Raw genomic sequence first — 71,389 nt, 5'->3', positions numbered from 1 at the left:
TAAAATTGCTGAATTTGTTATTCAAACAATAACCGAAATAATCTGATGAACCCTACGTGGAGCACTGTTACGTTTACCTGAAGATCCCTCAATCAAATGGAGATATAATCAGTGTTACCAATTTAGGTATTTCTACAGCATCTACTCCTGTGACAATATCAAATCTATGTCTCTATGAGACAAGTACATTGATTTTTTTTACAGCAGGATTTTTTTTCAGCTCCAAGAACAGCTGAGTGCTGCAAAACTGAGCAGATGGCCACATGGAAGAATCTGCTTGGTTGATAAGATAGTTTAAAAGAAAAATCACCTTATTGCACATCCTGAATGACTGTCAAAGGAGGTCACGAACAGTGTTTGATTGGACCATACCAAAATATTTAATGTTTTGAATTTTCCTGAGTATATGATAACTACCACACCAATACCCTGGACTTTCCTTCATCCTTCTGTGTTTTTTTTTTTTTTGCTTTTAATTTTGTTTTTTTTTTTTTTTTAAAAGATGTTATTTATTTGAGAGAGCAAAAGAGAGGAAAGGGATGAGCAGACACAATGCTGAGTGTGGAGTCTGATATGGGGCTCAATCTCACCATCCTGAGATCATGATCTGAGCCGAAATCAAGAGTTGGACGCTCAACTGACTGAGCCATCCGGGGGGACCCCCATCCCTTTGTCTTCAAAACCTGGGCCGTGTGACCATGGCAAGCAGCCTGGGCAGTGTGTGCCTGCAGACCCGGTCAGTTGCTACAGTGACCCCACAATGGTCTTTATAATGATAAAGTGTCTGACGTGACTGCAACTGAGTAAAACATAATCATTATAAAATGCAGAATACCTCAAGATATGGTGCAAGCACTCAGCCAACCCCTGAGCTTGAATACACTTAAGTAATTTTGCAAGTCTGCAAAAGAGTAAAGTCAGGTGTTTATCAGAGAAAAGAGATTCTTCTTGGGAGGGAGAGATAATTTTCTTGGTCTGAGAAAAACTGCACTCCAGAAAGGAATGTCTCACCCTCGCAGTGATGGGTAGCTTCTGCCTTGAACTGCAAACCTGCAGATTAATGAAGATAGTAAAATATCGCACATCCTCCTGCCTCCAGGTACAATATTTTATTCATAAAAGAGCTGTGTGAGCCTTGATTTATATGGACTTTCATTAACAGGCAAAATTCAATCACAAGGTTTCCACGCATCCCTCCAGGCTTCCTTGAATTCAACACCCTGTTGGATGGCAATGGGCTTTCTGCCCTCATCAGGGATCCGTCCCACAAAGAAAAACCAAAAGGGAAAACAACCAAGGTAGAAAGGTAGCCCAAAGGATGGTCTGCAGTAGGAGTGTAAGGCAAGTCTTGTTCTCTCTCCCCGCCCAGGGTGACAACGGGTGGGGGGGGCGGGGCATCGCTCACCCAAGCCTGGTCTGACCAGGTAGGACCCTGACCTCCGCAGGCAAGCAGGTGCCGCGAGATGCAGTAGAGCCAGTATGTGGAGTCCTCCCTGGGGGAGTAATATGCTGCCTCCATTGTGAGGTCAGATATCCAGAACTTTCTGGTAAGTGATTTACTTTCTCCTTACATTGCAAATGTTTTCCAATTAGCCCCAAAACTTTAAGAAGTTCAGAATGGCCCCAGATAGAACTTTGGCTACACATTTATCATCATTTTTATTCTCCAGTGTTTGAGTTTATCTGGGTCAGAGCACTCACTCATGCATTCATTCACTCTGTTCAGAGTCATCCATGGAGTGATAGTAAAATTTCAGGGAAGGCATAAAACCACCAGGTAGGGCCCCCCAAATTGTTGTGACTCTTTGAAACTTCTCTAAAGCATTACCGTGTAACACAAGTGCATAAATGTCTACTAAGAAGGAGAGTGGTGTGCTGAGTCTCCGGAGGGATCCCAAAGCACCACAGGATCTGAAGACCAGGATTAAATCTTTAGCCTCTCCTAAGTCATTTCCTGTCTGTGACATCTGGCAGGACCACCCCTCCCCGCCGCCTCCCCCCACCCCCCCATGCCAGCGCACCTCCTTCAGGCTGCTGAGAGCAGAAGGGGGCTGAGGCAGGGACCCCTCGCTGAGATGCCTGCTGCCACTCCCAAGGGAAACAGAGGGATCGACCTTGCCTTATCCAAATTCTAGAATTAATTTGGTGCTTAAGATCAGAGGTGGGCCAACACAGGGATTACCTGAGGTCGCCGTTGTGCTGACAAAGGCATCTCTTGAGCACGGTGAATCGGGGCGATGGCCCTGGGCCCAGAGCTGGGATCTGAGAAAAACACCCATGGCAACGACGAGGCAATGAGTCCTCGGTGACTGCCAGAAATCTCAGTGACCATCGGAGAGGGAATGCAGATGTTGTCCAATTTAGAGCAGCAACAGCAACATCAACAACTCAAAGTTCCAAGTGCTGCACGGGAGAAACCCAGCCGGGGTCAGGAGTGGCTGGAGCAACCAGCACCGGGGTGGTCAGCCTCACAGCCCCCGCTGGGGGCCTCCAGAGCAGCGCCTGGCCCGCCAGCCCTGCCGCTACCCCTTGCCAGGCGGCCCTCACGGAGGAGGCAGTTTCTTTTTTTTTTTTTTTTTTTTGAGGAGACAGTTTCCATACCAAGCCTACGCTTCCTCATCTGAAATGGAGCATCTACCTGTTAGGCTTTGCAAGGATGCGATGCCAGCCCGTAGTAAGTGCTCAGTAAATGACATTCGCTGTTATCACCCTCCTCCAGGCTCCTGTCTGTGCGAGAGAGAGTCCGTAAGAGAGAAGGAAAGGGCACGGAGGAGGGCAGCTCGTCCCTCTATCCCAACAACTGGTGCCCCGCAGAGGGGCTCTCCCTGCTGGGGCTCCGCGGGCAGCCAGCTACCCAGGGCGAGGGCGTTCTCGCCTCACTGCTCCCCGGGACACCTAGGAACATCCGAAGGCAGGGAGAGGCTTCAGCAAGGAAGAAATGGCAAGAGCCACACAGAAATGAACGCTAGTGGCAGCCCCGGCCCCTTTGTACCTCCAGCATCTCTGGCCAAAGGGATACAGACACCTGAGGGGCGCTAACTGGATGGGTGTTTCTCACACGGGCCTCCTCTTCCAGGGGAGAAGCTCGGCTTCTGCTGTTCTGAGTGGGGTCCTGAGAGCAGGAGCACCTGGGACCTTGCTGGACGGGCAAGTTCATGGCCCCCCCAGGTTCACGAGTTAGAAACTCCGCGGGCGGGACTCAGCCGTGTCTCTTCCTGAGTCCCCCAGGGGAGTCCAGGGCAGCTCCACTCAAAAAACCCGCGCTCTAGATCAATCCATGGAGCTTTTCGTTTCATGAGCCAATGAATTCCTAATTTTTTTTTCGCCTCGACATTGATTATAATAAGAAAAACAAAACCAAGATCGTTTTGAGTTATTTTCATGGAAAAAAATGAACTTGGTCTTTTTTGTAAATTATAAGAGAACGTAATTATTTTATAATGATAAGCTTTTCAATACAAGGGTTCCTTTGAGGCTGTGTCTAGTTTTGCTTTGTTTGTTTGTAGGGGAGGCAAGGCATCCCCTCCATGCTTGTAAGAAAGAGCCTGTTTGTAGCTTCACAGATGAAAGCAGTCTTTGACGCCGTGGGGACAGCACAGTTGAGCATGCTGCCTGTCCTTTACCGCAGGAGTGCTAACCAGAAAGCAGCGAGCAAAGAGCCCAGGCCACAGAGAAGTGGGCAGAACTAGATATGCCCTAGCCATTGGATAGCTCCGTTATGGAAACGACATCATACTCTAGCAAAGAGAAAATTCTAGAAACTGAAGTCTTTGCAAAAGGGTTGGAAATGAGGCACATCCCTGGTGTGCCCAACAGGTTGGGAGCCAAGGGCCCAGAGAGACACCCTGGAGATCAGAGTGAAGGGGTCAGACAGCAGGGGGCCTGCTCCCTCACAAGGCAGTCAGCCTCATGACATTCCCAAAGAAGCAGAATGCAGCCTTTTGGTTTAAAACACTGCCCAGAGTTCAAAGGCTGAGAGCTTACGAGGATCCTTTGGATCTGCCAATCAAGAAGGCTGGTGAGCTCTTCCCCCAGAGTGGAGGAGACCATCACGCAGCTAAGCTGGGAAGTGAGTATGTAGATGCTGCAAGCAGCTGTCTTCAGGATGAGGGGGTGAGGAGTACACTAGGGTAGAGTGTGCAGGGCAGGTGCGTAGTGTAGAGCCTGGAGCGGAGCTTTCCCTAGGGCCTGGGGAGGGTGCTTACAGGCTGAGTGGAGGAGTAAGTACAAAGCAATGATGTGGGGTAACCGATGAGCCAACATACTTGGAAAAGTAGTAAGTCCATAGGTGCAGGGCTGTGTGTGTGTGTGTGTGTGTGTGTGTGTGTGTGGGCGGGGCGGGGGGGGAGGTGGTGGGAAATCACGTGGCTCGGGCAGAGGTGAGCTGGAGCCCCTGTCTTCTGACTCCTGGGCTCCTGCTCTTTCCATCCAGGTGCCTAGGCTATATCTCTCCAGAGCCATCCATCTAGGAACCTAACATAGTGTGAAGCACCTCACACGCCAGAGGAGTTGCTATATGTGCACAGCCAGAGAGAGTAGCACCTCCCCAGGGGTGCTGTCAGGGGAAGGACTGTGGCTGGAGCTCCCACTCCATATTAGCTTCACCAGCCCCTCAGGCCACCTCATGCACATATTAAATATAAATCAGAACATTGTACTCTGTGAAATTCAGCACCCTCCCTGGGTCATTACCTCTTTGCAGGTCACAGTTCTCTTGTTAGGAATCAGGAGATGTCACTGCCCTGGGAGGTTTAGACACCAGAGGACACAGGAGAAAGAAATTGTGGTTGCAGAGCTCAAGGTCAAGTAAAGGAGACACCCAGTCAGCTGTGACCATGCTGAGCTGGGCCTCCCATGCTGAGGGAGGAAAACCCAGGGGGCTCCCAGTAGATTCTCAGGGGGGGTGGGGAGGTGGTAAAGGATTCCATCAGAGGAGCAGGGGGTGTGCCCAGAGGGAGTGAGAGCAGTGTGAGTGTGCCAGGACATACAGGAGCTATCCTGCAGGAGGAGGACAGGAGCCTTAGGAAAACAGCCAGCGGGGGTTCCTGGCATGGGCAGGGTTCCAGAAACCCCAAAGCATTCCAGGCCTGCACAGAACAAGACGCAAACTCCCCAGGCACGTGCTGCCAAGCTAGTGTGCTAGTGTTTGGGCTTTCCTCTTGAGGCCATGGGGGAGGGGGGCTTGGGAATGCTGAGAGACAGCTCTGCCAGCGTGGTAGATGGGAAGGACCCCGGGCTGGGCACTGGGGCCTTAGAGACAATCCAGGCACAGGGCAGGGGTGCGTGGATCTCCACATGGAGGCCGCGAGGGGCAGATTCTAGAGGGGAGATACCTTAACTGGGCTGGAGCAGGAGTGTGCAAAACCCCCTGAAAATGTACTCAAGCTTTGCATATGTGTGGAAACATGCTTTTCCTCCTGGGGGAAGTTTAATTCTTAAAGAGGTGCACAATCCAAGAACACACCCTGATCTGATGTTGAGGATGCTCAGGTGTTAATGGCTAGGCTTGGGCATTTTACTGGATGAGGCCGAGGGGTAGGAGGGATACAGCGTTGCTCCAAGCTTCTGGGTCCCGCACAGGGTGTCTGGGGACCAGCGTGCAGACGTCCACTCAAGTTACCTGAGCCATGGAGAAGGCGGGAGTCAGGAGGCGCACCCAGTCACCGGTCTGCAGGTCTTTAGGCAGCTTTAATTGGGTTTGTTCAAGCACTGAACAAAGCCGGTCAGGTCCAACCGAGGGAAGACTCCTCGGCCGTGTTCCTTCACGCGCCTCCCCTTGGAGGATCCTTGTCTCAGCCGGAGCCGGTCCTGGCCTGGAGCAGGGAGAAGGGGATGCAGTCTGTGCAGGTCTGGTCGGAGAACTCAGCCCAGGAAATGAGCTACAGCCTCACCCCAGGCAAGTGCAGAGCAGCTTCCTGAGCAGCAAGAGGCCTGCTCCCCACATTCCAAAGGTAGTCGGCACCAAGACAAAGGAAGCACCAGAAAGCCAGCCAGCCAGCAGCTCCCCTGTCCACACTGCTTTCAGCTGCTTTCAGCTGGTCCCAAACAACGGCCTGCCAGCCCCCCAGGAGCCCCGGGGTGGTTTCACTGAGCGGAGGGTGCATTGCAAATTAAAAACAGCAGCCTGCCAGTCAAAGGCAATGTTTTTAAGCACAGAAAAAGGACTACCACTGTGGGGGGCAGATAAAAGGGCTTCTGAGCGCCTCAGTAGCTGCTCACACACAAAAGCACCTCTGTGCCTTTAAACAAGAACTCCTATAAGTGTCCCAGGGTTTCATAACCTGAATGCTGCCCGTAGTGATGTGGTTTGGAAATTAACCTAGCTTTTCTTCCCACTGCTGTTTTACATATTAATTAAAGTGTTTTCCTCAGATTCAGGAATGCCTGCAGGCTGGCTGGGTCTGCAGAGGCCCCGCATTCCCCGCCCCTCCCGCCCCAGCCTCGGTGGAGCAGAGTTCAAGGATTACCATCTTCCCAAGCCGGCTGCACATACCTAGCCCCCCACACCCGACCCCCCCAAGCTCTGTTCTAGGGAGCACGCGCTTTCGTAAGTCCTTTAAACAGTCATCATTTCTTCCCCCACAAGGACTGTGTAGAGTTAAGGCAGGGAAGCTGCCTTGTGAAAGAAATCTTTGACAAGGTGTCTACTGTTTCCTCCACTCTACTTACCTCCTTCAGGGGGGCCTGTTTGTCTCTCTTTTTCCTCTCCCCACACCCCAGTGCTGGGAAAACATGCAAACAACTCAGATGCCATGAAAAAGTTGTTTTAATTCATGTAGCTTTTGGAGAATCATGGTGGTCTAACGTTGAAGACCAAAACGTAGAGTTGCTCAGCAGAGTCCCTCCAACAGGAACCAGCAGAGTCCCAGGTTCCTGCACCTGTTTTCATGTGGGACTCTGTGTCTTGATTTGCAACTCTGAATATCATTTTTAAGAACGGAAGAATCCTAGTGGTACTTAAGATATTCGATAATGCCAAGATTAATTTTCTAGCTAAGTACATGTGGTGAACATATCAGAGACTCTAGATAATAAGATTAAGTCATAGTGACTTCCGTAGGTTATGGACATTTTATTTCAGCGCATGCTTTTCAGTTTGGAATTATGAAATTCTTGGATTATACTAAATAAATATATTTCTTCAGGATTTTAGGAAACCCATTTGTTTCCTATAAATTCAAGTGTATAGTGATTTAAACTGTAAAATATAAAATGCAGGGACAACTGGTAATCTATAATGAAGGCAATTAAGTTTATTTACCAAAGGGCAGATGATTCCAAAACTTATATAACAGACTTTTTTTTTACATGTAGAGGTAGATACTGGTATAAATAAATAAACCCAGCTGATTTGTTGGAAATAAGATCAAGCTACTCTATTTCCCTACTTTGCATTTATCATAAAATCCTAAAGGGGTCAATGGGTTGGGATTCACTGCAGAAGGGTTTGGCGTGCCAGGCAGGGTGGCCTCCACGCCATTCGTCAGCTGTATCATCAGAAATGCTATCCTTGCTGCCTTGCTCCACGGAAATATGTCTACGGCCCGCCCGTCCTGGCAGGTGTGTGTGTGCCAGGAGGATGACAGGAATCCTGGTGTGAACGCCTTCAGTGGCAGGGAACGCGGGGTCTCCTCTGACTGTGAGCACCCACCCACCACCAGACAGGGCCTGCTTCAGGACTGGAAGGGTCCACGTCCACTGATGGTTCTGCGCGGAGAAGGAAAGGGGAGTCAACCCCTCTGGGGCCTCTTCCAGCTCCAAGATTCTGGAACATGTCCCAGGTTGTCACAACAAAGGATTCACGAAGGCTGTGCTGAAGCATGCCCCGGGGTACACCAGGAGCGCTTTGAGGAGGGGCAGAGCAACCATCACTGCCCATGTCAGGTGTGTTCTGGTCGGAAAGATGGACAACACATGAGACGCGCAGTGCTGTAAAGAGGGACACGTGTTACAGAGAAAGGAGATCGGAAGGGCGTGTATGAACTATGGAGGCCATGGCTGGAGTTTTTATGTAAACAAGTAGCCAGGACAGAAGTCCCTGTCTGACTATCCTGGGGACGGTCCCTGTGATGAGGCTTTGGAATATAGGCGAGGGCCATCGCCGATGACCAAGAAAGAATTCTTGAGACGTTTTGGGGGCAAAACGGTGGTTTTATTAAAGCCCAGGGACAGGACCCGTGGGCAGGAAGAGCAGCTGCCCTGGGCCTGTGAGGGTGGTGAGTATATACCTGGGAGTGAGAGGGGTTTGAGGGTAGCGTGCTCTCTGGAATTTTGGAAGCAAGGCTTCCAGGACCTTGAGGGGGCTGGCTGCTTTTAGGAAAAGGTCACTGATTACTGTCTAATAAAACCTTGGTCATGAGACCCTTCAGATGTGTATCCGTGGGCCACGTGCTCGGGCGATGATTGCCAACACGTATCTTGGGGGTTTAGAGATAAAGAAAATTTCTAAAGGAATTTTTACATGTTAAAGTAGGCTTACAGGCTCCTGGGGCCGGGTTAAGATTGCCTTCTGCCCTGAGCAAAGCATGAACATCGAGGCAGCTGCGTCCATAGAGGAAGGTCCCTCTGCCTGTGTCAAGGGCTTGTCAATGTGCAGCCCCAAGCCTGTGCCTGGTCCTCAGCTAGTCCTCTGTTCCCGCATCACCTGCAGCCGGACTGCACTGGGGCTGCTGCAGGGGTTCGGGAGGCAGCTGGAGGAAGCCCAGCGGGGAAGCCCAGCGGGGAAGCCCAGGGGACATAGACACGAATGAAGGGAATGGCAGGGAAGGCTGTGAGGGTTCTACCTGCCCCAGGACCTGGGGAGGAGGTGGCACTGGGGAGCTTAGCCCGTGGGACCGCACCTGCATGGGGAGCCATCCTTCTGGAAGGTTCTCAGGACACTGTTGGACTTTTGCTCTGAGTGAAGTTGGGACACATCTGAATAGAGAATCAAGTGAAAGGAGCTGAGGCAAAGGGAGAGACCCCCGTAAGGAAGGAAGCGAGCCATCCTGGAGAGAGTGAGGCTGCGGGAAAGGAGGTCCCCACGGGGGTGACACCCAGGGAGACAGTCTTGTCTTACTGCTGTGGGCAGGAGGGAAGAAGGCCACCTCTGCTGAGCCCCTGGAAGGATAAGCGCCGTGGAAGGATGGAGCTCCATGACATGGGCTGGGGGGCTGCTCCGGACAATAAGGAGGAAGGGGTGCTCAGCCTGGAGCACATCAAACCCTTGATGCCACCAGCCGCCCCAGCGCACCGTCCAGGAGGGCCGGTAGCCTTGCTGGTGGGTGTGCACAGGTAGCAGGTAGAGCCGAGGCCCAAGGCCTGCAGAGTGAGGGTGGGAGGTATTGTCAGTGAGGAGACGAGCCAAACTAAGTGCAGCGGGCAGAGGTGAGGCAGGAAGAGCAGCGAGTGTGTTCTGAAAACCCAGTGCCTATTTGTGTAAGGAGGAAAGATTGGTGGTGTCAGAGGTAGCCACCCGGTCAAATCTACCTGACTGGGACATTGCCCGGGGGGGTGGGGGGGTGCATGGGAGGGGGAGAGATGAGGAGAGATAGGGGAGAAATAGAGACAGAGATGGGAGAGAGATGAGGAGAGATAGATGCGGGAGAGTTGAGGGAGAGATAGGGAGAGATGGGGGAGAGACGGGGAGAGAGATGGGAGAGAGATGGGGGAGAGATGGGGAGAGATGGGGGAGAGATGGAGAGATGAGGGAGAGATGAGGGAGAGATGGGGAGAGAGATGGGGGAAAGGTAGGGAGAGATGGGGGAAGATGAGGGGAAATGGGAAAGAGATGGGGAGACATGAGACAGAGATGAAGAGAGATGGGGTAGTTGGGAGGAGGGAGGCAGGGAGGGGGGCAAAAGGAGAAAAGGAAGCAAGAACACATCTCCTTTGTTTGCCTGCTCACACAGAACCAAGACACCATGCACCAAGAGGAACCTCAGGTGCAGTGCGGGAACATGAGACATCTCCTTCCTATAGTGAGGATGTCTGTGCATCTGCGGCTGATAGGGTAAGACGTGTGGCTTTGGGGGCTAGTTTTCCTTTTCCTGAAGATATCTTGGCCTTGGGGAGGGAAAGCTAGGCCTTCATCCTCCAACTTAAGCCGCTATTTTATTTCTTGTAAAGTCTTCACATGTTCAAAATACTGCATGTGCGTAGTATGGAGTTTGACCTAATTTTCAGTGAATGAGGGAGGGAGGTAGAGGGTTTCTCAAGCGCCAATAGCATCAGTTGGTTAGATCCTCTAAAGACACATCCGGGGCTCCCCTGATGAATAGGTTCATTAAATACAAGAGGCTAGAAAACAATGACCCACACTTTTGTACATTTGCAGGTGTTACCCATCATCATATCTTAGAAGAACAGACCCGCCAAAACATACAGTACAGAGTATAGCTACGTTCCCCAAACTGGCCACAAAAATAATTTATCAAAGTTCCCTATGGTGCCGCGTTTTCAGACCAACCCACAATTCCACAAACAAATGATTTTGAAGACCCAAACATTCACATTCTTTGAGAAATCTTGCAATATCGCTACAAACACTTTAATCAGGGAGAGGCCACCACCCCACCAGATTTAAGCTCCCCTAAAGCTGTTTGCTCCTTAGCAACCACGAGGCATACCTCTCCAGGCTACTCTTTTGGAGTATTTGCACATTTCTACAAGGATTATCCCTGACTTATAAAACCATAGTTACCACCGTGCTCATAATCATAACTTGTTATTTTGAGTCAACGTTCTAAATATTTGCAATCTGTGAGGGTCAAGGTTTGTGGCCGATGAGATGGTCACTTGTTCCTGCTCTCAGGGTTGAGGGTGAAAGAGATGCCCCAATTCAGAGGCAAATAAGGGCCAAAAGGGTGCCAAGTGTCAGTACTGGGTTTGAAGGCATCGGGGAAGTCTTCATGGGGGAGGTAACGGTGTAGAATGGCCTCGGAAGCTGGGCCACTAGCTTTCGCCAGGCAGAGCTAGGGGACTGGGGCACAGGGCCCTCAGGCACAGGGTTGTGCGTCTGCTTGAGCTCAGGCCCGCTGCTGTGGTCAGGGGCCACACTGACGGGCCATCGTAGATCAGGCTGCCACAGAGTCATCAGGGCTGGGAACCCTAAAAACTCGATCTGGGACTTTATCTGGTCACTAAGGGATCGGTTGAGGTTTTGTATATGGAGCAATGACATAATCCAAGCTGAATGGCACAGGATTCATTTGGCCATGCAGCAGAGGTGGCCCGATGGCCAGAAAAACACGACAGGAGTCCAACATAATAAACGATGTATTACCGTGGAAATGGCAAGGAAGGCTCAGGTTCCAGGGACACCTCAAAGACCAAATCTGATTGGATGTGGGGAGGCCCCGGGGGGTGCGGAAATAAGCCGTGCATGCTAAGTTTTAGCCTCACCACTCAGAGAAAATGGTCAGGAGGTGGAATTGGTTTCCAGGGAAGATGACAATCCATTTTTGGACTTGTCCAACCTAAGATGCCATTAGGAAAACCAAATACACGCAGGCTGCTGGCAACTGCAAGAGAGGATCAGGGCTTCTGGGATTTGAGCTTACAGCTCAGCTGTAAGCCCGGTGCCTGCACCCCTGTCCCTGCTCCCCCCGTGCCCCTGCACCCCTGCCCCTGCTCCCCCGTGCCTCTGCACCCCTGCCCCTGCTGCTCTCCCACACTCCTGCACCCTAGGGCCCACAGAATGGCTCTTAGGCAGCCTTGCCTCCTGCTTTAGCTGTAAGCTGTCCCCAGGGAGACTAGGATGCCAGGGGTGGGTGCAAGGCCCGGCCCATGCTGGTGCTCAGAAATGCTTCTGTGACTTCAGGGAGCAGGGACACGTCCCCTCCTGGAGAGGGAGCTGCTCAGGGGGCTGTGAGCTACTGTCTGGGTGCCTCGAAGGCTGTCACCACAGCACGGTCAGAGTCGAAGCCAGAGTGCAGAGGGGCAGAGAGTGACCAGTGACTGGGAGGAAACACAGATGGGCCCATCGGCCTCCTCTGCCTGGAAAACGGCCTCCTGCGGCCTCCTGCAGCTCAAGCGCTGTCCTTGATTCTTCACAATGGAATTAGTGGCTCCAGCCTCTGGTGTCTCCATGGTCTTTGTTCTTTATGCAAAGCCCCAGTGACACAATCCAGTCATTGATATGCTCACCAGCCCCTGTGCCATGACCCTGCCCACAGGATTGGGTTAAGGCCCCAGGCAGGATGATGCCCCCCAGCGCCCAGGAGCAGAGTATGGCTGTGGAGGCAGAAGGAGGGGAGGCAGGTCTGGTAGGAGGACTGGGGAGGGAGCCCGGGCACGTGGACATGGGGCCCCCGGCACAGAGCCAGGGCCCTGCTAGGATCACAGGAGGCCCCCGTCACAATCGTGCAGGAGAAAGGACTAACAGAGAGCATCAGTAAATCTAAACTGCGAGTAGAAATTATGGGGTTGACTTGGGGGTGATCTTGGTGGGGGACAGTCGGGAAGACCCCTGGTGGGGCTTTCATGGCTGGCCTCTCAGCTTCAGGATGACTGGGGTAGATGGCAGGTGGAACCCAGGCGGCGCAGGAGGGACCAAGAGACTGGAGAGAAGGTCCTGCTGGCTCGGGACAAGTTCAAGGCGCGCCCGTGGCCACAGGATGCTGCAGGCTGACAGCTCCAGCACTGCAACCGCAGACACCTGTCAGCCTTCCCCTTTGCTCTGAAGCCTTTGCTTTGAGTTTGCGAAGTGGTTGGGTGACTGCTAATCTGGACGGGGCTCTCTTAGATTTTGTGACAAGCAGACTGCCTGGTCCCTGCCCTGTGGTCCCCCCTAGCCAGCATGTGCTCCCGGGCTTGTTCCACACAAGGGGGGATTCTAGGAGCTCAAGCCTAAGCTGCAGGGCTTCTTGAGGACAGGTTTGGGACATCCCTGACTCTTCATCCCCATTCTCGTTGCCACAGCAAGTTACAGCTTGGCCACACTCAGGAGAGGAGGGAGGCTGTGGCAACAGGACCCTAAAGGCTCAGACGGAGGATGGGATGCCCGGTGGGGCCAGAAGCTGGGACAGGAAGGGGACAAGAAGGGGACGATGGAGTGGCCAGCCAGGGGGCTTCTGAGTTTGAAACCTTGGCAACGGATCCCTTCTATCTCCTGACAAGGCCTAATGAGGGGATCTTGGAGTTCTAGTGACTATTGTCATCAGCTCCACAGATTGTCGCATAGTGAACTGAGTACAGGATCTTAAATGATTTAATGCTTGTCACTTCTGATCAAATGGATGCATGTGTTGAAGGGCCTGTGGCCTGAGACAAGTGATTAGTATAGATATTAACTGAGTGAGTCTAATTCAATCATTTATGAGATAATTCACATGTCAGCAACATGAGGCCCAGAGAGGTAAAGTAATTTGCTCAACATCACACAGGAGAAGAATCTTCTTGAATCCTAGTCTGTTCTTTCTCCCTTTCATTCTTTTTTTTTTTTTAAGATTTTATTTATTTATTCATGAGAATACACAGAGAGGAGAGAGAGAGAGGCAGAGACACAGGCAGAAGGAGAAGCAGGCTCCATGCAGGGAGCCCGATGTGGGACTCGATCCCGGGTCTCCAGGATCACGCCCTGGGCTGAAGGCGGTGCTAAACCACTGAGCCACCCGGGCTGCCCTCTCCTTCTCATTATTTATTTTATTTATTTTATTTTTTATTTTCCCTTTTTATTCTTTATTAATTACTATTTTGTAAGTGATAGAGAAAAGAGACTGATGGAAGAGACAGTGACTTTAAGTCACATAATTTTTCCTTAAGTTACCTTCCCCCCAAAGTGTGTGGCTACGTGACACACTCTATTGGCAAAATGGATTAGCCTATAATATCAGGAACCAGATTCTCTGCCACTCACTTAACACAGCAGTTTGGAAAATCAAACCCAAGAAGGTGGTACCTTTATTTTATAACAAATCATGCATGATTTATTTCAGCCTCAGAATGTCCCTCGACAGCCAATTCCAGATTTACTTCAGAGCCTCTCTTGGGTTCCAGCGTTCAAGGAAGACTTCAGTAAGAGAGGATCCTTGTGGTTTTATCCTTAATCTGCTTCCCAGCATTTTCTTTTGTCAGGAAACAAGTGGGGATGCTTTCCCCAAACTGCACGATGGTCCTTTGGCTAAGACCACAGAGGCAGCCAGGACATAGGGGGGAAGCCAGGGCTTCCAGGTGAACCTCCCAGACGAGCCTCCCAGCCTCGAGCTTACTCCTCCCGAGTAAGCAGGAGCCGTAAGACGTACCCGCGCACAAGTGATCCAACGAGAGGACATCTGTCCGCGAACAAGCAGGAGTTATCAGCAGGTGACAGCTGGAGCCGGTTTTACAGACATCTCATTATAAAGGAAAACGTGGATCCTGTTCATCCTATAAAGGATCACGTTCTTATGCATTGGTTATATAAATTTACATAGTAATGGTATTTAATCTTTCATGTCTGGGGGTGCCCAGGTGGCTCAGTGGGTGATGCACCAGGTCATGATCTCAGGGTCCTGGGGTCGAGCCCCGCATTGGGCTCCCTGCTCAGCGCAGAGTTGGCTTCTCCCTCTCCCCCTCACCCTGCTCATGCTTTCTCTCTCTCTCTCTCTCTCTCTCTGCCAAATAAATAAAAAAAAATTTTTAAAAGATACATAATAAATAAATAAATAAATAAATAAATAAATAAATAAAACTTTCATGTCTGTATGAACATTCAGATATGTATGTATGTATGCATTTCTTATTCAAATACATGGGTAAACATTATCTAATACTAACTAGATAATTATTTTTTCCTTTTCCATTCTCAATCACTTCTGAGACTCTAAAACATTTAAAGGGAAATTACTGTATTGATATATTGACCTGTCATAGTGTGGGTGGGCATGGCGGATGGTCAGTGACTTGTCAGCCATAGAAAGGCACATGGACACTGCTTCAGCTGTGCTGGAAAGCCACTGGGGAGTGATCTGGTCTGGTTTACATTGTCTGCATCTCACTGAGGTTTCCAGAGAAGGGGATGGGATGGGGAAAGCTCAAGGGGAGATGCTTGGTATCTACAAGGGGAGCTGGTGAGAAGGGGCAGGTGAAAGCACCAGGGTTTGCTGGAGGATGCCATGTGGGGTGCTGATGAGAGAAGAATCCGAGGTGAAGAACCCAGCTTCTAGGCCTGTGTATTTGGTGGGTGGGGAAGACTGGTGGGCAGGACAGGCTTTGATAAATAAAGGGGTCCCTTTTGAGGCAGCCCGGGTGGCTCAGCGGTTTAGCACCACCTTCAGCCCAGGGCCTGATCCTAGAGACCCCGGATCAAGACCCACATCAGGCTCCCTGCATGGAGCCTGCTTCTCCCTCTGCCTCTCTCTCTCTCTCTGTGTCTCATAAATAAATAAAATATTTTTAAAAAAAGGGGGGGGGTCCCTTTTTATTACATTGCTTCCATGGACATCCAGGTGTGTCATCGGCACACAGATGGAACTTGGGGCCCTGTGATCTCATGAGATTGCCATCCCAGATTCCATGTTTTGGAAAGAGGTGGCAGTGAGGCGGAGAGGGAGAATGTTTGGCAAGAACAGCCAAATGGGGGATTCAGGGGGGATGACAGGTCTAGGCAAGAATATGATTTGCTGTGCTATGTCCTGATGAGGTGTGCAGTCAGAAGTTGTGTCCTTGAAGTGGAGACACGTGGAAGTCAGGGTCCAGTACACAGATTTGCAGGTGCAGTCATGGATGTGTGATGGTGTCCAGGGAAGGGTTTGAGGTGACGAGCAGTGGGACAGAGAGTAACACCGATTTCTAGGACAGGGAGAGAAAATGCATCAATGGAAGGAGCCGTGTCACACATACTTGAATGTGCAGGAAACGTTTCCCCATATCTGGTTAGTGTCACTGTCCTTTCTTACCAAGCACAGGGATTCTGGTCCCTATGCAATACAAAACTAAGAAAGGCAGGTTTGATGTGGTTGATCACTCCTTAGCACCACTGGATAAATTCACAGAAAGGAAGAAGGAAAGTCGGCTATGGTCACAACACGGTAGGACCCCAGGGTCCCAGGGAGGGAAGAAGCTTTCCTGCGACTTTGCACAATTCCACATCATTTCTCCTTGAAATTCCAGAAGCCAACTTTTGCATGTATCTCTGTGATAAGTGGGTGACAGATGGAAAGTCTCCTTGTCTGTCTCAGGGTTCAACAGAGATTACTTCCATGGCATGATGGCATTGGTGGGACAATCAAATGAGTCACACAGAAGGACCCAGGCCTCCCAGTGGGACCATGGCCTTCAGCTCTTCAGTGCCCTGTTAACCAGTTGCAGTTACCCTACTACCATGTCAGGAGTTGATCTTGGGGTTTGTTAGTCTTGTCACTAGGGAAGGAGAATTTGAGGAAGAATGAAGAAGGTATGAGATACTGACTTTAAGAGTTAGGTCCTCTTCCCACACACATTTCCCACATAAGCTGAGTTCTGCATCCTATGCCCCTTGCTGCCCCAAGGACCATCTCTACAGCAGCAGCATCACCGGGGGCTGTTGGACATCCGGAGCCTCAGGCCTACCCCCAGGCCCACCCACTCACTCAGATTCTACATGCTAACACAATCCCCGGGGAATCTGTGTGCACATCAACAGCTGAAAACATTATTACACATTATTAAATGACATCCACTTGAATTTTTCCAAAGAAAAGCTTTCAAAGGGACTAACCAGACGCCTCATCTTTCAGGAGAAGGCTCACCTGACTTATTTCAGGTGTGCCCCGAAGCACCAAAGAGAAATTGTGCAGATAATCCCCTTAGTGGCTGACGTGGCTTCATTCACGCTTCAAAGAGTGCCTTCAGGCCTGTTCACGGGGCTGTGGGCACACAGAGGCCCTCTGAGCCCTTCCCCTCTGCCTACCGCTCAGGACGGATGTCTAAAGTGGCTTCACAGCAGCAGAGATCTGCTGCCCACAGTTCTGGAGGCTGGCATGCCAGGAATGGGGAGTCGGCGACCCTCTTCTGGGTCTCAGACCACATATGTCCTCATGCAAGGGGAGCCCTCTAAGCCTGTCTGACCTCAGGACCTCGGCACCTCTCATACTGTCACCCTGAGGGTGAGGTTTCAACAAACTAGTCTGGGGGTATGCACATGTTCCGTCTAGAGCAACAAACAAAGATTAGAAATTATTTTATAAACAACAACACAGAAACGATTTTAATAGATGTTTTAAATTTCCTTACATGTGCCCTTTGGTGCCGATCAATAATCACCAGCCACACCTTGAATGCAAAGTAGACATAATGAAAAGTTTTATTTTCTTCCTCGAGATAGTTTAGAAAGCCGGGGAGTGGACCGAGGGACTGCAGACAGAGTGAGGGCATGAGATCGCTTTCCAGTGAACCTGCTCTTAAGCAATCAGATGAAAGTTCGAGATGCCGTCCATCTGGCCTGTGCACCAGCCTGAGTCACCGGGTAGACAAGCAGCTGCGGGCTGCCCTGAGCATCCTCGCCCTGCACAGGCTGCCTTGCTCAGCCTGCGCGGCTCTTTGCTGTAGGTACTCACTCCTGGGGTTGAACTGATTTTCCAGGGTTGAGCAGAGCCACACCTGGATGCCTCCAGGTAATCAGGAGAAAACTTTCAGTGGAAGGGAAATAACATACCTTTGAATAATCGGAATGTGTGTGCAGAAGGAAATAATGACTCTTTGGAACGGAGAAGCTTCGCTTGCTATTGGAGGAGCGTGGAGGGGAAAGGCAGCAGACGTGGTAAGAGGCTCTCGTGATGGCTTCCTGCTTTATTATTTAATCAGCTTTCTAGAGGATGCTGGAAAGGAGGCTCCATTGCCAGAGCCTGGATTTAGGAGATCCTGGAGGAAAAAGCCCCCAAGGAATGCCACCTGGCAAAGCTGGTGGAACCCGAAACAGGGTATGACATGGCTGAACTTGATGCAGAGGTGTTATTTTAATTTTATGTCACCAAGACCTGAGTTAGACACACGGCCCTTTATAGGGGAGTCTTCATGAGTGCACTGACTTCGAGTAACTCCTGGGGTATTGTGATGAACAAGGGGAGCCCACGGCTGAGCCCGGGTCCCTCTGTGCACCTGTGGGGACACTATTGCTGCCCACAGAGGGCTGGCTCTGGATGCCAGCTGGATGTCATCGGGACAGGCCGAACAGATGAAAGCGGGAAGCAGCAAATTTGAACCAAGAACTTCATATTTTTAGAAAATGGACCGGACGGCAGGAAGGAGTGCGAGTTTGCTTTGGGAGCAGTAAACAAGTCTGGGCCACCTGCCAGGGAGGAGCACTGACATCTACCAGTAGGTCCTCGAAAGCTCAGGTGGCTGGTATGAGCGGGCAGCAAGCATCTGTTCCCTCCTCGTGCTCCATGGGAGGACGCATCCAGAGTGCATTTGGGGCTGGGGTAAACTGGATGTGGCTGGGAAACCCCACAGGAGAGCCAAGGCCTGGAAGAACCCGGCCTGACAGCACCGTGCCAGGCTCCTGCCAGCAGGTGCCCTGGGCGCCCAGAAGCTCCCTCTTGCCTGGGTTCTCTTACCTCTCACATTCTTTAGGGACAGCCTGGCTTGTTCTCAGCCCCACACCTCCCTCCTCCTTTGCAACGAGTCTGAGAGGTGTGTGAACACTCTGTCCGACGGCAGAGCTTTGCAGAGCTAGACGCCTGTGTGTGTCCTCTCATGCCATTGCACATGAACCGGCCTCTATTGTTTTTTAGGGGGGACCTGCTCACCCACACCCAGCACGACACAGCTAAAAACCAAACCTCTAATCTTACAAAGTTACTATGGGCTTCCTCTGGCAGTGCTGGATGGTGGAGAGAGATGCCTTATAAAGAAAAATACACAGCCAGAGAGAGGGTACTTTCTTAAAACCTTATCTTTGCTTATTTTAGCAGGATACGCCAATCTCCGTTCCTCAGCATGTCATGTCCTTGCCCTGTGAGGACGGGTGAGACCGTGATGATGTTTTATGCTTTGCTTTCTTTGGACAGCGCAGTCCCCATCCCTTTCACAGATGTCCCTGATAATGATGATACTCAAGATCCCAATAATGTGATAACAGTAATTGCATTCGTGGGTATAGAAACCATAGAGCCTGGTGATCTTTGGTTATGCTGACTCATGACAATAACCCTGTGAAACGTGGGGTGACAGGCTCAGCACCATCAGGACCCTTGCTGACAGGGGGCCAGCCTCACTTTACCTGTGAACCTCGCAGGAAGCCCTCCGGATGAGTGGCAGGTGATGACCCGGCACACGCGATATCTTGCCGTGGAGACCAGCCTGGCGGCTCATAAGCGCGTGCTTGGTGCCGTGAGCAGGCTCAGTGGTCCCGACAGCCTCGGCTCCCACACGCTGCACGTGGTCATGTCAATGATGAAGAGGGGGTCACCACACCATCAGCTGTGCTTCCCAAGGCAGCTCTGGGGCGCACAGAAGCCGCCGGCCTTGTCAAGACAGCAGAGAGGAGAGGGCTCCCTAGCAGGGGTCTGCTGCCCGATGCCTTGCTCCAAGCCTTCCTGGTGCATCCACCGCCGGCTCACCTGCCACTAGGAGACATATTCTTTCTGCTAATGTCTGGCCTGCCATGTCCTTCCCTTTTCATGGAATATATACTCACCCCAAATGAATATCCCTCCAATTTCAAGGGAAGTTTCTGTTGTTTGCTTAATGCTTTCTGCCTCCAATTCCACCCATTCTCTGGATTAGGCAGTAAAACAAAACTCTTAACAACTATGATACATTTTGATAGATTATCTGCATAACTGATTCACATTTAAATAAGATAGTTAAGTAGTTAGCTGAAAATGTGAAATGGTAGAGCAGGAACTGAGATTTGGCCTCCTTCTCATTTCAGCCCCAGGGCCTTTGCACATGCTAGCCCCTAGGCCTTCAATACTCTTCCTCTGAATGTCTACACAGCAGTGGGGGTGGGGGGCAGGGCACAGAGCTCAGGGCTCTGCTCAAGGGTCACCTTCCAAAAGAGGCCCTTTCTAGCCACCATAGAAGACATTGTTTCCCCTTGTCCCCCAAGCTAGCCCTCTCTACACTATTCCCTATCTTGTCTTCATCTCATGTTTAGTGATTTGTTTGTCACTCGAAGTTTTGTGAGTGCGAGGACACAGGTTTCCTCCCCACACTGGCTCCGGTGCCTATAAGAGTGCCTGGCGTAGAAGAGACACACAATAAACATTGTTGAAGAAACTAGTGGTGTTGAAAGGGAAGGTTCTCAGTGACATGTCTCAGATGTGGAGGTGCAGATAGTGACTTGGCTTCTCAATTACCTGGACATGAACATGTTCACAGCTGGACATGGACAATCCTGCTTTTCTATGTCTTCTGAGTGGGGAAACTGGAGTGAATTTTCTGGTCTAGTGACTCTCATTGTGAATTATGGTCGAACAAATTTCCCCATTGCCTCCAGGAAGCTGAGTGAGGAACCAGAGCTAAGGATGTCCTGCCAGAGTCGAGGTTCATGTACATTCTTAGTCATTGTAAATGGGTACATGTTCTCCTGAGAAGGTGGAGGTTTTCTCACCGCATGGATCGCGTAACTGCTAATGATGTACCTCTGTGTGTACCTCTCTTTCAGCACTGCACATGTCACAGTAAACATGTGTGAGGTAAACCATGACTCTGCGGTGCCTGACACTTTCGGCTCTTGTCCATGAGCACCTCAAGCCTCCGGACCAAGTCCCTCATTCAGTTCAGAGTCATGTGATTTTAAAACTCCTTGAGAAGCCAAATAAAAGGTATATATTTTAAAAATCAAACCATGCGATCAAGTTAATGCAAAAGAAGCAGGTGTTTTTGAAGTCAGATTTTTTTTTAAGGTTTATTTATTTATTTGTGAGAGACACAGAGAAAGGTAGAGACACAGGCAGAGGGAGAAGCAGGCTCCATGTGGGGTGCCCAATGTGGGACTCGATCCCAGATCCCAGGATCATGCCCTGAGCCGAAGGCGGATGCTCAACCACTGAGCCACCCAGGCGTCCCTGAAGTCAGATCTATACACATGATTTGTCTCCCCCTCTTCCTTAGACCGAGAGCCCAGTTACATTTCAGGGTGTAATGCTCCCAGTTCAAAGTCCGTTTCCCACCTTCTCCTGCAGCTTTTACATGTGCAAAAGCATGTGTGATTCCTGGAGCTGCAGAAGCCACATTGGAGCACGAAGAAAACCTGAAGACAGAAGCCATTCACAGGGGACAGCAGAGCTTCATGACAAAAGGAGCCATGGTCCTGGGAAACTTTGTGAAAATACCATACCAATTTGAAATGTCCACATAAACAGTTCTTTGTTTGAATCATTGTTGTTTTGACCTTTTTGTCCTAGGGAGCTACATGTAATGCCGCACATGCTAGGTATTGAGCGAACACTGGGATTGAATATCAGTCACTTATTATAATTCGGAAGATGTATTTTAATTCCCTGAGTAGTGTTATGCATTCATAAAGCCAATAAACAAGGTAAATATTGAGAAATAATGCAAGTGTACAATACAGTATAATCATTCAAAAACAATGAACTCACTTAGACTGGTGCTGTTCAAGTAGTATACAATGCAAAGGCATTCATTGAAAATATTCAGCAAACATTTGTTGAGCCTACTATGTATCACATGTTGTGTTCGCTCTACCAAGCATAGTGGGAAAGATCTGCCAATTGGATTGAGTGTTTTGAGTTCTGACTCATTATGTGTGCAATCTCTCTGAGCTTCGGTGCTCTGGATTATACTTAGCCCTTAGGGATTTGTGAATCCAGAGAAGTGAGTAACCAGCTCTGCCTAGGTGAAATGAAAATAGGTTGTGTTGTCATTAAGACTGCTCACCAGATATTTCTGGATTCACTCCTTCTGATCCATGGTGGTGCAATTTCCCATCCCCTTTGAAGATGTGGCCACAGCATGTGCTTGGTCAATGAAAAATGAGCAGGAAAGACAGACATGTCTCATTTCTGACTGTAAATTTTAAGAAAGCAGTGGACAATTCACAGTTTCCTCCTGTGCAGTGATGCTGGGAGAAAGGAGTGTGCCTCCATCTGCTCTGGTCTCTGATGACCACAGTAAGCTAGGTCTAGCTCCTCCCCTTACCCACTCACATTGGATGTGTTATTATGAGAAATAAGCCTCTGAGATTTGGGGCCTGCCTATCACTGCAGCATCACTTAGCTTATCCTGACTGATCCAGGTGATGGTATCTGTCTTGAAGCCTGAGTACAAGTTTCCAGGTAAAGAAGGAGCCTTCCGCACTCTAGGTCAAAGGGAACAGAGTCTTTAAAGGAATCATGTTGGTAATCAGTTCAGGTAACTGTTACCAGCACTGGGAGGGTGTAAGCTGAGTCTGGTTGGGTGGACAGGGGGCAGAGTGTAAAAGGCACCTTTCACAAGGCCAATTCCCCAATAGTGACTCGAATGCAGAAACCATTTGGCAGAATCTCTGGAGTCAATAAATTAAGAACTCAAAAGTGAATCTGTAAACAAAAATCAGAATAAGCTCAAAGGGGGAATAAAGTAGTAAAGCCATGAATTAGGACCAAGCAACATTGATGCAGCATTATTGCATCTGACATATACAAAGTAGGTTAGACTTGGCTGAAAACTGGAATTACAGACATGGAGAAAATTCTAATAAACCATAGTGAATACAGACAGATAAAATAGGAGAACGGTATTCAGACGTTTGTAGGGAAGCTAATGATAGGATATGAAGATGTGTCAGAGATAAAGCCCATCCAACAATCGTCCCTAAAGTAGAAAACTCAATAAATTTCAAAATAAGAACTTTTCAAAGGTATGCTACAAGAACGTTTCCAACACGTTTCAAGTCCAGCGATTCTTCTCAGCGTCATTCTGTCTCCATCTGTGTGCGAGGTTGGGTGCAGTGGGGAAGGCTCTGGTGCCGATGAGCCAAAGGGGTGGCCCTGAAGGGCCCACCAAAGTCCTAGAAAGCCACACCATGAAGCACTGTGTCTACCATGCTGAGGAAGTTTGACTTTTCCTGTAAGATAATGGGCTGGCGGAGGGGCAGAGGACCTTTAACCAAGATGGAGATTCGATCACTCGTGGATTTTGTAAGGATCATTCTGTCACTTTGGTTGCACCAAGTTTTATCATCTCCGGAAGCAGCATGATTAGAGGTGCACTATCAACATGATTGATAAAGTAGGTGATGGTCAGGATTGACCTAAGATCCTGATCATTCCCCCTCCACCACCCTAGGTTTTTAGATCCTTACTGCAGATTGTTAAGCACGTGGCTACATACTTTCATTACAAAGTCAACCAGGCTTAATAATTCTCTTGCTCCTGCTCAAACCCAACGCCAAGTAGTGTCCTAGTTTTCAGATATGCCAGGACAAGAAACAGAAGGGGGCTCCATGGGCTTCCAGACTGTGCTGGTGTGTAGGGGCAGGAAAGCTGGCCCTGATTCCAGAGCTGAGAGAGGGAAGAAGGGCCAGTTGACTTTGCAAGGACCACCTGCCATCTCCCTTTCAGAGAAAGTCTTATTTTTTCAGACTTGCACAGAATATAAAGTTCTTTCTACGTCAATATTGGCATTCAATAATCCTCATTATTATCAAGTTATTCCTTGTGGAAAATGAACATGTTTTTCCCACTGCCTTTCATCCCCTTTGCTAGTTAAATCTTCTTTCAAAAGAAGGTCAGTAACCAGTCTCTCTTCTTAGCTTCTAACATCAGCAAGGGGGATAAATCACTGTGGCTTTCTCTCTTCCAACCTAAACAGTCTTTGCTTTTAATACTCCTGCAAAGGTCCAATTTTCCATCCTTTGTATCTTGATCTTTCATAAAGTAGCTTCCAATGTTGTGCAGAATAACAAGAGCAAACATACATAAAGAACACGGTGGTGGGAATTATGTTCAGGGTCTTGAAAACAGCAATTCTGTAAATACAGGCCAGTATCACTATTATGATTTTTTTTTTTACTATTATGATTTTTGATCGTGCTAGACTTTTCACTTTGGTCCACTTGTACATTATTAGGAACCCCTTCTCAAAGTCCCCGGAGATTAGGAATGTGTGCACCGTGAACACAGATGGCCTCTTGCATTTGAAAGAGTTCCAATCATAGGTTCATTTTCTGCTGCTGGCACAGCCACTGCCAGCCCAGCTCTGCGAGACACCACCCATTCTCAAGAGTTTGTCACCAGCAGCCGACTGTTCACTACCCAGTTGACTGGCACTTCTGGGGATGCTGACTGCTCCCAGGCCCAGAGGGTGAGCCTCATTCAGTGCAAAGCAACCAGTGTCTCTCCCCAGTAACCAAGACCACAACGGGCAGGGACCTGGCTGTGGTCCGTGGGAGTGAGGCCTGGCTGGCTGGGAGTAGGTGGCTCTGGGACCATTTGTATCTCTTTGAAAAGTACCCATGGAACAGAGACTGTCTTTACTGGGTATTGTTATGGGAGGATATGCCTTATGGGGCCGCTACAACCATCTTATAAACATGAAGGGACAGGCCTGAGAATAAAAAACAAAGATACTGAGGGTGGCTGAGTAGAAGGTGAGAAGGTCCTGCCCCCCTGATAATGCCATGGAGCTGCCTAATTAACCCAGCCCTGAACCCCTGTTACAGGAGATAATAAATCCCTTTACCGTTAAGTGGTTCTCAAAGTGTGGTCTCCGACTGGCAGCCTCGGCATCCCCTGGGATGTTGCTAGAAATGTAAATCCTTGAGTCCTACTACCCAGATCAATAAAAAGAAAGTCTGGGGACTGATCATCCCGAGATCTGGTCTAACAAGCATTCCAAGTGATCTTGATCAGCCTATGTGCTGAAGAACCACTGGAGTAAGCCACTGCTTGGGTTTTCTATTATCTGCGGTGAACTCTATCCTCATGAATACTTGTATGGTATTTTACACATCTTTTCTGGGAAATGCAAACATTTGATGTTTTTGTTTTACATGGGGTCACCCAGGAATTTGTGAGGTCTCAGATAGGAAAGCTGGAGGGAGGGGGCTGGGGCATCTCAGGTAGGTTTCTCGAGGTGTAAGGAATTTTGAGAAAATTTAGAGCTTTTAAAGTTCCCATCCTGGGTGAAAGGAGTGGACTCTGAAAAAAAAAAAAAGAAAAGAAAACCCAGGAGGTGCAGCTTCAGATCAGAAAAGCCAGTGCCCAGAAAAGCCCAGAACTTTCTCTACATGTAGTGGCAAAGGCCATGAGTCACTGGAGGGCTGAGGTGGATTCAAGTAATTGTTTTAGCACGAAATCAAGGAGGTGCTAAGGACAAGCAGGCACGAAACCACCCAACTGCTAAACAGTGTCCTTAGGAGAAGCGAAAACAAGCTGAAGAACAGAACAGAGACAGTCGGGGCTGCAAGAGTGAAAACCTGGCCAGATCCCGGAGGGATGTTTAGTGTTGCCCAGCTGTCAAGCACTGCGAGGCCACACTGCCCTGTCCCGTGGATTCCTGCCAAAGCAAGAATTGCAAACTTCCTAGTGCACCGAGTTGTATGAATCAGAGAAACATGGGTTAGCCGCAGGAGGGCAGTGATGGAAAAGACACACTGCACCTTTCAAAGGGGCGATTATCTCCCCATCATACTTCATCCAGGAGCATCAAAGTGTTGCTCTGATACATTAAATCATGCTTGCTTCACCGAAATGATAGCACATGGTCACTTCAGACCTCTGTGCACAAACAAATGAACAATCTGCCCAGGCCAGCCTGGAAACTTGTTCTGTAAGGTGTGACCTGGGCCCTGGAGTCCTGCAGGTCAGCTCAGATACTGGACTCTTGCAAAGACAGGTCAGAAGACTGGGAACAGAGGTGCATCTTCCAAATTCACTACTGAGACCACCTAGGGCTCAGAATCCAACTCTTCCTAAATCCAGAGTGGGATCTCCAACCTTCCCATCATTCTGTCCTACAAAACTTAGCCTTCTCCTCAAGGTTTCTAAATCGGTTTCAGGCAAACTCCTCCAGTGTTTGTGGAGTTTGTGGACCACAAACAAAGATGTTTGTGCATCTTTGCAACTACTCCCCACTTCATTTATAATCAGTTCTTTTGGGTAAATATATTTGCCGATTCCTATACGACTCTCCTAGAATGGCAGCTATGACCTGCTCATTAAAATAGATTTCAGGGCATCAAACCTGGGCAGGCCATCCTCCTCCTGTGTGTCTAATGAGACCTCACGTAATCCAGCCAGACATGAACGGGCTGCACCAAGTCCCTGAGCACCACACACAGCGTCCACCAGTCTTGTGACTTAAAAGCCAACCTTTAAAATTATCTGCCAAACTGCTCTGGTTCTATTTGCTCAAAAGAGGGGATACCCATGTTATTGCACTCCTGTAATTTCAGGGTAAATGGAGGTGCAGAAAAATTATTTCCAACAAGGAGGTAAAGTTGTTCTTGATAAAAATCAATAGTCATCATTTTTATGTTTTTTGCCTCCTAAATTGTACCTCCTGGCCCTGATGACTCTCTTGAATGCATTGGTTCAGCCCTCCCCCAACCGCATCCCTGGGAGAAGGCGGGGCCGGGACAGCACAAGCCTGCAGATGGGCTTCGACTCCAGCTCCCGCCCCCGCCGCTCAGAGCTACATACCCCCAGGAGGGACATTGCCCTCTGGTGCTCCAGCTGGTCATCTGTAAAATGGGGATGGTGTGTCTTACCACCTGAGGTTGTTATGAACTACAAAGGAGTGAATGTTCGTACAGCACTTAGAACTGTGTCCAGCCAGCACAGTTACACAACCTGTGTTTTGTGAAATAAGTAACATTTTTGTTTTCTTAATACACTTACTTTTCATAAATTTTGTCATTTGGGGAATATTATTGGGTTTCCAGGATTAAAACATTTAAATTAAGAGGCATCAAAGTATTTTAAGAGCTTCCTATTTACTTTTTTACTCTCAAACACCTGGAGTAGAGTGGTTTTATGTTGAACTCAGAATCATCCACACAGAAAAAGATATCCTTGAGGCTTTATTCATTTCATAAATAATGTATTTTATTTTATTGCATATGGCTGTTAAGGAGAGCATCCATGATCAATACAGACTAAATACAATGCACTATTCTAGATCCATTTATTGTCGTCTCCAGCAGCGTCACATTGACCCTTATATACAGCGTGTACAGTGGAAGACAGAGCAAGATAAGGTAAGTCTTTTGTCATATCACAATAGCAAGAAATATATTTAACATCTTGATATCCAGAAACAATACGTACCCAAAAAGAAAACACTGTTTAATAACTGTTAAAGTTTATATAGCAAAAAATATTTTAAATTTAAGGTAAGTCAGGCAAAATGTACAAAGACCCAATATACATTGTGAAGTTTTAGCAAACATAACATTTATACATTTTGGTTCCATTCTGTAAACTAAATTAAAAATGTAAATATTGCATATGCCTTTTTTTTTTTTGAAATGTACAGGATAGAGGAAAATTTAGTAATATTATCAACTTTTCGTTTTGCTTGTTGTAAGCTGCAGTATAGTGCTATGACTACGCTAAGTATAGGGCACTACTTACATACGCCATACACTGTATCCAGCAGGGTCCACGCTGTCCTGGGGGGATTCCATACAAATACCGTCCATCATTTCCGATTCCGAGTCCCAAAACTAAATCCAAATGTCAGGACATTTTATACATCTTCATAAAGTATATGCATCATACACTGAAATTGACCTCCAAACGAACATCGTATGGTCTATACACTGTCGCAATGTGTAATTTTAGAAAAGTAAAACTTAAAAAATGTTCAGGGGGATCACTTTACATTCAACTTTGTCTTGCAATACAATCCTCTGTTCTAAAAGTTCAGCATGGAAGCAGGAAGACTTTTGCATTGCCATTAAATATATTTTTAAGACATTGAATTTTTTGGTCTTCCTCTAAAAAAGCCTCATTTTATTAATGCATTATTCTATAGTGATATATATCTATATATTTATATATATTTTTCTCCAAAAAAAAAAAAAAAAGACAACTCACATCTCCAATGAATTAGTGTAACCTCTACAGGACTATCCGAGCAGAGAGGCACCGTGGACGTGCCCGGGGGAGGGGATCCTCAGCCCTCTGCCACGTGTCAAGGGGGCAGCGAGGTGACATGACATTCTGCTGGCCAAGGTCAGCAGGTTTGGGTGACACCTGTACTAATGGCCACAACACTGTTATCTTCAGAACACTGGAAACATAAAATGAGGGTAGTCTCGTTAGGGACTTTCTCGACAAGTCAGATGTACTGTGAGGTTTTTTTTTTTTTTTTTGTCTCCTTGTTTTTCTTCCTTTAACAACACAGGGGCCAGAATAGCTCTTATGCCAGGTTCTTTCCTTCCCTTTTCTTTTTCTGAGTTTTTGCGTTTTTTTATTGTTGCTCAGGGCAGCCTCACTAGCCGACATGATAGCGTTGAGTAAAGATAATACATTTTTTTTTTTAATCTGCCAAAGCCGTGACCACCCTTGGATCGCTAGCATGCCTAGGTGAATTTTTGGTTAAAGAAGTGCAAGCTCAAGATTAAGGATAGCAGAGACATTTGAGCTTGTAAATAGGATCAAAGGCTTTTTGCAATTTGTAGTACCTACATAAACATCTACATAGAGAAGATTAAACAAGTCTGTTAAAGGTAAAAAGAGATATTCACCCCCTGCCCCAAGCCCCCCACCCGCCCCCACTACCCAAGAGAGTTGATGATTTTCAAAAGAAGGTTGCTTCAGTTACACATAATTATTATTATTTATGAATCCATCTTTGAAGTCCAATCCCAAATGGCATTTCCATTGAGAAATGTCAGTCCCACACTGGGCTCTGAGTAAACACGCAGGTACCTGGATTGGAGTCCACGGAGCAGCTGCATCCTGGGACCAGTTACTAAGGCTGAAAGGCCGCGCTCGAGACACGCTCAGCAGAGATGCACACGGGAGGTCCTGCCGGCCCCCGGCCACGCAAATCCGGCTTCCCCTAGAACTGAGGTAGGACTGTGGTAGTTTTGAGTGCATGCCAGTAAATGCCAGATTTTACCACTCTCGTGGGTATTGGTGGAATCTCCTAGCATGCTGAGGGATAAATCTGCTTTGCCAAAATGAAAGTAAGAAGAAATAAAGACACTGGCCACAATTTAAAAGGCCAATGGGAACATCCAATTTTCTTGATTACAACTCCTTCGGCGAATTTTGTCAAACGAACAGAACACAGCACAAACAGCAGAATGATGAATGCCCCCGCGGGAACCAGGCAGAGGGGCAGGTGTCCTTGCCTTGTGGGTTTAGAGTCTAATACGGTGGCAGATGTTCCAAATCCTAGTCATTGCTCAGATCCAAAAAGAAAATTGTAAGCAGCTTCAGATTAACAAAACAAAACAAAACAAAACAAAACAAAACAAAACAAAAAGAACGCAAACCACCACCACCGCTGAGCATCTTCTTTCACTGTCATTTTCTGATGTGAGATGTCACGGTGACAAAGCCAGACAGATCCTCACTCTGGAAAAGAAAGGAAAGAAGTCAGTGGTGACTGTCACAGGGACAGAGCGATCCTGACTTAGAGGAAGAAACCCCTGGAGCCACCTTCACGGCCTGTGAAGGCGTGAACACTGCCAAATGCGATGCACTTTGGGAAGCCACCATTCACTCATTCTGTTTGCCAGAACAACCTGGAAGGATAGTCCCCACTCGGCGTCCCTGGATGCGGCTCTGGCGGGTGACGCGAGTTGTGAGGGGCGGTGCGCTCCGTGAGGCCCGGGGGGGGGGGGGGGGGGGGCGGGAGGCAGGCTGCACACCTTGTGCCTCGGGCCCTCGGCTCCGGGTGGGGGCTGCTGGCGAGGGGCCGGGGAGCTCACGAAGACCACGGGTTGGCACCAAGGGCCGGAAGCGCGTCCCGGAAGCTGTGCCATTGGGGGTTGGCGGGAACACGGGACATGTGGTGAGTCCACACCCTGCCTCGGAAGCCCTCCCACTGGATCGTGGATCCCATCCCCCCGAATGACCAGGATGATGCAAGTACCTGCAGCGACATGGACATGCTTGTCATCCCACACCCTCCTCATCTGCGTGGCTGCCTGGGGCAGGGTTAGGTCACTTACTCCCACCAGCCTGGTGGTGACAAGGCCTTAGGACCCCAGCCTGCTCTAACTCCCTCCTCCCTTCCAGGCCCAAGGATCAAACTTCCTTAACCTGTTCCTGATTTTCATCATTTCCAGCATGTTTTTACTCCCTATGTTCCTTCTTTGGCGGACAGACCAACCAAGTTGAGAGACTCCAACATCTCACAGCAAATTGCCTTCCTTTTTAAGCTTTTTGGCTTTTTAATCAAAATGCCAGGTGGTTCTTTTGCATGCCCATCCCCGTGATGGCAGCCGATGGGACACCTGCGGGCGCTGCTGGCCACGCCCTGCCCTACGCAGGCAGGTGCTCTTCCCTGGCTGTTGTACTCACAGGACCTGCACTTCCCAACACTGCCCAGAATCATTACAACTCGCCCCCAACTCTCACCCCACTACCTGTTTTACTTTGTTGTGAAGCTAATTCTTTTCTGTTCACCTTGAGTTCAGGGTGCTGCTCCCAGGAAGAGAGAATTTCCAGAGCACCATGCAAGCCCAGAATGAGCGCCTGAGAGCCCTGATGGCTTCGCATGCCAGGCCGTGCCCTGGTACTGACTCCGAGGGCTGCATCCCATGTGTGGCCAGAAAAACAAAAGGCCTGGACACACGAGCTTCTGTCAACTGCCAACATACACTGTAAACATCATACCTTTTCCTGTTTTCTCATAAGTCCCCTACAATGTGGTATTGCCATCATTTATTATTTTTAAAAAGCTTTATGTTGGGGCACCTGGGTGGCTCAATGGTTGAGCGTCTGCCTTTGACTTGGGTCATGATCCAGGATCCTGGGATCGAGTCCCATATCAGGCTCATTGCAGGGAGCCTGCTTCTGTCTCTGCCTCTCTCTGTGTGTCTCTCATGAATAAATAAACAAAATCTTAAAAAAAAAAAAAAGCTTTATGTTCTTTAAAAACTATAATAGGTGAAGAGTTCCCCCAAAGCAGAAACAAGGGCCAGATTTTGTCCTGGGAAGAGATGTGCCCTGGCTATTTCAACACTGTCCCAGTGAGAGCGCGTGTGAGAGCCCAAACCCAAATGCCCACGTTCCTTAGACAGCAGGTGTTTGCTAAAATCCACCTCCAAGTCTCCCCAAAATAAGAGCTTGCGTTTTCTCCCTGAGGTCCTGAGGAGGAGATGAATTCCTGGCCACTCCAGAGCAGGTGGTCAAGACACAGTGGATCTGCTGACATAAAGATTTTGGGTCAGAGTTTGTTTTCTTTTCACTCTGAAGCTTAGCTAAATGTAGCTGAATTGTCTCCTGTTAACCCTCAATCCATTATTGTGAAAACAGCTAAGCAAGTAAATTCCTCAATTTCCCAAACTTAAGAATAGTCCTAGATATGTGGGTTGGCTGCTCGTGAGAAATGCATTTTCCATTCACACTGGCAAAATTTGGGGGCCACAGCCCGCTCACTCCGTATGGAAGGAAGGCTTCACAGCAGTGACACAGCTCCAGTCATCAGATCTTCGTGGGCTCTCATCAAGGTGAACACGAGATTTTCCCTTTGTGCACTACAGCACAAAACCTTAATTTCTGCGCTTTAGCATGGTGGGAGTAGCGCTGAGACAGGCGGGATCATCTTTCATTCATACATTTGTGCACAGGGTGACTTTCGCAGGGCTGATAGGGAAGGGGGAGCCCTCAGGGACCCCAACTGCCAGCCTCCCCCCGAGTGGAAGCACGGCTCCCAGCCCACGCCTGGCGCTGAAGGATGGCCAGGCCACAGTCACCAGCATAGAGACAGGTGCACCACAGGCGCCAGAGGAGTGGGCTGGGGGCACACCAGTGATGCCATGCGCAGGGTGGGGACAGTAAGGAACCCAGTTCCCTTGGTCTCTGAGACCCTAGGGCTGCCCACACAACCCCGGGACACTATGGAAAGGGTAGACAGGGAGAGATCCTGAGGATTGGGGACATTGGAGGGGATGACCACGCACACACACGCATACACACACCTGGGGAGGTGACCACATACAGACATACACAGACACACACACACATACACTTGGGGAGGTGACCACACACATGCGTCCGCACTGTCACAGCAGGAGGCACCTGCTCCTGGCCATGGGAAGAACACCAGCTGAAGCTGGGCATGGCAGGAAGAGGACGCCCACCAGCTCTGAGACAGAGGTCCCAGCATGACGTGTGCTGTGCTCCCTACACGTGGAAAACACAGATGAATACGAGAGTGAATACATGCATGCAACCTGTCTCCTATGAGATTAAAGCAGCTGCTTTCCACAGTGCGTCTCGGTGTGGCAGTGGGAGGGTTAAGACACGGGGGGTCCCAGGCACAAGGACCTGGGGTCCGGACCACCTGCCACACCCGGCAGCTGCCCCACGACACCCCACCCATGGCTCACCATGTGTGCGCCCAGGGCCCTCCCCCACACGCTGCGGTTCAGGGAGCTGGCGGTGGCCTCATGTGCAACAAACAGCGTGCCTTCAGCAAGCATCCTTGTTTGGATGCAAAAGAAAGGAAGGCTGGAGCACCCCAAATCAGGTCACAAGGACCATGACATGATGATGAAAAGAATCTGGACAGAATCCACCAGAGGTGAATACTCAACAAGAACACACACAGGGAAGAAGGGATCGGTTTTAGAAACCTAACTATAGTTTTTAATTTGTTATAGAAAGAAGGCCCAACAGTGTCCCCAGCTGCCCTTCCAGCCCGAGGCTGTGGCACATGCTGGCTGGGGCCCTGAACCTGGTGGAGAAGTGGAGAAGAGGAGCGGCCGGAGGAAAAGGTGGCCTGGCGACCGCTCAGGAACTGGGCCAGGGCTCAGAGGATGCAGAGGCAGCAGGAACCCCTTGTTCCCCCATCCCCAGAGGAAGAGGAGAGTGGCAGGAGCTGGCCCTGGGAGCATGAGCATACTTGCCTTTTTCGTTTGTTTACTGACTTTTATTTATTTATTTTAAGATTTTATTTATTCATGAGAGACAGACATAGAGAAAGAGAGGCAGAGACATAGGCGGAGGGAGAAGCAGACTCCATGCAGGGAGCCTGATGTGGGACTTGATCCCGGGACTCCAGGATCACGTCCTGAGCCAAAGGCAGACGCTAAACCGCTGAGCCACCCAGGGATCCCTGTTTACTGACTTTTAAAGTAAGTTAAGTGATCTCTCCTCCTGAAAATTAATCCGCTTCATCCAGACTAGGAAATGCCACAAACTTGACATCCTCACCTTTAAATATTTATGACTTCTGAGGGTGATCCCAGCAAAATTTTATGTACTTTGTTATCTATGTTAATTCTAGTAGAAGAAAAGTACAAATTATTAATTTTATGATCACTCCACACTGAATATTCATTAAGATGGGAGACATTCCTGGAACTCATTAGATGTGGAGGCAAAATAAAAAACAAACATATCAAGAAGCATTGTTCATGAATGCAATTACCAAGGTATCTGGATTGTATCCTGAAGGTAATGCGTCTAAAAATAATTTAAACTTATTGGCATTCATTGAATTTGTCCTATAATCACACAGTACTGTTCTGTAGCTTAGACATTGCTTTGTAAAGAAACCCATTCACAGAAGCATTGGTCTAAAGTAGTTGATTAAAAAAAAAAACAACCTTGCATTAAAAAGATAGAAGCTGTTCCAAAGCATCTGTCACACTGGCCAGTTACTTTCCCATCTTGTTTTTGCTCTGTCACATGTGACAAATGACGCCACATGAAGAATAGGTTTCCATGTGCCAGGTATCATAATTTCTGAGGAGGAGGGATCATTCCTTGCCTTTTCTCTTCCATTTAAGAGCAATCACAATGCAAATGAGCAAGGACAATGTCATTAAAGACCCCACCTTCAATCTGCTCTATTTTACACACACACACACACACACACACACACACACACAACCAGAAAGAAATAGAAAACAAGTGGGAAGGTTTCTTTGCCATGGACAGCACAAATGTCAAAACACTGACATGTCTTGCCGATGGCAAGCTGGATTCCACAATTCCCAATACGTTAGTGGAAAGTACAGTGAGCATCATTAGGTCTAGAATGTTCTAGGGTGTTCCAGAGGTAAGCTGGGGAAATCTGCACCAGCAAATAAATTCAAGCAGCATTTTTCATACACATTCTGACTTATGACATTTTCGCTTTGATTTCTCAAAAGTATATGGGTCTGCATGTGTTTGGCTTCACAGTCAATATTTCAGTGCCCAGAATTTGGTACACAGACCTGAATGGTTGCAAGTCAGCCCCCGGAGGCTCTGGTTCTCTCTGCAGAGGGCCCCGTGGGTCCCACCCAGGGTCGCACGCAGAGCCTTAGGGAGGCCTGGGTGGAGATGGTCTCCTGCAGGGCTGTGTGTGAGCCATGCTGTGGGGCGCAACCCAGAACTCCACAGGTAGGGGCGGTCAGGCTCAGGTGCAGGGAGCAAGGGCACTGGAAAAGGGGAGTGGGGGAGGGGGCATCTGCACTTAGTAGGTAACAATGACTTAAACTTCAGGCACCTCTGCATTAAGACTGCGCAAATACTGACTTGCGTGACAAACAAAACAACGTACTTAACAAAACCCTACATTTCCAGTGGCAACTATGATTAGGAAGAAAGAAACTTGCAATAAGCCCAGACATGTCCTCTGGCCCATTTAAACCTTTGATGTGAAAACAGAGAATTACAAGAGAAAATAAACTTTTCAGTTACAGGAGAAATTCCTAGAAAAATAAACCTGATAATACAGTATCTCCTTACTTGAAGAAAAGCAAAACACTCTTGAATTACCAGGAAAAAAAAAAAAAGTAAGGTTAAGTGTGATAACAAGAGATTCTAAGAAAAACGGTTACTCGAACTTTTCATTTAAATCAGAAAAAAATAATAACTTGTACGGAAATTCGGGGAGACGAAGTTCCTCAGGACAGACGGAGAGGGGGCAGTAAATGACTTTACCAATTGTGCAAGGTTTAAAACTGTCTTCTATATGAGATCACTGTTTCCACTGACAGGTAAAATCATCTCATCATGAATGCTTGTTGGAGAAATGTCCTGGCACTGAGCTGTACATGATGGAAAGGACATGACACAGACAGGGACTAGAAGGTCTAGCCTGGTAGGAGGCTGGGGACCCTGAAAGGTGGCTTCTCCACCTCTACCTCCCATTGACCTTTTCACCAAGAGCAAGAGCCCTTGCCCTTGGGGTTCCAGCCTGGAGCTACTGCACCACCCCTTCCTCCCTGAACCACGACCTCAGCACACTTACATCTCAACTATTTGTTTCTTTTCTGTGCTTGTGCCCTACCAGCCAATCTCCTGCAGCAAGAGTGTGCACCATGCCAGGGCAGCAGAGTCCAACATTGTCCAGAGTGGAAATATGCCTGAATATTCATATTTAGCATAGACAGCAGAGGGGCAAAATACCCTCCTCCGGATTGCTGGGGGCCTTGCTCTTACATCATGAAATGTCAGGCCTTTCTAGGTGAAAAACCAGGTGAGGGAGCACCTGAGGCTGGTCAGAAGTAAAGGATGCTCCTTTACTTCGCCCAGGGCTCTCCTCCCTGCTCCACTGGGAGCATTTCTACAAATTATAGGAGAGGGTGGGACTGGGGAGAGGGAGAGGAGGTCCGCCTCGGAGTTTACACTTTTGCACAGTAAGCACCATTAGCCCATCACAAAACTCTCCCCAGGGACACAAAATACTACACAGGTTCCTGCCGCCTGCTCCTGTCTCCCCTGGGAATTGGGGACTCAAACCCTCCTGTCCCCAGCATCTGGCACAATGCTTATTAGGCCCTTTCTTTAGCTTCAGTGAAGTTGAAATAAAAACCCATGTGGTTTATGCCATTTCTCACAGGCAGAAAAGCTAAACAAACAAACAAAACTTCTAAAGGAGAATGAAACCTTAGAACGGTCTGAGGCCCAAAAGAAAAGAAAACCCTCTTCACCTCATGAGAGAGAGTGGCATTCCAAGGCAGAGGTCAGCAAAGTACGGCTAAATCTGACTGTCGTCTGTTTCTGTAAATAAAGTTTTATTGGAACACAGCCATGCTCGTTCGTTTGCACAGGGTAGCTTCTGCACTTCAGCGGGAGAGCTAGTGGTTGTGCAGAGACCGTCTGCCCCAAGACTAGAGGAAGGCATCAGAGGAGAAAGTAGGGTGGGGGAGTCAAAATAACACCATACATTTCCATCTGTGTTACACCTGGAGACAGCCTGATTCCCCCTTTGGATATAAGCTGCCAGCTTATGTCCTTCAGAAATGTAATACCCTTGACTAAAAAACACGCTATCTTGTTACAGGCCCTGCTGAAAACGAGGAAGCGAGTCATGCAATCATTTATGAAGCCAGCACACTTTGGGGATTAATTTCCGCTACCTATGGCTCTTCTAGTTCGTTTTTCATACACAATATGAAAGTACGGTTTTCATACACAAGATACATCCTACAGTATCGTTCTTTCAACTTTAACAGAGGTGAGGTTATAATAAGTTAGACCTTCAATTCTAGAAGGGTCCAAATCTTTTCTCTTTCTCGGGTCATTTAAGAGCATGAATATAAGTGTTATGTTTCTCCCTATGAAACAGTAAGAATAATTGAGCTAAATGATATAATGTGCACTAAAATTGCAAATATCCTATGAACACTAATTCTTTCCTCAGATTTAACACATTATTATGTTCATGAGCTTGTGCCGATGTAAAGAACATGTATTTTATGTACACTACAAAAATGTTTTTCTTGTTTATATCTGAAGTTCTCAGACCTATTATGTTTTTCCTACAAAATTAAGAAATGTACAATAACAATTTATTCAAAATATATCTACCCCAAATACCCTGTTGTTATATATCATTTCAAATGCACCTTTCTTTCCTTCAAATATTTAGATATGTAAGAGTTGCTACTGGGGTTATTTTAGTTTTATGATTTCATTCCTTGTTTTTATTATTGAAACCGAAATAAGCATTTTTTGGAAGTCTGAAATTATGACAAACACACCTCAAATCCCCTCTATAATATCACTGAATAGGAAACAGACTTATGAGTATAGTTAAAAGGTATGGCCTATGATTCTAAGATATATACTCTAGTTTTCACATTTAACAATAATACAGTAACTTGGAAAAGTATTAAAAATAGAGCATAATAAGCACTAAAGTGCTTGTCTTTCATTACAGGAAAAAAGAAAGAAAGAAATGTTGAATAAATGAGATCTTTAAAAGAAAAAAAAAGAAAAAAAAAAAGAAAACAGAGGGCAATTCTGGAATCTATTGCCCCCAGCCCCTGCCCAGCTATCTCCCTCCTAGGTGCGAGCTTCCACTGTGCAAATGCACCTGGGTGGCCTGGGTGGCCTGAGTGGCCTCCGCCTCTAACCTGCAGGCTGATTCCCTCCCTGTCTATTAACGTCCACAGGATGCAGATGTCGGCATCCTCTCCCATCTCCTGGGGGCTCAGAATAGATCTCATTTAAAGGCTCTTGTGTGAATGGGCAGCCAACTCTCAGGTGTCCTGGCTCATTCTCACCATCACTCATCTCAAAAGCATTCTGGGAGCTTAGGAATGACTCAGGTCAAGCCGTCCCCACCCCTGCAAACTGAATGCCATTCTAATGGCTCAATGCAACGTGGGTGTGGACAGTCACTGGTCCCACAGGGAGTCCTGGGGCCCAGGATCCAGCATTTACCATTCTGTTCTTCCTTCTGAAAACAGGGCCATCATTCTCCTGCCCTGAGTTCCTTCCTGGGTCTTTGTGGACTACCAAATTTTACATGTGAAAGCTACAAGCATATAAGTCATACACAATGTAGAGATACTCTTGACTTTCCGTGTGCAGAGGAGTACATGCCACTAGCATTAGTGGCACCTTGCAGGTGGGTCCCTTTGCTTTCTTCAAGTTCCTTTAAATGATGTATACGCGTAGCCACATGTTCCTTGTGAACTACAAAGACTTAATGAGACCCGGCAGCCCTAGGCGGCCAAGGAAAGCCTGGCTCCTCCCACCCCGCTCTCTTGGCTAATCTGTGCGGCCACAACAGTGCTATCTCTGAGCACGTTTGCCACCACAGCATTTTCCTTCATTCAAAATTCTACCCATGAATGACATCATGAACAACTGGAACTTCAAGCAGCAAATAAACAACTCATGAATGCACAAAAACAATGGCAAATAGCTCCCGGAATGAAATGAATAAACTTGTTTTAATTGGATAGAAGCAGAACAGAAGTAGAATTGTTTTTCTGAGGGTAACTCCAGGCCATTTAAAGCTAATAGTTCTCAAATGCTGCCCTGATCGCCTTGCTTGGCTGCTCCCCCCACGTCCTGTGGGCAGGACAGAACGTGCGTGCGGACAGGGGTCGCATGTGCCCCGGAGCAGGCAGCTGCGCCATCAGGGACCGCCCGGACGGACGCCTCTCCACGTCCAACGCGCCCCGCAGCACGGTGCCCATCAGCTAGCTGCGCTCTGGCGAGTGGGGCCATGGGCACGAGTTTCTGTTCTCTCGGGTTTATGCTCCAAGGTGTGGCAAACTGTAGGTCAACATCAGCATTCAGACTCTGCTGCACACAGAGAGATTTACATTCAAACCAAGTACTATTTATTAAAATTTCAGTAATGAAAAACGTGAAGTGCTAAGTTACAAACTGTCTTTACCGAGTTCATTTACTGAAAAATAAAATCAGCAGCCATGGATGGCCAGGCCTTCCCAGGAAGTGGGCCAGGAAAACGGCGGTTCCTCCCACCGGCCCCACCTGGACCTGCAGGTGACCCCCCCAGCCCCCTCCCCCACTTCACAACCAGGCAGCCCCTGGGGCAGATTAGGCTACTACACATGCCCTCTCGGCCACAAAGAGTGCCAAAGTGTAGTGTTTCCAGTCACTCACACTGGAGTCTCTGCAGAGAAAGGGCTCTGGAGACTCACTTCTCCAGCCTTGGGAGAACTCAGTGGCTGGACCCGATAGGCATCTTACACACTTATTTGCCAGGAGGGACCTCCCACACGGGAGTCTCTGGACCCCAGGACACCTGAGCCAGGGGTCCAGCCTGGCATCTCTCAAGGCCTCGGAGGGATTCGAAAGAGCAGGCAAGATGGACACATGGACACCCTGGCCCCCCAGTCCTCCTGGACGCCAGACCCACAACGGTTACACACAGAGCCAAGAAGAGCACCTGACGCTGCCCCTGGGCTGGGAGGATGGAGGGGCCCCAGTTTTGGTCCCCGCAGCTGCACGCGTGATCACACACGTCCCCCACTCTTGTCCCTTCTCTAGTGAGAAGAAAGCCCAGTGAGGGAACAACCAGCCAAGCACAGCAAGATCCAGCTTCCCAAAGTGCTGAAGGCTCGGGGAGGGGGAAACAGTCAACTCAGGGTGAAGACATCACTCCTTCCACGAGAAGAAGGCTAGCCTGTCTGCGTAGACTGGCCTGGTCCCATTTCCAGTTCCTTCAAGCTGAGCAGAAGCCTCTGCTACTTTTCAGGACGGACTGAAAAGTCACGTGTGTTCCTAACCACGTCTTTGGGAGCCCAAATGACAAAAGGCAACACAGCAAATTACATTTTGTCATTTCTACTTATTGTACTGAACGGAACATGAACGGGCTTCCAAGCAGCCTGAACAGAGGGTAACAGGGCGGCAGCCAGTCACACAGAGGAGCTGGGGAGTGGGAATCCGCACCAGCCCTGGGCTGCGGGTCACAGGGTGGGCGCCACGGCCACAGCCACAAGTCCCTGCAAAGGCCCTGGATGTGGGGCAAGTAGCCCACTCGCGGCTACTTGCCTCCCACTCTCGCCTCTTGTTGTCGCAGAGCCTCATCTATCAGCTTCTCCAGAGACACCAAGGAGACCCACAAGCATAGACGGACTTTCTAAAACATTGCACGTGAGCGTCAACATGGAAATTTCATGATTCTGGCCTGGAAGAGGCAAGAGCAACCCAAGTGGAAGTTGTAACTGCTAATGCAGGTAAGCAAACCGCCAGGAGCAGACCACCAGTCTTCTTCCAACGGAGGAGCTTCTTTAACACCTTGCATGTATGCTACCATATGATGTACGTATTTCACAAAAATTGAGACAAAACCTAAATCCTGAAGACATACCTACATGCTACGTCAAGTCTTCAAACGATACAAGCTACAAATAACTGCACACAAATCCACTCGCAAAACATCCATTTTGCTCACACACAGACTGAGGCCGGGTGGGGTCCTCCTGGCAGCCTTGGATCCTGGCTCACTCCTAGTATTAGCACCGTCCTGCCGGTTTCTCTCTGTGAAACACACGGAGGAATCCGAGCTCCATCCCTGGACGATGAAACCAATCCAGTGTGCAGCTCGAACCTGGCACTCCTAAGCAAGAGCAGAGCCTGCCCAACTAATGGCAGGCGGCCGCACGCGGCACTAACCCAGCTCCAGACCCACCCACGGTTTGGCTGGTCAGGTTGAGTGAGTGTCCTTTCTCCCCCCAAAGGAACCAGCATGTCACCTGGAAGACCCAGAAGCAGGCAGCATCACACCTCCCAGGCCCGAAGAGTCTCTCCAGCCCCAGGTTTTTCCTTTAAAACATAAGAATAACAAGAACCTCCCTCCAAGGAGGTCCTGAGGACTCAACAACAGTTAGAAATGTTTTATAGGGCAGCCCGGGTGGCCCAGCGGTTTAGTGCCGCCTTTGGCCTAGGGCCTGATCCTGGAGACAGGGGATCAAGTCCCACGTCAGGCTCCCTGCATGGAGCCTGCTTCTCCCTCTGCCTGTGTCTCTGCCTCATTCTCTCTCTCTCTCATTCTCTGTGTCTCTCATGAATAAATAAATAAAATCTTAAAAAAAAATGTTTTATAAATTATAAGGCGCTTTACAGATGTTTGCATAATCACGTACATAATTCCACCAGGAGGCAGGTGTTTGGCTGTTAATCTTGTTTATCATCTTCCAGCACCCACCGCCTCACAACTCAGTGCCTCAATCCATTTTCAGGGTTTCTCCCAGCTTCTATGCTAGTTTGGAAAAGGAAATTCAAGAGCTGCCATATCCCTCACGAGGCAAAAAACAAAAAACAAAAAACAAAACAAAACAAAAAAAACCCCACACACAAGGTGGCAGAATTAGATGATTCTATGCTCCTTTACATTATTAAAATATGAACTGACATCTTTACAACGGCTGACCGAGCTCTACAGATCACGGTCCCTTGTCACCCACTCACTTCACCTAATATGCTCTGCCTTTCTCCTCCTTCGTCAGTCACACTGATCCACTTCTCATTGCGGAACATACCAGCAATCTTCTGCCCCAGGGCCCTTGCACAGGTATTCCTTTGCCTATATGGATTCTCCCCCTAAAGATCTAGAAGACCTGCTTCTTCATCACCTTCAAGCTGTCACCTCTCCCCTCCCTCCCTTCCGCCACTTTATTTTCTGGAGCATCTATTACTACCTATAATACTTCATCATCTGAACACATTACAAAATTAAATTTATTTCCTAGGTTTCAAATATAGGCTTGAACTCTGAGTACCTTTTGTTTTTCTTTTTAGCTTGGGAACCAAACCTGTTTCTTTCTCTCATACACTTTGATATTTTTCAAATGAGTGAAACAGTTTAAAAGTATTCAACAAGTAACAACTGGCATCTTTGTCATGAAAAAAAATTTAACAATTTGATTAACTCTGAAAGTTGAAGGGAGATCTAACCTTTCTGCCTCTGTCCCTCCTGCCCACAGCCCATCTTTCTACCCTCCCAAGCAGCATTAAGTGACGTTCCTATCAGTGTGTCCCCCCACCCCCACCCCGTACCACTCCCTGCCCCGAATGAGCACTTAAAGGTGGGAAAATGTAAAAGGACAGGAAACCAACTCCCACATCAGCCTGATGGGTTGGAGATACAGCTGCCTGGCCGATGGATGGCCCTCTCCTCTCCAGTGGCTGCCAAGGCAGAGATGGGTCTGGCAGCAGCAGGTCTCAGAGCAGAGGGAGCTGCTGGTAGCCAGGGGGGCCTCCCTTGTGCAGGAGGGGGACGGGCTTTCCTGGCCAGATCATTGGGTCTCTAAAAAGGACGTCCGCTTTCAAGGGCTTCAGATACACCTGCATGCCACTGAAGGTGCGTTAAAGATGTGTCGGCCCGATTTGGAAATTATTAGGATAGTGACTAAAATCTACATGTTCACCATTTATGGAAGGCCACAGTGGGGCGCGAGCAGTGGCAGTAAGCATTTTACATGTGAGCTTTCCACGTGTGTGGCCATGAACGCTTGGTGTTGCAGAATTAAGGATGAGTTCACAGAAAGAACTCACACCACCCAAACAAAAGAGAGGAGATCCGTTAAGCAGCAGTGGGTGGTGGGGGAGCTGCAAAGAATCGGAAGGCTCTGGAAAAGGAGGCCAACATCCCAGTGTTGGGAAGTTTCTGGAATACTTCCACTGACAGCAAAGATGGGGCACAAGGAGAAATCCTGGGACAGTTACGGGGCAGAGGCTAGAGTGAGCTATACCCAGCAGCCAGGACCCTGGCAAACTGAACCCATAGTTTCTGAGAAGAAAACTGACCCAGCATCACTGGAGGAACCCCAAGAGTATGGAGACAGGACTGAGTGCGGAGTGGCTCCATCAGAACCTTCCAGCGAGGCCACCCCACTGAGAAGGGCGGACGGACGACTCCTGGAACGCTCCATGCCACTGCCCAGGAAACAGCCTACGTGGGGAGCACCGAGCGGCCCCCCGCGACTACTCAGGTGTTCATACACACTGAATCTCCATCGAGTAACTGGCTAAACTGTTAACTCTAGGAAATGCCTCAAGACACGAAGAATTCTGAACATTCCAGCTGAACAGGACAGACTCCAGAGTCGTGGAGATGAATGCTTATCACCCAGAGTTATTCTAGGAACTTAATTAAATGCTCCATGCCAGAGAAACTTGGGTATTTTACTGCTGTGGTTATTTCATTTGGAACGAAGGCTACTAATAAACCAGCCCTACTGATAAGCTAAACTGCAAATAATGATAAGAAGTAAAATCGAATTAAGGTGAGTTCTTCTACTGCATCTTTAAAATTCTGATAGGACCATAAACACCAAAATGTCATTATGCTTAGAAGCTATGTAAACTTTCAGAGAAAATGCTCATTTTTAAAATTTCAAAATAAGTAAAGGCTAAAGGATGTTTTAAAATTCATTGTTTGTAAGTTTGTCAGGCTTTCATATTTAATATTTCCACACCACACGTTATTCAAGTTTCCACTTTTTACCGAACCAGCTGAAAAGTTAATTTTCTGTTGCTGACTATAAAATAAATGTATGCTCCTGGATTTATAACATCCTAAAGAAGGAAGAAATACAGATTTTGCAGTTTTGCAACTCGTGTATTTGGCTAAATAGTACCTAAATATTTTCAATTGAACTGTACGTTTATAAGAAGTCTACTTAGCAAACTAATGAAAGTTCTTTGCAGAAATGTCTTCAGACTTATTTGATAAATATAACTGGAAGACGGAATGAGTAGCAAATGCATTTGTTTGTTTCATCTGTATACACAAAGTGCTGTTTTAGGTCACTTTTATGCCAGAAAACTGTTTTTGAAAACCCTGCTATCATGTAAGAATAAAACAGGTATGTGTTGCCACCCATCACTTGAGCAATTTATCTTCCAAAAAATGCATCCAGGCTTCGGCGAAAGAAACTGACCGCCTGAGTGTCCCTTTCTAGCAACTTCTGTCCTCTGAGTAGTTCAGGAGCTCCAGAATGTTGACAGGGTCCCGGAGTACTACTCCTACCTCCCTCTCACCCTCAAACAAAATCAAGCTGCACACTAATTGGTGCCTTGTTTAATACTGCTTATTGCTCAGAGTTTCTAAAGCACGATTTGCATAGTTTTTAAACTTATTAAGAACGTCCTGGCCTATTTCCAAAACTTCTCTTCATGCTTCTGCACCCCCCGCCCCTGCCATTGGTCCAGCGGGTGCCTGGGACCCTGCACCGGGGACAGGGAAGGAGGCTCTGGCAGGCTGTGGTGTGGGGCCAAGTCCCCTGCGGGGGGGGGGGGGGGGCATGGGCGTGGCTTCTGCTGCAGGCCGGGAACTCTCAGCCTCACCCACCCCAGTCCCTACTTCCCTGGCTTCCCACCGCCAGCACCCGGCAGTGCGGCCACGCCAGTTCAGGGGTTCTCTAAGGAGGGGATCCAAACCTCGCCCTGGGAAACACTGCTGCATTTATTTATGAAGACTCCCTACAGCGCGAGCACAGCAGCATCTTTATTCGGCAGCTTTTGCATTTCACCTGGTGAGTACTCTCCAGACCCAGAACCCAGAGACAGGGCGCTCTGAACTCTGCTCTCCCCCACCCTCACCCAGAAAGGCTGTTTTTGCAGTGCACTGATGGGAAGGGCAGGGGAGGGAGCTGCATCGCCCTGGTTTGTTGACCCCAGTGGGCAGCGGCAGCCTCCTTCCCGAGGGGCTGGGTAGATTACTGGTGCACGATGCTTACCAGGGAGGCGTGTGGCCCCAGGCTGCCATCTGCTAGGAAGGAAGTCCTCTCTCGGAGGATGCTGGAGAGACTGGCAGCTAATGTAAGAGACTGGCAGCTAATGTAAACAAAACCAACTCAGCCCATAGATCCCCACTGCATTTTTTAAAAATATGGACAGCCTATGAATTTTGGTTTGTTTACATCTTCCCTTCTGCCTTTGAAAGTGGGGTCACAGTCACATCATTAGGAAGGTAGAAAAACCATTTCTCTTCATTCAAAAATTCAGTTAAATGATTTCTTTTTTTCAGAAAAAAAAATCTTGAAAATAAGAGAGGCACTCGTGAAATAATCTGGTCCCCAGAAGATTACCACCTAGCAACAACTGATTAGTTAACTTATTGGTCCTTAGGCAAATTTTAAATTGGTTAGTTTTCAAATACACTCATCATTAAGTAGGTTAATGACTCATTTCTTAGGAAACTGTTAATGGACTTATTCATAAGGAGGAGAATATGTATTTCACTTATGGAATAAATCTATCACAAAGACACCTCATGCCATAACCAGATCAAGCATCTAGCTTGAACCCATCACAAATGGCAAGGACATACGTTTTTCCCAGGTAACAGAGGCTTTTCCACTGGAATCACGCCAAGAATTTTCTTCTTCTTTCTTTTCTTCTTTTTTTTTTTTTTTTTTTAACAAGTAAGCACATGATCTTGAATGTTTGCCAAACCTTCGCTCTTCTGCTTCCCCGGTACACACTGCCCACATGATCGTGAGCAGGCGTGTCTCCCTGATTCACAGCACGCTTCCTTACCTAGGTGCCTCTGCATCCTCTGCTTCTGTCGGCCAGCAGACCTGCTAGTCTACGCATGAAGCAAAATGTTCCAAAGTCAAAAAAAAAAAAAAAAGGGACAGATACCACTTGTACAAACACTGAGTTGTTCTGGAGCGAATACGACAGCCCTGGGAGGAAGTTATTCAGTGGTACACAAAAGACCCACAGAGACAGGGCATACTCTATTCTTTCTTGATAATATTTACAAACATTTCTACCAACGAATTAAATGGTGACCTTGGAAAAGAGGTCTGACCTCCCTGGGCCTCTGTGTACGCAGGCTTAAATGAGTTTTATTATACCAACCGTTCCCAACTCCTCTCCCTTGAAACGACCTTGCATTCTCTCCTGATCCTCACCACACTGTGTGGACAGAATTTTCATGTATTTGGTGGTGGGAGGGTGGAGAGGCATCTTCTCAAGGATAATGTATAGTCAGCTTTGTTGAAACAAAAAGCAGCTAGAGGAATAGGAGCTTTCAGTGTTGCAAACCACTGGGACCCCAGGAAGTGAGACTGGAAAGCCCCAGAACGGATGACCAGCCAACAAACCTGGGACCACCACTCTGAAGCCACCAAAACAGTGTCGGCTGTGAAAGTCCTATCAGATCCTGAGCTCTGCATACTGCCAGGCGTAAAACGGGTTTAAAAAAATTAGGGGGCTTAAAAAAAAATTAGGGGGCTTCCCTTCCATGTCCTACTTCCTGCTTAACTGCCCACATTTTACTCAGAATCAATAAACGCATGGAAGAAAAAAAGAAGGAAATTCAGTAAGTATCAGCCAAGCGAAATAGAAAACAAAACAGCTACCTGGAAAGTTGCCTGAGACGGGTCTAGGCTAAAATCCTAATGTAACTGTTGGCTCTGAGCTTCCCCAGCAGACAGTTTGTAGCACTCAGAGACAGTATGATGGGATGTAAGAGCACAGGCTGCCGAGTCAGACCTGAGGAGGCAGGACCGCAGGACAAGGCAGGACAAGGATGGTCAATGGGCACCTTCTGAGGCTCACCCAACAGTACGCCTCTCAGCTCTCGGAACCTGGCCAAGGCCCGGGGCCTCTCTCTGCTGCAGATTCCTCATTCCCAAGGAGTGGCCCTGCCTAATGTCACTGGGCTTGGGAGTATAATGTGATAATACAGGGAAGAAAATGTCTCGATGCCATGAAGTGAGGAAAAAAACAGTGCCTGGATTTTAAACAATTCTTTTGACCTAAAGGAGATAGGGCAACACAATACTCTTCCAATACTGATCAGCATAATGGTTACAATTTCACCAGCACCAGCTCCAGCTGCCTTCTTTCACTGCGCATCAGGTTCTGGGATTCTTAGTAGCACCTAATTCAGAGGCAAATGATGGGCCCTCTCCCCTGAGTAACTATTTTTACATTTGGACAGAGGAAGCACTACGTCACACTCATAAATGCTAGAGATCAGGCATTAATACTATGTAAAAGCATAAATCCTTCTTAGGATAAACATACGGATTTTAAGGTAATTATTAAAATCACATAATATAACGAAATCTATCATAATCCCCATTTTTACACACTGAAAAAATTGCAATTTAATACTAGACTACAATCATTCACCCAACGATTTATACCAACACCCTATGGATAGATTAAAGCACCAGTAAGACTATAATTATACTTAAGGTTGTAAAGTTTTAACATGATTAGAGAACACGTCATTATTCAGTATTTGAGTTTCACAAAGACAAAATTCCCACCAAGCCTCTTGGGGCATGATTAGATGAGACATGGAGCCCCCACCCCTCCACACACACACACACACACACACACACACACACACACAATATTTATTTCTGGAAAATTTGATACTGTTTAAAATCAATACTAAAGGACACCTGGGTGGCTCAGCCAGTTGAGCATCAGATCTTGATTTTGGTTCAGGTCATGATCTTAGGATCATGAGACTGAGTCTGGCTTAGGGCTCCACACTCAGCACAGAGTCGGCTTGTCCCTCTCCCCTCTGCTCCTCCCTCACTCCTCTCTCTAAAATAAATTAGTAAAATCTTAAAAACCAATAAATAAAATAAAATAAAAACTAAAAACTAAATAAAACAAAAAAACAACCAGTATTGACAAGGTGCTGTGTATATGGTCATTTATCTTAAGGCATATTACGTACCACAATATTTAACCAAATATTCCAAATTCCACTAAAAGCACAATAGGCAAGGAGTATTTTATAAATCTTGTTTGTGGGTGTAAATATTACGTATGGCATAAGAAAATGGGGCCAAATCTGAAGACACATTTGTCTGCTCAAGGTTTACAACGTCTCTGAACATGTTAAAGTGACTTTATGCAAATTTAATATTTTTCTAGTGTAATCGCTGAGAAATCAGAACCGCTAACTTGACTATTTTACCGCTTATAAACGTGCAGCCTTTAAATTTTAACCCAATTCTATCCCAGCGTTCCCATGCAATGAATTCAATTAAGCAGCAAGAGTACCATGCACAGAAGGATCTTGTATTATTCGCATCCACTGAGCAAAATGGTAGTGTACAACGTGTATTTCAACTCCCTCTATTCAAACTTCCTTCTGTGCCTTTTATTTTCGTGTGCCGTTAACTCAAGTCTCTGTGGCTATCTAGAAAGAAATCGAATCATCACTAGCAGTTCTCAGCCTCAGCATTTGCCCCATCTTGAATGATGACTCCACTCGTCCTCCTCAGAAAAAAAAAAACAAACCTACCAATGAACTCAGTCTGCAATGATCTACCTTGAATGATTCAAAAAACCACAGTGATCTTGAAGAACACATTCAAATAGATAAAATCAACACAAGAGTCTCCCCATTTATATTTAGATAGTACGTTTCTACTTGATCAGTAACATGGTTACAACTGATCACATTGGAGGGTCAGAAAATTTTGTTTTCATTTGTTTATTAAAATGTCTTGCTCATCTTGAATAGAAAGACATTCTCCTCATGTCTGTAGTAGAGAAAATCTGCAGCGAATTCTCCTACAATTAGTGGAGTCCGTGAAGACCAGGCTTTGGGCGGGGCTTCACTTCCCTCTGAGTTTTTCCTCACTCTACTTGGCAGTGCAGATAAAAAGAGTAAAGTTACATTTTCCCTTAAGTTTCTAAGGTGAAATGGGAACACTTGATTCTGTGCTACCCAAAAAACAAAACAAAACAAAAAACCCTCTCAACTTGCCAAATCTGATACCAAAAGTTAACTAGCTCTTGGAATTATGCTTCTACAGAAAATGCATTAGTGGGAATTTTAACAGAAAACCCATTATACCCATGCTGGTAGTAAATAAAAGTGCTGCGAGTCCTCCTCCTCTCCAGAAAAACAGAGAGATTCATTTAATACATATAATTCCAAAGAAAATAATTATAATTAATTATCTATTAAAATTCCTTTTGTGGGGGAGTGGGCCTGTGCAAGAGCAAATGAATCAAACAATCACTGGAGGTTTTCCTACCATGTCTGACAACCAAAAAAAAAAAAAAAAAAATCAAAACAGAGCAGGAGGGGCTACCCTAGTTAAATCAACCCTAAAAGAGAACCTCCAAACCCAACACTAGGTCCAGCAGCTGAAAGTTTAAGGGTTCTGTTTTTCTCTCAATAAAGCCCATGTTAAAAGCCAAAACGATCAGTTTAAAAAAATGTATATCGTAATTATTAATTTTCATATTGACAATACCTCTTGACATACAAACAAATTATAAAAGGTAATCAAAAGTACGGTCTTAATATAGTTTCAGCTTTAGGACGCTGTTTTCCTTGATTACGTCATTTTACTACGTAATTTAAAACACTACTTCATTGCAATTGATAATTATCTATGAACAAAATCTCAAGTTGGGTAAAGACGGGGGGGGGGGGGGGAAACATGGTTCTTGGAGACTGGAGTGGAATTAGCAACGAAGAAGAAAAGACATGCATCTCTTAAAAAAGGCGTTAGCTCCATTTTTAGACGACCGTGAGTTGTTTCTTTTTAAGAACACTCATTGACAAAAGTGACTTTCCTATAAACCCTCATAGTTTCAAGGCAATAAGTATCAATAGTGTCAGTGAGTTTATTAGCAGGATCCTTCAGGAGAGCATTTTAACTGTTCTTGATTTTTATGATCTGCTGGACCTCCCAATGGCCGAGGCCACAGGAGTGAGAGGGTTATAATTACCCCATTTTACAGACAGAGAAAGTGAGAAAGTGGGGTTAAATGGTTCTCCTCTGTCACACAATGACTCATTAAGATCAGCAACCAGAAACCTGGTTTCCTGATTCCTGGTTTAATGTTCCACATACTATGCTTCCTTCTACGAAGTACTATTTTTGTAAAGGTTTCTCTTTCAATAAAGGAAGTAGAACAAGTCACGTGACTTTCATTCACGAAAGCCTGTGTGTTTTCATTAGCACCTTGGTTGTCTGTTCCCGGGAACAGGGCAGGAGCAGTGTTCATTATTATCTTATTACGACCAGAGCTGGCCAACCAAAGCAGGAGAGCACGCAAAACAGAAAAATAAAGGGCATGTGGTTTGTCAAGCAATCTCATTGGAGTTCTAAAAATATTCAGGTTCTTTGCTTTCAGACTTCCAATAGGCAATCCTTTTAAACATAAATCGTGATTATCTTGTTCCTTTGGAGACGTTCGTTCCTGCTGTCCCCAAATTCTGTGACCATAGGATATGAACAAATAGTCCTCTTATCAATCAGAATTTAAACAGAGATGCTTTCAGTGGTAACTCGTATCTAATCTGCCTTATACATACATAAAAACCAATTTTAGAACAAAAATCCCACCAAAGAAGAACAGTTAGATAGCACCTTTTATGATATATATACACCAACCTACAGTCGTAGCACAAACATGCATACAGTTAATTTTTAAATGCTGTTTTAAAACATAGTAAATTCCACACTGTATTTTCAGTTCCAAAACAACAACGTTCTGACAGATTGGTTCAATGTTCTACGTACGCACCCGCAAAGCACGCAGAGAAAGGGCCTTCCTTTGCTCCCCAATAAGATGGGTAATTTACAGTTCAAGTTTTATTTGCTCTGGATTAATCCATAACTATTGTGTTATACAGATTATTATCATATATTAACCCAGAGCATGCACATACATACACACACACACACACACACACACACACACCCTAAAGTGCACTGACTTGCTTCTGGCACCGAAATCCCACCATCCCCCAACTCTACTGTAAACAACTATCAAACGTTGTTGCAGAAATCTTGTGTCTTTGTTACCACTTATGCAAATGCCAAACCCTACTGCAGGACCCCAAATCATTCTGCTTCAGCATAATTAATGACATTTCCCCATGTGGAGACGGAGGAGCTCAGTGTGAACAGACACCTATGCCACTTCTGAGCGCCAGGCCATGCACACAATGACCCAGGAAGTTTTTTTCTCCTATTTCATCTTCAAAGAAATGCTTTCCAAGTCTTCCTCCCTATAAATCATCCTCCCAAAGGACGCTTATCTCCCGTGAACTCTTTATTTATGAGCACCACAGACAAATTTCTACATGCACACGTGAGTTAAATAAAAGTGGATGTTCATTTTGAGTTCCTTTCTGGCTCCACAGACCACAGCGCAGGTTCCACATTCATTAAGATCACATCCTTGTCTTTCCTGTTCTACTGTTCTTGTGTCAAATCAGTTCACTAGAAATCCATTTCGCATGTAGCCCTCTTAAAAAACTGTGGTTCTGGCACAATGGATCAATTGCAGTTCTCGATTTTGCTTAAAAATAGTCCTTTCTCTTCTTAAAAAGGTGTTTACCATAATGCTCACAGAGACTTTGGGAAAACGGCAAGCAAATTCAATCTCATCTTTGTTCAGCCACCACCGAGTCTACGAACTGCTGTTTTGGTTTCAGGAGTCCTGAGTCCTATAGGTTGAAAGGAATTTTATACTGGTGGGAAAACAAACAGAACAAGCTAAATCAGGTCTCTAACTAAACTTATCTCTCGCAGTTTAACATTTTCCCCGAGTCTGAAAAGGGCATTATATCATAACATGAATCACGTTTCTTAATGTATCTCCCTTATCAGAAAGGCCTTGAATCCTTTCAGGCTGGTAGAGGCAAACCCCAGCTCACTCCTCCTGCTCCTGCAGGAACCCACTCCTGGGGCCTTCTGTAATCCAGGCCAGGGTTTTGCTTCCTGTTTCACCAAAAGGGGTAAAAAGGTATTATGTTCTCAGGCCGCTTTTCTGATTAGAATCAGATTTCAGCAAAATGTACTTTCATGTTTACTATGGCATATCCCCCATATACCCATCTGGGCATGAGAGGAAAATGTTTGTATGCATGCATTTCTCCACCACCACCACCACCCCCCCCCCCCCCCGCCAATTCCAGTCATGCCTGTGTGTTTCTATGGTCTGTGTCCTAGACTGCAGCTAATCCTTCAACTCCCTGACACACAAACAATTTTTCAGAAGTATCTGTAGTGTTTAACTTAACTGCAAGCAAAGTGACCTTCAGAGGCAAGTCATCGTTTATGGGATACACTCTGACAAGTTCCAAATGATTTAATTAGATGGTGCTAGAGCACCATACTCCTGATAATTCTCTAGGATTCTTTTCATCTTTTATTCTATGGTTTTAATAAAAAAGTAAAGAGCTCTTCCTCTCTTACAGTAGAACAACAGGCTATTTACCCTACAGCTATACTTTTACATCCCATGGACTAACAGTCCCAGGCATACTATCAACTGTATGTTGGCTACTCTGTTTAAGAACAAAAGGCGCGTGGATCCCCAAAAGCTGTGGAGATCGTCACTTCGGACCCTTTGCAGACTTCTGACCTCACGCCGGCATCTACTATAACACTATTTGCTGCTTTATATTTTGTGGTTCCTCCAGAGCCTCTACCTTCCTAGAACCCTCCCCAAACACACACATCACCAAAGAAAAATTAGGAACTTGTGAATTGAACATTCACACCCCTACCACCCAGTCATTCAAAGTTTGAGATCCTCAGAATGCACCACCAGCTGCAAAGCAAGCACACCTCTCCTCATGGATATTTGATGAGAACGTGAAGGATACGGGGCACCATCCTGTCCAATTGTTCTTGAAAACACCACGTGGCTGTCTTCCACTTGTTTTCTCTAAAGCACTGATTCTAAATCCCGGCTGCACGTTATCACCCAGGCAAACTGTGAACAACACTTGGTGCCTGTGCTCTGCCCACCGGAGGCTTTGCTTCAATGCGTCTGGGGCGAGGCCCCGAAGGGGCTTTCTCAAACCTCCTCAGGTGAGCCTAACCTGGGACAGGGTTCTCAGAGGATGTTCCCCAACCAGCAGCAGCAACACAACCTGGGAACTTCCGAGAAAGGCACCTTCCAGGCCACACCCTACACCTTCCGCATCACAATCTCTGGGGCTCTGCACAACCCAGCCATCCGGGCTTCAGCCAAATCTGACCAGGTGACCCCCCCAGGTATGCTCGAGTCAGAGAACTACTGCGTCTACCCCACGTGTAGGCACTGCCACCCTGTCAGACCCTTGGGAGAAAAACGATGCCTCTTATGGAAAAGCCCCTACAGTTTCTGTGTAAAACTGAACCACCGGTTATAACTGTTCCCTGTTGCAGCCATCAAAATGGATGCTCATTTTCTAAATGACTTGCAGGCCTGTTTTTAAAAACTTTAAGGCTCAGCAAAAATCAGGTGGGACCTGCTTCCAGAAAAACAAAGAGAAAGGGTGAGGGAGCTGTCAGAACTTCAGGTCAAGAACCAACCCCTGGCACTCTGGGGTGGCTGACGTGGCAAGACCCGTGCCCTGGGGACAGAGGGAGGAGGGGGTGGGGTCCAAACAACAAGTCCACAGCTCCTGAGTGGGAAGCTTCACATCCAACTCAGAGATATCACTGAAGACCACTGGACGGCTCTTGGTGTCTGGAGAAGAAGGAGGCCGAGGGGGCAGGAAGGAAAACCAAGCCGGAAGGCTGGCCCGATATTCCGGCCCTCAGGTCCAGGCACCAAAGAACAGCAGCTCCCCCGCTCTCCCACCGGTTCTCTCACCCGTCCTTCCAGGCGTCCTCCCACCGGTCCCCCCACCCTTCACAAGGTCCAAGGGCCTCACCTTTCACGATGGTGGCCTCCTTCAGGTGATGGGACAGGAAGTCAATGCTGGCATAGGTGTTGGCGGGGGGCAAGGCGCCGGGGCTGGGCCCCCCACACACCCCACCGCCGCCGCTGCTCCCCACGGCGGTGATCAGACCCCCGAGACTGCGGGTCCGGCCCCAGGCGCTCTTGTCTCCGGGCTGCGGATGCGGATGCGGATGCGGATGCGGATGCTGATGCTGCTGCTGCTGCGGGTGGGGTGACAGCCCAGGCTCGTCCCTCACGTCGATGGCGATGTAGTTGAGGCCATTCTGGAAGCCGGCAGAGGTCTCCCTGCGCATTGGGGCGCCACTGCCGCCAGGGCAGCCGACCAGGCCCCCGGGCTGACCTGGGCCCCAGGGGCGCGCCTGCTGGGGGTGCGGCGGCTGCAGCTGGCGGGGGGACGTGGGGCGGTCGTCACCGGCGCCCAGGACGCCGCTGCTGCCCCCTTCGCTGCTTTTCCTGAGAGACACGTTTTCCACAGAGGCCGAGTTGTGGCGCTTCGGGTTGTGGGCGAAGGAGGGGGACACGGGGGTCACAGTGGTGGTCGAGGCAAAGGTCTCAGAGCTGTGGCGGCGCCGGCCCCCCTGCGGGTCGGCGCGGATGACCTTGGCGCCCCGGTGCGGGTCCGGGGGCTGGCCGGCCTGCAGGAAGGCCTCGACTCCCGACACCTGGTCCATGAGGCTCAGCCTCTTCACCCCGGACGTGGGGCTGGTCACGCGGGCGCCCTCCGGCTTCGGGGGCGCCGCGATGGGTTGTGGCGGGGTGGCAGCCACGCCGAAGGCCATCTCGGTGTAGTCACCACTGTCCCCGGGCTCCGAGGACGAGGAGGAGGAGGCCGCGCTGGGGCCCTGCGAAGGGGCGGCCGGGGGCAGGGGCAGGCGGTACAGCTCCCCCGGGGGCGGCGGCGGGGGCGGCTGCAGCTGCAGGGAGGCCGCGGGGGCGGCGGGGCGAGGGGGCAGCGGCGGGTAGGGCGAGGAGGCCTCGGGGGACAGGAGGGCGTCCAGGGAGCCCGCGGGGTCCCCGCTCTGCGCGCCGGGCTTGGGCGACTTGGGCGAGCTGAAGTCGAGGTTCATGTAGTCGGAGAGCGGGGAGCGCTGCCTGCTGTCGCTGCTGGTGCCCGGGGTGCCCGAGCCCAGGGAGGAGGCCGGGCTGCTGGCGGACAGCAGCGAGGACGACGAGGCGGCCGAGGCCAGCAGCGGGGGCGCGGGCGGAGAGAGGCGGGCCCCGGCCTCGCCGAAGTCAATGTTGATGTACTCGCCGGGGCTCTTGGGCTCCGGCGGCAGAGGGTACTCGTGCATGCTGGGCAGGGTCTGCAGCCCCTCCAGGGACAGGCGCGTGGGCCGCACTGCCCGGCAGCGCTGGGTCAGGAAGCCGTCGGGGCGGACAGCGCTGCTGCTACTCGGCCTGCCAGGCGAAGGCACTGCTGGGTGGGGGGGCTGGGGGTGGCCGCCCGCGGGCCCCGGGCTGGCCGGCGGCTCCAGCCTCTCCTCCTCCAGGATGCGCCCCACGGGGGAGCTCATGAGCACGTACTGGTCGTTGTTGTCCCCGTTGCACGTGTAGGGCGCCTTGTAGGAGCGCGGCAGCGAGCTGTAGCAGTAGCCAGGCACTCCCCTGAGCGTCTCCCCGCTGCCGTGCAGGGCGGCCGAGAAGAAGTCTGGGGGAGTCCCCGAGGTGCCCGCGTCGCTGGGGGACATGTTGAGGTAGTCCCCGTTGGGGAGCAGCTTGCTGTCGGCGCTCTCCATGGACAGCTTGGAGCCGCACCACATACGCATGTACCCGCTGTCCTCGGGGGAGCTCTCGGCTGGGGAGCTCGCCTTGTAGCTAACCCCGCTGGCCGGGAAGGCCCTGCCGGCGGCCGGCGGGGTGGGCGCTGGCACTGCAGCTCCCGTGGGGGGCAGGGCGGCGGCGGCGGCCCGCGGCTGCAGGATCTGCTTGGGGGCAGACACGCTGGTGGGGCTCATGGGCATGTAGTCGTCACTCTTACAGCTGCCACTGCCCCCGCCCGCGAGGGCCGCGCCGGGGGTCATGGGCATGTACCCGTCGTCGGCACCGAGGTTGCTGCTGGAGCTCCTGTGGGAGCCGATCTCGACGTCGCCGTAATCCTCGGGGTACGGGTTGTAGGCCACTTTGGGAGAGGACGCGGGGCAGGACGGGCAGAGGCGGCCGGAGCTGCCGGAGAAGGTGGCCCGCATCAGGGTATACTCGTCCAGGGACGCGGAGGAGGGCTGGGGCGCGGGCCGCTGCCGGGCGGGGGTGGTCAGGGAGTAGGTCCTCTTCCTCAGCCCCCGGTCCAGGTCCTGGGCGCCGTCCCCGGACACTCTGCGGTAGGGGCGGCCACAGTGGCTCAGGGGCCTGTCCATGGTCATGTACCCGTACAGCTCGCCCCCGCTGCCGTCCCTGGCCGGCGGCGTCTCGGCGATGGACTCGGGCGTGTTGCTCCTGTGGCTGCAGAAGGCTCGCAGGTCGCCGGGGCTGGAGCCATACTCGTCCAGCGACATGAAGCCGGGGTCGCTGGGGGAGCCCGAGGCCGACGCGCTGCCGCTGGACGGCCGCTGGCTCGCGGGGTGGTGCAGGGCGTGCTGCGGCGGCGGGTGCGGGCCCGGGGGCGGCGGGTAGGAGCCGGAGCCGTGCCCGCTGCTGGACGACAGGCTGCCGGGGCTGGTGGCGGCGGGGGGCGAGCGCGCCACGGGCATGGACATGGAGCGGCTGTGCTGCAGGGCGCCCCCTGCCGGCGCCGGCGCCCCCTTGCTCGCGCGCCCGCCGCAGCCGCCGCTCAGCGTGTGCGAGCGGCTCAGGGGCGCGCGCACCGGCCCGGGGCTCAGGGGGCTCCCGGCCACCGACCCCGGCCTGCCGCCCGCCGCGCCCGCGCCCGCGCCCGCGCCCGCCCCCGCCGCCGCGCCGCCGTCGCCCTCGCTGGCCGTGCGCACCCGGCACGAGCTGCACTTGGCGGCCGGCGGGGTGGCGGCCAGGCTGTCGGTGCGCGAGCGGCGCACCAGGCCCGTCTGGCTGGGGGGCAGGTTGACCAGGTGGTGGTGGCGGCGCGCGCCGGGGACGCTGATGGGGTGCGTGGAGGACGAGCCCGACGACTGGCTCTTGCTGCGGGGCCGGAACTCGAAGAGCTCCTTGAGTGCCTTCATGGCCTCCAGGATGGTCTCGTGGATGTTCTGCGCCACCACCGAGTCGTCGGCCTGCATCCACAGCTCCCCGGGGCCCGTGACCGCCGAGCGGCCCACCTCGATGAAGAAGAAGCTGTCCGAGTGGCCGCAGCGGCGGATGTTCATGAGCTGCAGCGTCACCGACGGCTGCTCGCAGTTGAGCTTCACGAAGCCGATGGTGCGCGCCGACAGGCACAGGCGGTACACGCCCGTCAGGTTCTTGCTCTGGCCCAGGCCCTTGGGCTTCAGGTTCACCTGCCACACCTCGCGGTAGGCGGCCGTGGCGGGCGCCACCAGCCCGTAGCTGTCGTCGGCCGCGGCGGCGCCGGCCGAGCCGCCCAGGGCGCCGGGGAGCGAGGCGCTGCAGGACGCGGCGTGGGCTCGGGCGTGGGCGGGGGCGTGGGCGGCGGCGGCGGCGGCGGCGGCGGCGGCGGCGGGGGCGGGGGGCGCGTCGCCCGCGCGGCCCTCGCTGACCAGGTCGGTGAGCGCGCGGTACCAGCCCTCCTGCTCCTGCTCGTTCTCGGCCGCCACGGCGAAGTACTCGTCCCTGGTGTAGAGCGCGATCAGGTACTTGTGCTTGGCGTCGGCGCGCTTGTTGATGTTGAGGCAGCAGTCGAGCGCGATGACCCGCTTCGGGGCGCCCGCCTTGCTCCGCCACTTCTTCTCGCTCTCGTAGTACTCGAGCCGCGGCGGCTGCGGCGGCGGCGCCGGGCCCCCGCCCGCCGCCTCGTCGCCGGGCCCGCGCAGCACGAAGAAGCGCTTGTGGCCGTGCTTCTGCTTGCGCAGGTAGCCGCACTTGCGCACGCTGTGGTTGTTGTTGTTGTTGTTGTTCAGGTTGGGGCCGTCGCCGCCCGCCGGCCCCGGGGGCCCGGGCAGCGGCGGGCTCGCCATCGCCGGCGTTTCAGGCCGCGCCGCCCGGCCCCGCGCCGAGCCGCCCCGCGCCGCGCCGAGCCGAGCCGAGCCGAGCCGAGCCGAGCCGCGCCGCCGGGGGCAGCGGAGGGGGCGCGGGCGGGGGCGCGGCGGGGGCGCGGCGGGGGCGCGGGCGCGGGCGCGGGCGCGGGCGCGGCGGGGGCGGCTCCCTCCCCCGCCCCTGCTCGCCCGCGCGAGCCCTCGTCCCTCGGGCCCGGGAGGGGGCAGGCCGGGGAGGCCCCGCGCGGCGGCGCAGCGCCCTCCGCGCCCCCGGGCCCCGGAGGATGCCCGGCGCGGGCGGTGGCCGCCCCCTGGCCCGGCGGCCCGCAGCCGCCGCCTCCCGGGCTCTCGGGCGGCGCCTGGGGACTCGCTGGCTGGGCCGAGAGTCGGGGTCCCCGAGCCGCGGGGCCGAGCCTAAGGCGCGCGCGGCCGCACCGCTCCGGCCGCTGCGCCGCGCTCGGGGCTGCCGGGGTGCGCCCGGGCACTCGGGGTCCGCGCCGCCACCGGGGCGGCTGCTGCTGCTGCTGCTGCTGCTGCTGCCAACGGCGACCCGGGCTCGTCGCGGTCCCCGCCGCACAGTGAGTAACACATCGCGCACCGAGTGACTGAAGTAACAGGAGCAAAACAACATGTGACTCGGCGTTACGCAGGCACACACGGCGCGGCCGCCCCGCCCCGCCGCGCGCATTGGCGCCGCGCCCCCCGACGGACGGCCCGCGCGGCCAATGGGAGCGCGCCGCGGGGGGGCGGGCCGCGCGCCCCCGCCCCGCCCCCCTTTCTCCCCGGGCCGCGTTTCCCGCCGTCCCCTCCCCCCTCCCGCGGAGGCCCGGGCCCGGCGCGGCGGGGGCCGGCCCGAGCCTCATTAATCAGAGGCTCGTTGCGGATGCCGGCGGAGGAGATGCCACCCAGGGCGGGAAAAGGGGCGCGCGGGCGGGGCGGGGCGGGGCGGGGCGGGCCGGGGGCCGGCCCCGGCGCCGAGGGCCCTTTTTCCCTCCCGCCTCGGACTCAATTAATTGGGCTCGGAGCTTCCGCCGGGAGGGGGCCGGGGTGCGGGGGAGGGGGAGGGGAGGGGAGGGGAGGGGACTCCGCAGGGGGCGGGGCCGGCGGCGCGGGAGCCCGGGCGGCCGGCCGGGGGCGGGGGCGGGGCCGGAGCCCCTCCGCTCGGGGCCCGGGGCGGTGCACTTGGCTGCCCCCTCGTAACCCCCCTCCCGGGCGGACGCGCGGGCGCGCCGGTCCGGAGCCCCAGGCCGGGGTGGGCGCGCGCCTGGGTGGGCCCCGGGGGCCTGCCCGCGCCCTGTTGACGAGCATCACGGTCGTCGGCGGGAGCGCTGGATCGAGGCGGCTCGGCGCCCTTTCCTGCAGGGAGGGGAGGGGCGCGGCGTCCCCCCTCCCGGCCCGCGCCCGGCTGCTCCGGGGTCCCACACGCCCGGGGGCGCCCTTCCCCCGCGCCCGGGTCCTGGGCTCTTCCGGGGCGTCGTCAGCGCCATTCACTTGTCAGGTTCTCGGGAAGTTGAAATCGTGTGTTTGGGATGTAACCAGAGAAAGAGGAGGAGGACGAGCAGGCGTACAAAAATGCGGTTTCCATAGCGCCGGCAAGAGGGCGGGCTCCGGCGGGGACGCGGCCCCGAGCCCGGGTCCCCTCCGGCCCCGGCGGCCCCGCGCTAGGGGCGGCGGCCCCAGACCTGCGCGCCCCGCGCCGCCAGCCCCGGCCTGGTCGGAAATGCCCTTGAACAAGTGCTCCCGAGGTCTACATCTACGCGGCTTTTGTGATGGCTTTTGCGACTTTCAGAGTCGGTGACAAATAAGTACCCTTGCAGCGCATCTCCTGAATGTCACAGTGGGGGCGGCGGGTGAGGGCACGTGTCCCCGACTGGAGACCCTCCTAGCAGGCTCCCTAACAAAACAAGCCCTCGTCTGTTTTCTTCCTTTAATTCGTGTATCTTCGTGACATAATTTGAAACAATAATGTTGGTTATTTTCTATTAAGTCCTGGAAGTTTGCCTTTGAATGTCCTCTATAGTTTATAAAGGTCTTTATTTTTAAATATAATGAGATCTTACGTCTAAAGATAACAAGATTGTGATTTTTTTGTCAGGGCAATAAATATTTTCACATATTTGTGAGCATGTGACTCCAGGATCCTGCCAGTTAATATTATGTGCCAAAAGAACCCTATTTGCACGAAGATAAAACAGCGTTGTGGCCTGTATACAGTTTACAATTGTTGTTGAGTAGCATGAATCGGGGAAGAAGGGTCAGCGAGGCGTCAGTCATAGTAGAGTTTGCCTCAAGGAGGCATATTTAAAGTCACTCTTCCATTTTAAGTCTAGCCTTATAGAAATAATACCTCTCGGAATGTCATCTTAAGGGTGCGTGGGTGTATGCATGTGTGAGGTTGTATGTATGTGTGTCCGGGGCACCTTCATGGACATGGTGCTTTGGTTTTCTGTTCTTCTTAGATCTTGTCCTTTCTATGTTGACAAATGTTGCCTAGCAATATGTTTACTCAGAAAGGGAAGATGAAGGGATTCTTGGAGTTTGCAGAAAATGTGGCCCAATTTTGTCAGCTTTGTGATGATTTCCATCTCACTCCGTGGGGGATCTGAACGGGCCTGCCTAGAGGTTCGGCAGCCCTAAGTAGCCAGCAGTGATCCACGGTGGGATAACCTCTTCTCAGCCTCAGGGGATAGTAATGATCTCCTCTGAGAAAGCATCTTTTTCAATTGTTTCATTCTTTTCTTTTTGACCCTGCCTTTTCACATGAAATTAGATTTTCCTATATTCACCAATGCTTGCTTGAGGTGCCCCTCAGATGTTAACAAGTGTCATCTTTGGAAGGTTTGTTTTTCTCCTTAGGGCTCTTCCAGTGTTATGCCATCTCCAAGCGAAGGTGTTAGAAGCTCTAAGTTAGCAGGTGGCACGTTCCCCACGTGCTGCCTCAGTCACCAGGAGAGAAGGGTGAAGAACTCTCACCTACATCAGTGGCATTCTCATACCAGAAAGATCACAAATCTCCTGGAGCAAAACTATAAACTAGTTGTCATTCTGAAGTCCTAGAACCTCTAAATACGAGTGTGGGAGATACAGTTTCCATTCTCATTTAAGAAGTCAGCCCGTGAAACCAACAGTAAGGAACTCTGTAATTAGAAGTATCCCCGTCTTCTTCCTCAACGAAGGAGCTCATTGTCTTTCTCTCTTTCTACTGCCAAATAAGCTATTTATTTATTTAAAGCTTGTCCGACACCTTGTGATTTTCCAACTGTTCTCCCATACTTTTTCAGCAAAAGTCAGCTAATAACATCTGCCAACCTGCTCTCCACGCAGGGCCGGGTGCTGCTCGCATGGCCTGTTGCCAGCCAGCAGCCTGGATGAAATTTTTTTCTCATGGTCCAAGACCTTTCCTTGGAAGTTCTCTTTGGTATCATGGATAACGAAATGGCCATATCTTTTAGCAAGGAGCGTCTTTTGTTTGTTTTGTTTCGTTTACAGAGGATCATATGCAATGATTCTTTTCTTAAAACGAAAGGTCCTTTCTGGAATAATTTGATTACCTTTCATAAAGTAGTCAATTTCATAAAAATGTAGTCATTAAGAATGCATCACAAATCCATAATACAAATAATAGTAAGCATCATTAATTCTCTGTTTCATGTAAGAAAGGCACAACATAGGAGGACAAAAGTAGATAACATTTTAGGGCTTGTGAGGTTCTTTTTTTTTTTTTTTTTTCTTTTTAATCCTTAACCCTGTATCTGTTTGATAGTATTTCCTATCTAGATGAACTGTATCTAAAACCAGACTGAGCAGGGAGATAGTGGAACACTATACAACCAGTTAGAATAGCTTCAATTTAAAATGTGCTTTAGGAGGAAAAAAAAATAAAAATAAAATATGCTTTAGGAGGTCTAGATTTTAACCTCAGAGGCTATTGTCAGAGGACCTATTTAGTCTTTTAAAAAAGTGACAGAATTTCATCACATTTTGCTTTATTAAATGTTGAATTTCAGTAATTCATTTAATACATTTTCTCTGGTGAATGAACCAAGCAAAGATAGACTTTTCCTCATTTAGAATTCATAAGAGGACTTCCTGGACTTTGGTAGCTGTTTTTTTTTTCCCCCCCCCACCAATATATTTGCTAATATGTTTCAACTGAAATTTCACAAGAATTTTGTAACATGCTAATTGTGTGCAACAGAATGATTGACATGAGAGAATGTAACTACTGTTTGGATAGTTTACTATCTATGCAGGCATTCCAAATGTCCGAAGAATCAGGATTTGGTAATAGATCATATTGGTTCCTTGGAAATTGTAAAGCTTTCCACCTTAGTGTTTATTTTGCTTATTACAAATACTTACGTATTTTAATCTTCTCTTTCTTAAATATTCGTTAGGAAGGGGGGATTTTCTAAAATAAATGACTATTTCGTGTGCATATATGATGGAGCAAACTACTGTAACTTTAACAATAAGAATTCTTCTGAAAAATGTATACACTGAATTAATTAATACTCTTTAGAACAATACTCATTTATGTAGTAGGAACAAGTACAGCTCACCCAATACTCAAAACATTTTTATTTTAAATATAATTATGCTGAAGAAACTTAAACCTATAAACAATCAATTACAAAGTGACTATAGTTAGTAACTTAAAATTTTTATTAACTCACCTCTAGATTTTGTTGTGTTTGAGAAAGTATTTCTAACTTTTTTTAAAAAAAAATGCAAACACCTTTTTTCCCATAGACTTTCCATGATAGGAATAAAAATTTTACATTAATGACTGTATAACATTACTGAACCATAAAAACACAAAAGAGTTCCTTCTTAGAATATCCCTCTTGGAATGCTCGGCCCTGTAACATAATACACTCACGTTTTGCTGGACCAGATTGGTGCCCTGGGCAGTGCTGGCTGTCAGTGTTCTATGTGCTGGGTTAAAAAGTTGTTTGTTTGTTGTTATTGTGGCTTTTCTGTCAGAGCAGAACAAAATTGTCTGCTTCTCAATCTGTGGATCATGAGCAGATGACATAAAAAAAAAAAGTCTAAAATGACACAGCTATATTTTCTAGGAGGGAGGGGGAATGAGCAGTGAAGAGAGCTGTGTGTCCTTGAACAGAGCAAATGTTAGGAAGGAAAGATCAGCCCCTGTTCATTGATCCTACTGTTTGCTCTAGGAGCGAGCTTTCACCCTGTTTGTAAACCATTCAGGAGCTAAGTAGGACGCGAGCCACCTTGCTTTTTGCCAGATGCTCTGGCGTTTTGTGGAACTGGATTGTAGTTAGAAACCTTCCACTTTTCTGCAGTTCACGTGCTGTTTCTAGGCTTGCCTTTGAGTCTGTTTTCTAGAGTTGTTTTGAAATCCAACCTAAAGATAACAGCGAAATGTGACCCGTTCTTGTGAATGGTGCCACCAACTGGCAATGCTTCTTCCTAAGACAGAACAGGCTTTTTTGCAAGACGTTGCAGCCAGAGTAGTAGCAGAAAGTTGGTTACAACCTAAGCATACATTTGCTTTGCATGAATCTTTAAATAAGTTGATAGAAACCATTTGAGATAAAACAAAGAAATATCGACAATGAGCAACTCAGGCATCATCAGGTGACAAACAAATGGATACATTCTATCTAAAAACTTTTTATATGATTTGGGAAGTATCAAGCTAATACAGTCAAATTTTAAAATATATTTTATATCCCATTTCACATATTTATTTACCAAGAACAGTTATTATATTAAAAAAATGAGTACCAATCTTCATTTAAGATTTTAGAAAGCTACCTAACCAACAAAGTTAAAAAAAAAATATAAGGCTCTAAACTCAGGATTATTTTGGAGTAAACATGAATTACAATCAATATTTGTTTGTCTTGCAAGCAAACTTTTTATCATATTTCTTCACTAAACTGACCTGTCAGTCTCAATTTTTTTTTTTTTTTTTAGAATAAGCCAGTCACTTTGAGGGATATTGAAAAGCAAAATTTGAAAAAGTACAGATAGTAAAGAAAATATACTTTAAAAGTGAAGAATAACAAAAGCATGTTTAAACTATAAATAATAAATGGCAGTTAATAAGTGTCAAATGTGGCTATTTTTTAATTGAAATAATTTGAAATTATATACTCATGACTTATTTATCAACTCTAAATGTATAAATTGCATTTTCTTTTTTAGTCTGTTTTAGTCTGTCCTCAGGCAATACAAATAATTGAGATACTCATTAGTAACCGCACTTAGGTAAGTTATCTAAGTAGAGTGAAGAGATCAGAAGACTTGATTTCTTTGCTACCAAGCGTGCCCTTCAGGTACCTTTACTGTGGGTGAAAAAAAATACTGATATGTTAAAAAAAAAAAGCAATAATAATGACCGATAAGGGTAGTTTATCAGTATATGCATGTGTATTAAGGCATTTGATTCTTACCAGCCTATGGGACAAGTAAAATATATATAATTCGCCCATACTACTCATACCATAAATATATGATTTCAGCGCAAGTAGGAATACAACCTCAATCTTTCATTCCCACCACCTGTGCTATGCGCTCCACATATAATTTTAAGAGCGATCAAGCACTTACATATTTACTATACTTTTTGCCTTGTCAAGGACACTTAGAACAAATGATATTGACTGAATTAGCTTGAGGAAATATTAGTGAAGTTCACAAGAAAATAATAAAGATGAACTTACTGCCACTTCCTGCCAGCTGTTAAGTGTGAAGGGGAGATGTCAGTTCAGATAAGCTTGTTCTAAGAATGACCACTGTGAGTGTAAACACCAGCCAGTATTTCACCTTGACTAGGTCTTTATTAAGATGTCAGCCTATAGTCTTGCTATAAGAGGGAAAACTAAGAATGCTATATAAAAATTTTCTTAACATTAGATTTTATATTACAAGAATGCCTTTTGGGGTAGTAAAGAGCAAGAATTAAAAAGCCATGTTTACTACTACTACTGGAAAACAAATAGAAAATGAAATATATTGCTATTTTGAGAGTTGATGTTTTTCTGTTTTTATTTTTGTAAACTTGTACCTGATTGTAAAATTTCTACATAAGAAGAGTTCATTACAATTTCAGCATGGCACCCATATACTTTACAGTATGAATTAAAAAGGAAGTTATATGCATGTAGCCATTTGGTCCCATTGGTTAAAAATCACAGTATTTTTTAATTATAGAATAATAGAAAAGGAGGAATAGTACCCTTTACTACTCAGGTGAATTTGTATCTTCCTCAATCCAAAATATAAAAATCAGTAAACATTTGTTTGGTATTTGTTAAGCATCGAACATCTTTTAGGAATTATCTAGAATGTAAGTCTTTGCCCATTTTTTCTTTTTTTTTTTTTTTAAAGATTTTATTTATTTATTCATGAGAGACAGAGACCTAGGCAGAAGGAGAAGCAGGCTCCTTGTGAGGAGCCCGATGTGGGACTCGATCCTGGAACTGAAGGCAGATGCTCAACCAGTGAGCCACCCAGGTGCCTCGCCCTTTTGCTTTTCTATCTAAATAATAAAGTACTGTCTCCTTTTTTTTTTTTTTTAAGGTACTGTCTCCTTAAATGATTATTGTTTAAGAGGCTTGTTTTTTCTTGTACCTTTTATTCAATATTGTCTCATAATTTGGAAACAAAAATTATTATATGTTATTATGATCATCATCTGGCATGTCCTTAATTCTTGTAATGGTTTATATTAATTCCTAATGCTGCTGCTTTAGCCTCTTCTGGCCAATAACGAATATCAGAGAAAGTGATTTTCATCTCTGAGCATGAAAGTTTTACAAACCATCTCACATCACATCAAATTACATGTTCAGAAAAATTGCAGGGACAAGGTGGTATGAAAATCAAAACAAACAAACAAGAACTGAACTTCACCTTGCTAAGCAGGACTATCCTCTGATTATAATTCTGTTTGCACTTAGAAGACAGGGGATACATGAGAACAAGTAAAAGGTACAACTTTAAAATGCCTTTTGGTTTGATTTGATTGATGTTAGATGTTGAGCAGTTAACATGGAAATTGTGTTACCTGTGACCCTGAGTGTATTGTCGGGACTGGGGTTCCGGGCAGCCTCTGACACATACACCTGTGCCATCAGGGGTCCCCCTCACTCCCAGAGAAGCGTTTCTGCTGTTCCTCCATTCAGGTTCATCGCTCAGGTAGAAAGCCACAGCTCCATAGTCATGGTATGGAAGTCCCTGTAATCCAGTTCAAACTGCTTCTCAAGTACAATGAAGTGATTTGCTGTTGCGCATCTCCCTTGTTCCCGCTGGTTCTCTTCCCTTAACATTCTTAATCCAGGTCCTGTTCCCTGCCTTCCAAATGGTGTTTGCCATCTGTAGCTAATTCCAGAGGAGGGCAAACCCCCTTTTTTTGTCTCCCCGGCGCTGCTTACCCAGTGGTGTTCCTAATCATGATTGGATTACAATTTCAAACATGGAAGTGCATAATTAAAACATATTAGTGGTAATAACCAAGTGCCCATTTTATAAATAAGGCACATCCATTTAAAATAGATTAAGGGCACTTAAACCCAGCACATGCTTTCCAAGTTATTGGCTGAACACTTCCCAGGGAATGAAACTAGTAAATACAGTCTCCAAATTTTGTTCTGTGGAAATTAGTTTTAATTAGTCAAACATTACTAATTCTGTTTAGTCCAGTGTTAGGTTAATTTTTAAAAAGCCAGTTGTTCTGATCCTGCCTAGTCTACAGGCTAAGGAGCTATTTGCATAGTATGGAATCATACAGAATACCGAGTTTCTGTTTATGTTGTCTGGTGATAAATTCATTCTAACCCAATGAAATATTTGATTCTAGCAAATTTATCAATATAGTTCAAGTATTTACTTTGTGCTAGACACTGCGTGTAGTCCCTTGGACACAAAAATGCAAACCTACAACAGCCACCCAGTGGTGCCTGCTGGGAGAGACGGTCTTCCAGGGTCTCACTGGCTGCCATACCTCTTGCTGGTTGAGTGAACAATGCACAGTGGACACTCTTAACTCAAGCCAATTCTAGGGGTGGGTTTGCAGACAATCGCCCTAAGAGAAAAAGCAATGACTCCTTCCAGGACAAACGGCAGGATTGCTTATTTCCTGCTACAAAAGAGGCAGATTATCCAAACCCCTGTGAGTCAGCTGTGAACAACTCCCTGCAGAGGTAGCCTGCTCTGAGCCCCTCCAGGCTACCCTCTATGGTGCTCAGGTTGGAGCAGAAACAATTCATACCGTCTTCTGTGCCATGAGTCTATGACCCAAGAAGCTCACATCCTCGGCTAGCATGCATGTCACAAGGCAGGCTACCCAGTTAGTTCATCCTGAGAAAGAATGAAATTTCAGACCTTGACAGTGCCCTCAGGAAGCTCATGGTCTAGTGGGGAGGGGAGACTCTACAGGCAAATGACTAAATCAGAGGACCAATCGTGCTAAGTACAGAAATAGACCAACCACACGGGGAAATAGTGCATTACCAAGTGGGCATTTTACTTCATTGGGGAAGAAGACAGGTTATCAATAAATGGGGTTGGCATACCCTGAAAATAGATCTGAAGACATGTTAAGTTGGAATACCTGTCTCCTTTCACTGAAATGTCAGTTGAATCAAGATTTAAATACTACAACATGAAACCGTAAAATTTAGGAGAAAATGAAAGAAATATTGATGAATTCGACTAAAACAGAATTCTGGGGGGGGGGGGGAGTAATCACAGCCAGTACTGCAGATAAAGTGCTAATTCTGTCTTTATTTGATACCTTAGGGACTCCTGTAAGATAATAACAAAGAATTCAAAAATGGGTGAGATATTTGAACACAAATGTCACAATAATATAAGTAAGTGCCAGAAAGTCTTAAACATATCAAAGTCTGCTTAACCTGTCCTAAAATAAGATAAATGCAAATTAAAACCACAAAGTGGTACAGTCATTCACCTATCAGATTGGCTCAGATTGGGAAGTTTGATAACACAGTGTGTTTGCCAGGATGTCGGGAAAGGTTTCCACTATGGGCTGCGGGAGTACCCACTGAAGCACATTCGCCAAGCAGTTTGACTGTATCTATCAGGATGGCAAATACCCACGTGCCTTGACCTATACTTTAACTTCTAGGAATTACTTGTGCACACATGAAGTGATTTCTTTTCAAGGGTATTCATCGCATTAATGATTGGACTAGAAACAAGTACTCATATGTGAAACCATGTATATTGTGTCTTCATCTCAGCCTTGCCTAGAATACCAGAAATTTGGAAGCAAGTTGAATGCCAACATTTTGGGACTGATCAAACTGTCTATCTATCTATCTATCTATCTATCTATCTATCTATCTATCTATCTTAGCTCATAAGGAAATATGTAGGTGGTGTCCCTAATCAAGACTGGGTTGCAATTGCAAACATAATCATAATTAAAACATTTTAATGATAATAACCAAGTGCCCATTTCTTAAACAGGGCACATCCGTGTAAAACCTAGCAGGTGTGGGGCACCTGGGTGGTTCAGTGGTTGAGTGTCTGCCTTTGGCTCAGGGCATGATCCCGGGGTCCTGGGATTGAGTCCTGCATTGGGCTCCCTGCCGGGACCCTGCTTCTCCCTCTGCCTATGTCTCTGCCTCTCTCTCTGTGTGTCTCTCATGAACAAATAAATAAAATCTTAAAAAAAAAAAAAAAAACCTAGCAGGTGTAAGTGTAGTATGAATGCATACCAGCATGCTATGCAACAGGAACGGGAACATGGCAGCTCTAGCTACACTGACCTGCAATCATGTTTGAGGATACACTGTAAGGTGGGAACTTAAGTCACAGAACAGTGTGTTTAATAGAATGCTGCTATTTTTATAAAAAGGAAATGTGTATGTATATGCATAGATGTTCTAGAAGCATGCTCACAGAGCTGGCAACAGTGCAGACCTAGGTTGCCGGGGGGAGAAATAGGGAGAGGATTCCCAGTTTACCCAGTTACTTTTTTGGGTTTTATGACTTTTGTAACACAAGAGTCTATTAAGTAGTCAAAGGTGTGAAAAGAATTAATTTTAGCTTTAACGAGTGGCTCGGTAGACCTTGGTGATGGTTTGGGTGGGCGGAAAGATGGGGAGAATCAGAACTGCCTCCTGGAAAATCTTGCAGGGTGACAGGGACCTGCCCCAGGGAAGATGCCAGCAGACTGTTAGATGGGTGTGGACAGGAGATCAGAACCGCTAGAACTGAGCTGGAGGGTGCACGAGAGGAGGGCACAGCTGGTGCTCAGAAGCCATTGGCAAGGAGTCCGCAGAGGGCCCAGGGAAGGGGAAGGGGCAGTCTTTGAGACAGGAGGTCACCAGGCAGGTGAAGAGTCAGGGAACTGAGCAGAGGACAAGGTGGCCGCCCACATGGCCATGGGTAACCATGGGGAGGCACCTGGAGAGGTGGCTCTGATCTCCACGGCGGGAGCACTGTGGAGATGAGTTGGTGGGGACGCAGCCCAGAGTTGCAGGGAAGATGGGCCAGGGCCCCAGAGGAGGAGGAAGTGCCACGGACGCAGCACTTCCCTTCATGTGCTAGCGACACCCAGGGGGTCAACAGGTGCCAGTGAGCCGAGATGGAGATGGAGCCGGTCCTAGGGGCAAACGCAGCAGCGTGTGCAGGGTGGAACAGGGTTCCCAGAGGACAGACTCGGGTTTGCAGTGTGATGACACATCTAAGAATGTACTAGAAGCATTTAGGGCACAAAGGAGGGGCATGAGGCTGGTTGAAAGGCGTGGAGCACTTAGCTCAACCCCATGGGATCAGGTGCATGGCAGGACGGGTTTTGCTGTGGGCGGGAGCCTGTGCATGTGGCAGGTTGTAGAGGTGCTCCCCGAGTGCAGCCCAGCCTCACAAAGCAAGGGCACCCAAGACCCCTCCTCTCGGTTGTGCTTGTATTGGCATCCACGGTGCCTACGGCTGACAGCTGTTATGGGTGACCAGAGAGGCTCCAGCCAGGGGGTCCTCAGTGTGGGGCAGGGAGAGATCTGTGTGTGCCCCTGACTGTTCTGGATGAGTCCCTGGCACGGAGCTATTGGGGACCTCTGTCCTATCTGGACAGGGGTTCTCCATTGTCCCTCTCAATCTCAGGGTTCCATTTTGTCATAAATCATAGAACCCTCATTACCAACTCTCCCCCAACATAAGTATCATCATACTATCTCTCTTCAGCTTTGGCATTTTTGGAACAAGGGTAGAATCTGTTTCCTTGATTCTCAGGCTGGTAGCCTGTTAGAACTTGTTCACGTAATACCTGGGGTGGATGCAACTTGTTTATACCAGCAGCTCCCCGTGAAGGCTCGGGTCAGGAATTTCCAGATGCTGTGCCATTAGCCGACTGTCAGATGCCACCAGCCATGTGGGACGAATGTTGATGTCATTCTGGAACAGACATGGAAACCGATGCCCGATCTCACCTCCCGTCCTTGGTACCACAGGCTGGCAGGCTTTCTCTTACACATCCTCAGAGAGCTTCCCTCCATGGCAGCTCTCGAGCCTGCCCTGGGCATTTGTTGGTTCACACTTTACTATTGTCTTTCTTTCTTTCTTTCTTTCTCTTTCTTTCTTTCTTTCTTTCTTTCTTTCTTTCTTTCTTTCTTCTTTCTTTCTTTCTTAAAGATTTTATTTATTTTTTCATGAGAGACAGAGAGAGGCAGAGACACAGGCAGAGGGAGAAGCAGGCTCCCCGCGGGGAGCCTGATATGGGACTCGATCCCAGGACCCCGGGATCATGCCCTGAGCCAAAGGCAGACACTCAACCACTGAGCCACCTAGGCGTCCCTTGACTCACTCACTTTCTTTCTTTCTTTTTTAAAGATTTTATGTATTTATTCATTAGAATATACAGAGAGGAGAGAGACAGAGAGTCAGAGACACAGGCAGAGGGAGAAGCAAGCTCCATGCAGGGAGCTTGGGACTCGATCCCGGGTCTCCAGGATCATGGCCTGGGCTGAAGGTGGCGCTAAACCGCTGAGCCACCCGGGTTGCCCTTTGACTCACTTTCTTAAGGGACCTACCACATAGTAGATGGATGCTCAATACGTTCTTGGCGGGATTGTTCTTCTACCTTTTTGGATTATACTTGTATGCTGTTTCCTCTAATTGGACGTTTCTGTAATTAGAGAAAAACTCAAATAGATTGATGTATTAAGCCCTTTGAATAAAGGGCTGGCACATCACACAGTCAATAAATGTTTGTTAAGAGTACTTTGTGTTCTGTATCCTACCACCTGTGGATCACAAACCTTATGACCTTCTGTTCAAGGGGGATAGACAGAGGCTAGACAGAGGCTGGTTTCTTTAGATACAGAAATTTAGGAATTCCAGAGGGTACAACAAATGACCAGGAAGGAAGGGAAGCCGTGGGTGTTGGGTGCGGGGAGACGGTAGCATGTGGAGGGGAAACAAGACCCAGGAAACCAACGTTGTGAACATGACCATGAGTTACAGACCTCTGAGCCATAGAGGAATTCACCGGCCTCAAGGTTTCTGGAAGAATCCATCCTAGAGCCGCCTAGTGAAGGGACTTGGTGAGGTAGGGAAATCTGAGTCCTCTGTGGGGGTGTCCAACAAGGTTTATAACTAAAAACTATTTCTTGTGCCATATTGTGCATTCTGGAAGAATACCTATGAAGTGGATTATACCTATAAAGTATATATTAGTAGATATCTAGTAAATTATTTCCATATTTAGTTCTAGAAAAGTAATGGCCTGTTTTCTAAACATTGCTAGAAGGAAAAAAATGAGTAAAGCCAATAACAAAAAGTTGAAGGTTTCTAGGGGGAAAAATGTAATTTTACAGGAAAGAGGATTAATATATAAAATATTTAGTCTACTTCCCATGTGCTATTATGGTCATCTAGGATCTGTTTATTCTAATTCTCAATTCCAGAAACCTATCA

At 48.6% G+C, this 71,389-nt stretch overlaps 1 protein-coding gene and 1 long non-coding RNA gene across 4 annotated transcripts; both read right to left on the bottom strand.

The window, feature by feature from the left end:
- Positions 1 to 2,218: 2,218 nt before the first annotated feature.
- Positions 2,219 to 5,990, bottom strand: LOC121476792. The gene is made up of 3 exons (XR_005984034.1): positions 5,892 to 5,990; positions 5,621 to 5,813; positions 2,219 to 2,403 (listed from the first exon to the last, which is right to left on the bottom strand). It is a non-coding gene; the product is annotated as an uncharacterized LOC121476792 (long non-coding RNA).
- Positions 5,991 to 26,914: 20,924 nt separating this feature from the next.
- On the bottom strand, positions 26,915 to 57,483 carry IRS2 (insulin receptor substrate 2). Of its 3 annotated transcripts, none has more exons than XM_041731022.1 (2): positions 53,383 to 57,483; positions 26,915 to 29,420 (listed from the first exon to the last, which is right to left on the bottom strand). In XM_041731022.1, exons 1-2 carry the CDS (start codon positions 57,449 to 57,451, stop codon positions 29,416 to 29,418), a joined length of 4,074 nt encoding a protein of 1,357 aa, XP_041586956.1. In that variant the 5' UTR covers positions 57,452 to 57,483; the 3' UTR covers positions 26,915 to 29,415. The 3 variants fall into 3 exon arrangements, with proteins under 3 accessions (XP_041586956.1, XP_041586957.1, XP_041586955.1); XM_041731023.1 differs by lacking the exon at positions 26,915 to 29,420 and adding an exon at positions 47,297 to 51,204; XM_041731021.1 differs by lacking the exon at positions 26,915 to 29,420 and adding an exon at positions 47,297 to 51,180.
- Between the last annotated feature and the right edge of the window lie 13,906 nt (positions 57,484 to 71,389).

This window comes from Vulpes lagopus, chromosome 16, assembly GCF_018345385.1.
Source record: "Vulpes lagopus strain Blue_001 chromosome 16, ASM1834538v1, whole genome shotgun sequence".
In the NCBI taxonomy this organism is placed as follows: domain Eukaryota; kingdom Metazoa; phylum Chordata; class Mammalia; order Carnivora; family Canidae; genus Vulpes; species Vulpes lagopus.
Note: the sequence above shows the minus strand (reverse complement) of the source record. Positions and strands in the feature narration are given on the sequence as shown.

Excerpts from the sequence above, each read along its gene's own strand:
- IRS2 (XM_041731021.1), bottom strand. The coding sequence starts at position 57,451 with ATGGCGAGCCCGCCGCTGCCCGGGCCCCCGGGGCCGGCGGGCGGCGAC. Across the intron at positions 51,181-53,382 it reads GGAGGCCACCATCGTGAAAG|GACTCAGGACTCCTGAAACC; the intron begins GTGAGGCCCTTG and ends TTCAACCTATAG.